The sequence below is a fragment of the Lytechinus variegatus genome, chromosome 3 (assembly GCF_018143015.1).
Source record: "Lytechinus variegatus isolate NC3 chromosome 3, Lvar_3.0, whole genome shotgun sequence".
In the NCBI taxonomy this organism is placed as follows: Eukaryota; Metazoa; Echinodermata; class Echinoidea; order Temnopleuroida; family Toxopneustidae; genus Lytechinus; species Lytechinus variegatus.
The window spans coordinates 39,725,931-39,786,878 of NC_054742.1; the positions used below are offsets into that span (position 1 = coordinate 39,725,931).

The 60,948-nt window shown below is 34.5% G+C and overlaps 2 protein-coding genes across 3 annotated transcripts; both read right to left on the minus strand.

The window, feature by feature from the left end:
• Window positions 1-10,981: 10,981 nt before the first annotated feature.
• Window positions 10,982-45,854, minus strand: LOC121410996 (cyclin-D-binding Myb-like transcription factor 1). 2 transcript variants are annotated; one of them, XM_041603449.1, is made up of 16 exons: window positions 43,493-43,570; window positions 40,662-40,739; window positions 40,086-40,313; window positions 34,996-35,108; window positions 34,461-34,527; window positions 34,052-34,128; window positions 33,207-33,364; window positions 32,273-32,305; window positions 31,949-32,058; window positions 31,254-31,482; window positions 30,365-30,507; window positions 29,395-29,547; window positions 28,712-28,866; window positions 28,095-28,224; window positions 21,582-21,751; window positions 10,982-11,321 (listed from the first exon to the last, which is right to left on the minus strand). In XM_041603449.1, exons 1-16 carry the CDS (start codon window positions 43,521-43,523, stop codon window positions 11,070-11,072), a joined length of 2,127 nt encoding a protein of 708 aa, XP_041459383.1. In that variant the 5' UTR covers window positions 43,524-43,570; the 3' UTR covers window positions 10,982-11,069. The 2 variants fall into 2 exon arrangements, with proteins under 2 accessions (XP_041459383.1, XP_041459384.1); XM_041603450.1 differs by lacking the exon at window positions 43,493-43,570 and adding an exon at window positions 45,766-45,854 and having other exon boundaries at window positions 10,984-11,321.
• A 1,647-nt stretch (window positions 45,855-47,501) lies between these two features.
• LOC121410997 (dynein regulatory complex protein 11-like) lies at window positions 47,502-60,521 on the minus strand. The gene is made up of 14 exons (XM_041603451.1): window positions 60,366-60,521; window positions 58,926-59,253; window positions 57,648-57,953; window positions 57,081-57,152; window positions 56,254-56,462; window positions 55,816-55,900; window positions 55,253-55,472; window positions 54,490-54,638; window positions 52,524-52,675; window positions 51,857-52,047; window positions 50,986-51,269; window positions 50,141-50,318; window positions 49,461-49,699; window positions 47,502-48,736 (listed from the first exon to the last, which is right to left on the minus strand). Exons 1-14 carry the CDS (start codon window positions 60,374-60,376, stop codon window positions 48,602-48,604), a joined length of 2,559 nt encoding a protein of 852 aa, XP_041459385.1. The 5' UTR covers window positions 60,377-60,521; the 3' UTR covers window positions 47,502-48,601.
• Between the last annotated feature and the right edge of the window lie 427 nt (window positions 60,522-60,948).

Consider the following 60,948-nt stretch of genomic DNA (forward strand, 5'->3'; position numbering starts at 1 on the left):
TAAAAAACATTAAAGGTCAAATCCAGCAGAAAAATAAAGGTGTGGTGCTACGTATCCAGCAGGGTAGGACCCTGCTTACCATTTCTCCTTGCACATTTCCTGCTCATTATCTCATTAGCGAGCCCCAGCTATTTTCAGTTAATCAAGAGATCACTAGACCTCTTCAACAAGATCAGCTTGTCAAGTATGGAGTGATGGGGCTGGCATTTTAAATCCCCATCAAATCTGCATTATGAAAAATGCATCTTTCAAGCCTTGCAAGGAGGAGATTGGCACCCTATTCATTGAGATCAATTAAGAACAAAGTGATGGGATTCATGATAGAAGAAACACATCAGTGAACACATTGTACAAGATTACAAGCTTTGGGAAAATAAGAAAATTTTTTTTTTTTAAATTCAAAAAGGTATGTAACAATTTAAATGAAATTGAACATGTGCTCTTCAAATCAAACAGGACTTCATACCAATGTCATATACCTTACACAGTTGTTTACTTAATTACATTACTCTGAGCGCCTCATTCCCTGTGTAGAAGGGAAATAAAATAATGTCCCACGTCCTCCACAGAGCAGGAGACCTGTAGTTTTACGGACAGCCCAAGGGGGTTGGATGACTTCCGTGTTTATCTGGTCATTACCGAGCTTTCATACTCGATTTGCTCCCCATCAGACCGGGATCAGAAATGCAAGATTTACTATGGAGGCGAAACCCAAGAAGGCTAGTCATTGACCTGCTAATGGAATTGAGGGTATCCCAGGGGATGCAAGTGAACTTCACTGATGGCAAGTACAAATTGTAACATAGCACCTCCTATATTCATCAAGGTTATGGTTATTCCTGTATCAAATAGGTAAATTTAACTTGTAGCAGTTTAATTGAAAACATAGGCCTCCTCATTCAATTTGCAAGACGGGACATAGCTCAAAACCCTCTAGTAATTGGTAACACTAACATCAATTATGCACATTCTACCAAGAAAGTGAGATAACAAGAACCTCCTTCTGGTACCTCCCTGCTACATCACTGAATTTTTTCAACTCCTCTTTTGGATTTGTGATAAGACAGCCTGCAAAGCCACCGGTTAAAATGTATCACTTTGATACCTGACTTATTCCCCTTTAAACAAAAATATTAAAACAAATTCAATTCCAAACATGGAAAATGAAATAAGCACCTTCTATATTGACGTATGCATAATAAATTTAAGACTTGATAACAAATGTATGATTATGATACAAACCAGCATTCAAACTCGATTATTACCATCTATTTGGTATTGTTATGAAGAGGAATTCTTGTTCAATTGCTGTTTGTTTGGTTTTACTGCATTGGGAGAGGGGGGATGGGGGGTAAACTGTCCTGTTTGAAAATAAGAACATATGGATATCAGATGTGGAACGTTATACCAATACACTGAGCTGAAATACAAGTATGGGTCAATTCAAGGTTACATGTGGACATAAAAATCACCATGTGGTGTACAAATGATTTGTATCGAATATATTCATAATCATATTTGAACCTGAGTAATTATTATCACAATACAGTATAATTAACAAAGCATTAAATAAAAATATATATTAGATAGCCAAGACAGATATCCAAGCGCGATTGGTCCATTGCGCGTCACGTGATATGATCGAAATCAATGTATTTTCTCAGCCGGTCCACCTTCGATGAATATATTGACCAACTGGTAAATGAATATACTTTTCTACATGTATGGCGCCCTCTTGTGGATTAAATGTTACCATGCATTATCGGCCTGCTTGGGTCCTGGACTGGACTCGAACTTAGATTAGATCTAGGGCTAGGCCTAAACAAAGTTGGTTAGATTAGAAAAGGGTCATTCACTGCGTTAGACTAACGTTACTTAGATATCTATAGATCAAGATCTAACGTTAGATTTATACGGATACCAGTTCAGTCAATCACTGTGAATATCATAAACAATAATGAGGCTGCATGCATAGTTAGGCCTAACTTTATCTTCATCATTAGAGGCTATCTAATATAACAGATATTGACTGATGGGATGGGTAAAAAAATCATTCTTTGGACAACCTAAAGGATTAATATTTTCCCTCGTGATCATATTTTCCCTCAGCGCTGCGCGCTTCAGGAAAATATAACCCCTCGGGAAAATACAAATCCGGCGGTCCAAAGAATGTTTATATTACACACCCCTTCAGTCAATATCTGTATATTTCTTGGTTTGGGCACATTTCTGACACCTTAAAAGCATCATGTTTGCACCGCATGTTGACTTGTACAAACTACCAGTGTCCTTTCCTGGTCTCACAAGAGTACAGCAATTTGAGTTTATTCTCTCATTTATCTCCCCCTCCTGTACCATTCTTCCTGTCAAATTTCCCCTCCCCCTTCCAATTTTCTGCTCTTTCTTCCTCTACACCACACTCTTCCCTGTCTCTGTTTGTCAGTCTATATGTCTGTCTGCAATACTGTTTCTCGATAGGACAAGGCCAACAATAACCTTTCATGTAGATTAACATGAATTTGGCTCCCTTTGGCAATGTGCATTTAAAAATGGTAAACATGCTTTGCAAAATCTGAATCAAACATAGCAAAAGCTATTTGATTTAAGAGTGAGACATTTTTTTTCAATTATTACATGAAATAGGTTTGGGAAAAAAAATGTTTTCATCTCTTTATAAACAGTTCCATTTGGCCTAAATCCCTGATCCTGTTTGATACAATTTATAAACTGCAGTGGGAGGCAACTGAGTCGATTAGAACGTATCGGAGGAGAGATGTCTACAGATCATGGGGAGAAGGATCACGGCAAACATGAAATGTTTTTTCAAGAATCAATTCAAGAGGACTTACATAATACCAAATTTATGAAAAATCATACAATGCCCCTTCAAATATAAAATTAATCCAAAGTGATTTACAGAGGGCTTATCAATTTGGTTTTGAACACACATCATAGAATAATATTAAAGAAACCAGAGCTTTTGTTTCAATTCATTGGGAACATGTACCATCGTGTTTTTTTTACAACTGTAACAATTATTGTTGTAGCACAAGGATAGATACCTGTATGATTGCTGAAGCACAGGTTGCCTAATGTAATTAAACACAATGGTCACTGGTATGGTAACCTTTTGAACCCCAACCATTTGGAAGGCACATGGACACTTATCTTTATACTGTTTTAATCAAGGGCATGCAAAATCAAACAAATCTCACATTTTATATATATCATGACAGGCCTTATGGGATGAGAGGGTACTTTCATTTGTGAGGCATTAACATTTTTTTTCAATTGAAAGAGAATGAAATGGAATGACAAGAAACAGATTGAGGAGATTCATGTAAGATGGATCTACTCAAGATCTGAAATCACTGATGAAAATCCTCAAAGGAAAGCTTTCATAACCTTAAGAATGCCAATAATAAACCACCATCAGACCTCAGACTTTTCCCTTCATTCAGACATAGGCCCACAAGAGCAATGTTTTACACTCTATTTAATGATCTCATACTCGCCCACTCTCTCTCTCTCTTGCTTAATTTGGCAACTCAAATAGTCTACCCTGGATGATCCTTCACATTTGTGACATTTCTAGAACACCTGCTAGATGTTAACACTCACACCTTCCTATCCATCCAAATTATGAAGTTTTGGCAGGTACATGTACATCTATACCGGAATAGTTTACACTACAGAAAATAATTGTATAAACTCCATGAAAGAAACCATGTCTGTGATACAAGACTTCCTTTTACATATCAGAACAAAATCTAATCTTGAATCAGTGTCCCAACTTATGTGCTGTAGTGTCTTTTCAATTATTATTTTTTTAATGGCAAGAAAACAATAACCAATTCATTTTTTCGAAATCTAGCACAAAATATTTCAACTGATCTTTTAAATAAATGAATAAATTTCAAATTGAAATTTAATTTCAAATTTCTATGAGTGTACACCCTAAATTGAACGAAGCTCTGTTTTCATAAATGCTTTTTGACCAGGATCCATATAAACTGATCTGGTGTAAAGAGACTACTGTTTACCTATACATGAACTTTGTGCGTGAAATTACACCCAAGTTTTATTTTTTTTAATGTCCTTGTCACGCATGCCATGTTAAATGCTTGATAGCAAAACTAAATGACCTTATATGGCATATGATTAATGATGAAAATGAAAAAAATGTTCTTGTACCATTCCTACCTTTATTATCTCTGTTTTTACAGGTATGATATCCACTCTTTACAAGCATAAAAACCAAAGTACACCTCTGTGAATTTATATTGTGATATTGCTGATAACCATTCAAGGAAATTCTGCTAATAAAGGATAATTTTCAACACACAGAAAAAAAATATCCCTTCTCAGCAGTTAAAACCAGGAGCTCATTTCATAAAGGACTTGCAACTGTTGTAACTTTGCCATTATACCAGCTACCATGGTAACCTTGATTATGATTGGCTGCGGAGCCCTGTTACCAAGGTAGTTGCCATTATGACACAGTTGCAAGTCCTTTATGAAATGGGGGCCCCAGAAGTGGTAACTGAGAAGAATTCATAAGCTAAAGCAATCAAATTCATTCTTTATTTGTGTGGTATTGAAAAAATTATGGGAACTCCCAAAGAAATACATGTGACTTGCAAAATCATCATGTCAAAATCAAATAGGTTAAATGGATACCTGGTGGGAATATACTTGCTAAAAATACAAACTTGATAACCTAATGTGCTGAATATGGATATCAGCATGAAAGAGGTGCTTACCTGTGTGTACTTTGTATTTTTATTCCAAAGATGAATGATAGATGATCCATTCTCTATCTTTCAAATAACACCATTAACATGGAAAGTTGATGGACATTGCACATAGAACAGATTTGCCAGTTTAAAATTTCAAGAATATCATTTCTACAGATCATCAGAAATGAACATAAAACTAAATAACATGAACATTTCTGATGTCTTAAATATACAATGTAATAAACATTGGAGGCTGGTGGAGACTGTCTAATCAAACAATAAAATTAATCACATATTTATTCCTTCAGAAAAATATCATTCATTTTGATTCATTTTCATTAATCCCATCATCATTCTAATACTCTAAAAGGTTATACTCATAGCAAATATGAATTTACTTTTTACAAAATCCATTTTTAGCAAAGACAATATTTTTAGCTCAAGACCTATTTATGTTAATTACTAGTCGGTAGGAAAAGGATGCGAATTCTTCCATGCTAGAATCAATGAAAATTATAACTTTTTCAAAGGGGGGGGGTGCACATTTACCCCCGAGGAAAAATTTCACAGGCAAAAAAAAAGGGAAAAAAAAGGTTTTTAACCCAAAATCTAGGATATTTAATCCATGAAAAAATTGACAAGCAAGAAAAAAAAAGGTCTTCACTTTTAAAGGGGGCATGGGCTGGCTTTGCCCCCCCCCCTGGATCTAAAAGTGCACTGACAGTTCTGATTAATTGACAATCAAATGTACTTTTCAGTTACAGGGCCAAAACCTGTCAGATGAGATGGGGTGTGTGCAGCAAGCAGGAGTGGGTAGAGCAATCCACAGAATTAACCCCAAGGAATGAAGGTATGTAAGTTTAGCCATTCATATAAGATCAAACTAAACAGTTTGGCAATGCATTCAATAAATGAAATTATAAAATGAAGATATAAAAGACTATGCATGGTGGATTTGTGGTTGGGAGGGGTGAATATATTTTTATCATTAAATCAAACTATATGAAAAAGATTCATGCCCCAATAAAAGGTATGATACAAGTTGTTTATAATCATTAGAAATAATCTCCACTAAAAAAATCTCAACCCATGCCCATTCTCACCTGTCTGAAACTCTGGATTAAAATGTAAAAATAGTATCAAGAATATACACATTTGTACACAGAGAAAAGGGATAAGCAAAAACCTGGAGAAATGAAGTAGGAATAGCTTCTTTTGTCAGAACTTTCCTGCCGTTCAAGCTGTTCAAGTTACATACAATTTTGCCAAAGATTGGCAACACATTCATGAGCGTTTTTTTATTCTCAATCATTTTTTTTGTACAAGATAAAGTTGGAATGCAATTTTTTGTAGATTATAGGATATCTCATTGTTACTAAACATCTGGAAATTCAACATATAAATAAAATTAGGGTAATGAGAACTGTACTCCCACTTAGTTAAAAGAAGGGCAATATAAGGTATCTCATTAAACAAAAGGGTCATCAGTTGTGGGTAAAATTGTGCACTAACAGCCTCCTGACTTTTGATCACTTTAAGGATAGCCTACCTGATAGTGTAAAGACACCTCCTCCAAGCTGAGCATCCTCTACTGTCCCTGATGTAGGTTGACTAAGTTCATCGTTAGAGGGCACTGGATTGACAACGACCAAAGTGGTTTCATTCTCAGCAACTCCAACCAGATCGGCATTTGATACACCCTAATGATTAAAGTGTGATAGAGGGACACAGATAATGTTTGTAGCAGAATTCATGAAGATACATGAAGCGGGCGCTTTAACAATAAGCCATCATTTCCAATCTCTCTATTTTTTAATTTAAAATCTGATTTTGAGAATGACAGAATTTATTAGAATATGCCTACTTTATAACATTTACCATTGGGAAAACTTCATACACACATTGGAAGGAAATTTCACAATGAAATTTAACTAAACAGGGAGTTTGAAATAGATATTAGAATATGCCTACTTTATGACATTTACCATTGGGAAAACTTCATACACACATTGGAAGGAAATTTCACAATGAAATTTAACTAAACAGGGAGTTTGAATTAAAGGGGGTGGGGTCTGAAGCTAGGACCGTGTACATCATGAAGCAGAATGGAAATAAGGAAATAAAGAAAGGATGACTGGCAAGTAGTATATTTCAAATCAGCAAAGAAATTACAGATCCTTCACTGAAGAACATTGCACATAATCATTGAATAGAGTAGCCTTCACTACAGTAGCAAACATAAATGTATAGACCAATCAATATAAAATTTACATAACAATTACCCATATAATTTCAACCATGTCATGCACTCTAGGTTTAAAGACGTACACTTATATAACGAATGGACTGAACTTTAATATGTTATAAAATCTCCTGTTGATATAAGATACAACATTCTCTTTGCAAAGTCAAAGGAATCTATGTTGAACAATGTAACATTAATACTTTTGAGAAGAAAAAAGTACACAATAGTTGTGATGAGATCCCTGAACAATGAAAAATATTTCAAACTACTGTAAACTGGAAATGAACTAATAAAAATTCATCATGAGCTGTTAAATAACTCATTAGGTCTTCTCACGGAAGCATTGTTCTAAAAAAAAAAAAGAGAACCCCGCCCAGGCGCCCACATACACACAAAAGAATACTCATAGCAAAGCCACACATGATTTAAAGAAAGGGGACAAGCAAGGTTCCTTTTAATATTTGTAAACGTAACATGTAGCTGAATTATCATCATACATGCAGTTGGGCAAAGAATGCTGAAATATGAAAAGAAATGAAAATCTACCCTTAATAACAATTTCACTGGAGTGAGAGTAGTACATTAAGAGAATGATAGTGTACAAAATATGTTAAATAATAATAATAGTAATCTTTTGCAAGACAAATCTCAAAATTTATCAACAAGAATATCATTTTTCTTTCAGGAAGAGTATCTGCTACCAGATTTGGATTCAATCTTTAAAGTAATACATTATCGAGTGAAAAGCATGTTTGAAAATTTGTATGACCATGGGTCTTTCCATAATGAAATATATACATAACATCTTTAATGCTTGATATTCCCCAGCCTTTCCAGATGTTTTTAATTATGTATTAAAACTTCTGTATGCAAAGAAAGCGAACATTTTGGTATAAAAAAATAACCATAAACTTTATTAAATAATGTCTACAACTATGCCTACCATTGTGCATTTACCTTCAACTTGTGAGATTATGGGATTAATATCATTCTCTGAATAGTACATTGAGATAGAAGTAAGGTAAACATAGGTAATGAGATTCACATGTATAAGTAGAACGGTGCATTGATCGGTAAGGGCGGAAGTGTGGATTTGGCAATATTTCACACCTTTTCATACATTTCATGATGGATTTGATTCCAGTCAATTAAGGTCCAGACCCAGTACAGCCATTTGTTGCTTTTTAGCCCTAAATGGTTCTTTTCATGTTTTAGCTACTGATAACATTTGGGAGTGAGGTGCTAATTATATAATCCTCTCCCAGAACCAAAGACTGATAACCATCCTGAATGATTTTTCCCTCCGTCCGTCTGTCCTTCCGAGAGAAATTCAACAAAGACTTGTGTTCCTCGTGATGCACATTACAAAACATAAAAAAAAATAAATTACAAATATTGTGCTGAATTGTACATGTTATCACATGTCGTTAACTACATGTACAAGTATATGAAGAAGACGCTCCCACCTGAAACATGATATTGTAAACTATAGGATAGAACAAACATCTTATGTCATTTTCGTTAATTTCTCCTTGCTTAATGTAAAAAGTATTTTACAGTGCCAATTTTCACTAAATGAAGTTCTCATTGTGCTTCAATAGATATAAATTTTGTCTTATTCCAAATTAAGTGGCTAATAGAAATTCACATTTATTATATAAAAAAGTGAAGTCTTATTGTTTAATCATTATGTATCACTTCTCAAAAAGAACCCACTTATGCCTTCCTTCTGTTTGCATTACTAAAGCTACACAGTTCAGTGCCCTCCTCCCTTGACCCCCCCCCCCCCACACACACACACACAGAAAATAAGTTATAAATTTATCTCTTTCATAACATCATATTTCAATAATCCAAGTTTAATCAAATTTAAAACAATATTTAAAACAATATTGAAAAATATCATTCATTTTACCATTTTTAACACTTCATTTAAGTTGTATTTTTATGGGAATCGGAAACATAACAAAAAAAAATTAAAAGAAAAAAATGATTTTCTGAAGACTCAAGTATACAAGTGCGACTCAAAATTTATATGGGGCATGGGGTCAATTGAAGAAGAAACACGACATTTAGGACTTAGGTCATCCATAATCTAGTTCTGATATAATCTGAAATATATAAAGATTGACAGTATCAGAAAGCTCAGGTCAAACTTTCCCAATGATAGACACAAACAAAAGTGGCAAGCAGGGGTCAGCTGACAGACTATTTTGGGTTGATATAACTGTATAAAGACAAAAATAAACAGGTATCACTAAACTCACTTTAACTAAAATGGGTTAGAGGATCATGAAGACGGTATATGATCTCCTCAAGGGCAAGGTCTTGATCATGATTAGACAAGAAAATCAAAATAATTCTGAAAGATTTTCTAATTCTTCTTGAATGATGTCAGCAAGTGCTAATTCAATTTCCTACAAAATCAAGAAGTTGGTTTAAAGGAATCAAACAATTCCAATCCAGAAAAGTGCTTTCAAATGAATATTTATGTTGTCAGCCAATGTACTATCATACCTACAACCAGATCCAAACAAAATAAATAGAATTATTTCAGTTTTGCATTGCAACAGTCCAGATAACAATCTGCTAAAATGTATGCAACATTAGTGTGGATGCCAAATGTGTTTTTAATGAAGAAATCATGTGTCAAAAAGTGCAGTACATGTATCTAAAATAAACATTCAGAATAGAAGGAAAAACACCTCAATACAAAGATTAGTCATAAACAGACTGGCTTTATTTTAGGCGTTTTCACCCATATATGATGTTTGTCAGCCATGGGGGGAAAAGTGCACAATTGTAAGTGCTGTCTGGTGAGATTTTCTGTCTAAACCGGTCACAATCTGTATCCTTTTAATGTCACTTATAGTCAAGTTTGATATTATGACGATTCATAATACAAATAAATACGGCCAGGAGAGGGTCTGGTCGAAAACTGTGTTACCCCAATTGATATGAATTATGTGACAACCATTTTCCAAAGGGGTGGCTTCCCAAATAAAGATTGTCACATTTATGAAAGCACCAGAGTTAAGTTGGTCCTTTTTGATATATTATTTTCTATAATAATCTGTTCATTTCATCAATATAATCATATTCATACTATGATCTATTCATTTCTTTTGAAGAGACATTGTGTTACCACATAAGTATAGATGAAATCAACCCATTTCAAATCATGGTCCTCCCAACCCCCTCCTTTTTCCTTATTGGGATGGGAGAGGGTAGCTTTTTATCAAGACCTTATTGAGGCCTAGAGACAACCATCATTTAATCTCCATTATTTTCAATAATACACTGGCCTACATGTAGTGGGTTGAAGCCAAGACAATAGTAAGGCATATATTTTCACCTCACGAGCAACTGTCATTATCCAAATATAATGAGCTGTGAGATGGTGATGAAGACAGCTTTCAATTGAAAGAGATAGAAATCAACAACCAAGGTTCTCACACAGAAATCTCTGTCAACAAGTGGTTTCTATTTTAAGTATACAACATGAATGTGACTTGGAGTCTTGCCACAAATCGGGAATGTCTTTTGTTTGATTTTGATTCACTTTTCCATGAAAGTTGTTGTTGTTTTACTGACTATCTTTGTTTCTAAGTTTATTTAACTTGCCATGACATCATTAACCTGTGTATTCTCTAATGGCACACTCACACAATTCTATCCTCTTTCCTAGATTCCACCCCCTCTCATTTCATTTTCGTCAAGCATGCATGTTGTCACTCAATAGATACTTCCTACGTTCAAATTCATTGTCCCAGGAGGGCAAAAAGTAACAAAAATTTCATATTTTTCACAAAATGTTCACAACTGTCTTTCATGTTACAGACACAGGCTCTGAGATAATGCAAAAATAGGTACGGGGGTAGGCAGCACTAAAACAAACATGAATCAGAATGGCATAACATCCCTGTAATATTTTGTGCATTTTGTGCATGCATATAGAACAATGAAAATATTCGTGGCCTATCAATCACGCACCAAATTTCATCCCCTTTTACTCTCTATTTTGTTCCAGGACCCTTTGATCGAGAGGCACAAGTATTGTCTCCGACTGTTTAGGCCTACATCATTCACATCACAACATTAGAGAGGTAATCTCCCGGGCATGGAGAAATAAACTCTGAAGAAGAGTCTGCATGGAGAGACTCAAAACAAATGGAAATGGTCCATCTTTGGCTAGTGAGAGTGAGCTGGGAGCGTGTAATTCCAGTAATGACTTCCTTCTGCTCTGTGCCTCCCATACACTCACAACATTTGGCTTCATGGTTTGTCGGGAATGGGATAACTTCCTCAAGTCTTACATCAGTTCCTCTAGCTGTATCCTTCCAATTATCAAAGACAAAGAATTGCATTCATTACTTAAGTGATCGACTACACATTTAGGATCTATTCCTTGATGACTCTACATTCAATAGTTTTTTTTCTTCTTAACTACTAATGCAGTAATTGAAAGAGAGATGAGATGCTCAACTCAGTCAGCTTGTGTCATCCTCTGTATTTTGATCATATTTATTTAAAATAGAATGCTTATATAACCATTGTGCAATATTCAAAGATGCTGAATTCTGAAGTGGATTAAACTACAAAACGGTGTTTGTTTTGCTTGATGGCTACATTACATTGGATTTTACATTGAAATAATAATCCTCCACGACAATTGTAAAGAATCACATCTTGTTAAAAACAAACTCATGGTAAAGTACAGTGGCGGACCGTGACCCAGAGGAGACAAAGCATTGGAGGGGCACTGTATTGATTGTGAACAATGCTGTGCCCCCCCAAGCTTTGTCTACTCCGAGTCACGGTCCGCCACTGGTAAAGTATTTAGATAACATACATGTACTTTCACCCTAATACATATTAGATGGGATATCTAGGAAATACCATGCCCAGTGCATGTTCCTAAAAACCAACTCCTTTCCAACATGCGATTAGAGACTGCCGAGTTCAGCAGGTGAATATGCCACAGCAGCAATGTTTTTTTTTCTATATGTGGTGCTAATTGGCAAATTTTGCATTGCCACGGATTGGAACACAATACCAAAGCTTGACATAGAACTCACTGTCTTGCTACATTTAAATAAAATTTGTATCCTGTTGGATGTTTTGATGCAGGAGAAGACCTTGTATGAGAGCATTCACACATTGAATTGATTTAATAGCGTCCCATGGATCTATGAATCACTTCCACCAGACACTTCATATTAAACTTGAGGAACTTCTGAGTGACCAGAACGATACAAACATGGCATATCTCAATAAATGTGTCAGGTTGTATTTGGGGACCCTCCATAGTATACACGCAGAACATAGTATAAATATTATCAAGTGATGAAGATGCTACTTCATAGTATTATTACATGGTGGTCTGAAGTGCAGGTCATATCACAGTAAATTCTGCTATCATTGATTGCTATTGTGAAAATTTTTAGTCTTGAGCTAGAGGTCAGTAATTTAGCAAGAAAATCGACAAGGTCACTCACAATAACAAAAAAAATGGCAGCAAAATAGCATAAAGTCCACCTTAACTCTCAGCTTTACATCAAAGTCTTCTACTATTGTAAATCAATCTTCAGCAGCATAATATTCCCTTTGCTTTGGGACTTTAACATCAGAACTTAAGTACTTTCCATGTATATTATTACCCAGCCATACATGTAAGATTATTGCTAGTCCACATATAGTGCATGCGCAATCTCCACTCCCTGGTGTATACAGTTCAGCCAAGAGTAGTCGAGACAATCTAATTAAGCCAATGAAGTTTACATCGAACCCATAAGAAACCTGAGTGGCGAGTGGCAAATTAGCCATCTTGCCAAATGACACTAGCGCCGCAGTAACATTCAAACACAGAATCCATTGATTACAAGGCACAATGGTTCTATAACCCATTACCTCAATACAGAATCCTCTGTCTCACCAAAAATAAAATGTCATAATCTGGTTAAGACTCTTCCTATGAGTGAATCATTGATCAATTATGTGCATGGACTTATTCTTAAAATCCCACACTGATATCAACAAGCACATTCCATTTTAATTCTGTATAGGGAACTTTAGTGAAAAGTAGGAAAATATGCAAATCATTTCAAAAATATACATGGAAAACATATCATTCAGTATTTATTTCAAAGAAGGATAATATTAAACAATTTTTAAGAAGTTTCATCCAAATTTCATATCAACGTGTATGCACTTCAAATGTTCAAATAGAGTTCTATGACTATAAAGTTTATCATCAACTTTTTATTTTAAGGGCAATGGTCAGGAAAGCTAGCCGGCCTTCATATTTGAGACAAATCCATCCACCTTCAGAGAACCCGAAACTGATTGAATTATCCTATCATGTCTGCTAATCATGCATTGGTGACCAGCAAAGGCAAGCCGATGACAGTAAAACCTATCTACAGGCACCATTGGTCATATCCTGTAAGACGTCGTCAAGATGTAGGGAGGAACCAATCCTAGGACCAGAGTTACGAAGACCTCCTTTGGACAGACGGAAACCCTGCCCACTCCCCGGGGGGATGCAGACACATTCAGAAGGATTTGTCTGCTAAATTATTACTAATCTCCTAAGAGATGAGTTATTTCCAAAGTCACGTTAAAGCAAACAGAAATCATTGCTCTTCCTCCAAAATACAAGGGTGATGAGAGATTGTACATCCCAGTTTGAGAGCTGGATCCTCTATCTGCAATCTCAAAATTAGGGTGTCAATAAAGACCTTTATGAAAGATATGAACTTGATTCAGCATCTTTAGAAGAAAAAGGGAACATGATTCACACTTTATTTGGAGCATATCCAAAGGCAATGTGACATTTTGGTAAAGTTCATGACTAAAATTTATCAGAAAGTCCAAACACAAAATAAAGCTCAATGTAATATTTTGAGCAGTGACATCCAATCACTAGATGGATGGCTTATCAAAGAAAAGGAAGGAATTCAAAGAAGTTCTTGGAAGAAGTTCTGCAATTTGTCACTGCTTCAAGGAGTCAGTATGTATGCACTGCTAATCAGGCCCGTAATCCATGCAACCGGGAGGTGGAATGGCTTGATAAGACAGAGTGGAGCTTAAGACGGGATTCCACAAGCTGTCACTGGTCATACCCTTAAGATCCTGCTTCAAGACAGGACTCAAGATTGATAGAGGTTTGAGCCCTAGAACATGCTATGTATTCATGCAATGATCCAAACATTCATGTAAATTCACTTTTTTCTTAGTTTTGATGTTGGGGATCTTAAGAAGACCCTGGTGCTAAGAGATATAAAAAATGATCCATGAGCAAGCAACTTTCAACCAAATCTTGAATGAAACATCAAGTTCCATCTTTACACCCATCATGTATGAAAATGATTTTTTTTTCATTAAAATGGTCACATGGCTAATTCGAGAAAATGTGCACAGTAGGTCATTACATTATGTGCACCATCACCATTCAAATATCCTGCAATGTAGTCAAGAGTACTAATTATTTTAAAATGTTGAATAAATAAACACAGTAAAAATATTATTTATACATGTAAATATGTTTCATCGTCATCCTAAATCATAATTTGGGGAATGAATTTATTCTGTATCACTATCAGATTTTCAGCCATATCTTACCATTAAGGGGAGGCATAGCCCTGATTCTAAAGTTTGATTCAACTGAACTGTAGGTATATGCATTTTCATTCACTTTGGCTCATATCTGATAAACAAGTATATGCAGGGCTCCACACTAACCCATTTTTTCTACTGGTCCAACCTATTCATGTCGGACCAGTAGATACCCACACTCTAAAAAATGAAGTGCTAATTTAGCTCTTAAAGGGCGTGTATAGTGACTGCACTTCGGAGTGCTGATTTGTCTAGTTCAAATTTGAACTAGACAAATCAGCACTCCGAAGTGCAGTCATTATACACGCTCTTTAAGAGCTAAATTAGCACTTCATTTTTTAGAGTGCAGTTTTTCAAATTTTCACTGGTCCAAACCTAAAATCTACTGGTCCAAAAAAATAAAGAAAACATTAAAAAAAGGAGCAAGTTTATTTTTTCTAGCCTTTCGTTGCCCCCCCCCCCCAATAAAAAGAAAAGGTAAAGAAAGGATAGATGTGAAGGAAAGAAGAAAAAAAAGAAAAGGTAAAGAAAGGATAGATGTGAAGGAAGGAAAAAAAGAAAGAACTAAAGAAGGAAAGGAAGGAATAAAGAAGGAACAAAAAAGGAAAGAAAGAAAAGAAAAAAGAAATGAAGGAAAGAAATGAAGTAAGCAATACAGAAAGAAAGAACAAATCCAGAAAGTAGTAAAGGAAAGAAAGAAGAAGCAATAAACAAGAAAGGGTAAAAGGAGAGATGGAAAGGACAAAAGAAAGAAAGAGAGGAAAGGATTGAAAGAAGGAAGAAAGGAATCAAGGAAGAAATACAGGAAAGGTAAAATGATAGAAGGAAAGAAATAAATAAAGGAAGGAAGGGAAGGAAGGAAGGAAGGAAAGAAGCAAGCAATATAAACAGAAGTAAAAGAATTGATGAAAGGAAGAAAAAAAAGAAAGACTGAGAGACAAAGAAAGGAAGGAATGAAAGAATAAAGGAAAGGAAGCAAGCAGTCAAAAAAAAGAAAGGAAAGGTAAAATGATAGATTGAACAAAGGGAAAAGGAAAGAACAAGACAGATAGGAGAAAGGAAGCTATGAAATAATGAATATAAGAGAGGGCTGAAAGAAGGAAGAAATAAAAAAAAAACAAGAAGGGGTGAATAAATGATGGAAGGAAGAAAGAAAGTAACGAAGAATGAAGGAAAGAAAAGGGTAAAAAGAAGGAAGGAAAGAAAGGAAGAATATAGGATGGATGGACTCAAGAATTAAAGAAAGAAAAATATCAAAAAAGAAAGACAGAAAGAAAGGAAGGAAGGAAGGAAGGAAGAAAGAAAGAAGGAAAAAAGGAAGGAAAGAAAGAAAGAAAGAGAAAAAAGAAATAGAGAAAAATATTTTTTCATAAGGATAGAAAGAATGAAAGAACAAATTAAAGAAAAAAGGGAAAATAAAAAAGAAAGACAGTAACAAAAAAATGAAAGAAGAGAGGGAAGAAACAAAGAAAGAAGGAAAGAAAGATAGGAAGAAAACAGAGGAAGAAAGCTAAAACTATCATCATTAACAATTCATTAGTATCTTTTTGGCTCAATTAAAATAGCTACGAAAGAAAGTCAGAAACTAAGTGTATCAACACACACATAAATGCATATGTGGGGCTCATCTGTATTCAGACGATATCACCCGAAACCCGATCTGTTTGAATCAAACAGAAGTGAAAATTTTTCCTTTTACTGATTACAAATGACAGAGTTACTCCAATTTTTAGGAAATATGGACATTATAAGAGCCTTTCATGAGTATGAACCATGAATTTTGACAGTTCTGTGAGAGATTTCTGCCATAGTTTCCCGGGGGGGGCACTCGACCAAAAAAGTGGTGGGGGTGTGCCGCGGGCGAAACAAAAAACGGGGGCCTTGGAGCGGGCTTATTGTAAAAAGGAGGGTCCTCGGAACGGGCTTCGGAACGACAAATGTTTGTGAAAACGGGGGTCCTTGGAACGGATCGCCAGCGTGTGAGCGCGTCTGCATCCCTACGGAACGGTCATGCGTGCATGATGCAGCTAGCGCGGCCTCCGCCGGGGAGCTCTGCGGCCACTTTTCACCAAAATTGCAGCTCATTCAACGCGATCGGAGCGGCGTAACGAAAAATATGCGAAGCTTTGGAGCGGATTTCTCTCTTCTTTTTTCTCGATAAGAAGAAAATGCTATGCCTTGGAGCGGCGTTCTTTGTTCTTTTTCTCAACAAGGCAAAAATGCTATGCCTTGGAACGGAAATTTGAGTGTAAAAATGGGGGTCCCCTCCGCGGCACATACCCACTATGCATTATATACTGAGTGCCCCCCCGGGGCATAGTTTAACCAAGTCACATGAAGTTTCTTTTGCGCAGCCAGTATAGAATTTACCACGTAGGTTGTGTGGCTGGCTACATGTACACTGTATCTACTCTAGTAACACTTACGTCCGATTCATTCCGTGTGTGAATGACAGATTTTATCGGGGGGGGGGGGGAATTGTTTGCAGTGAATTTTGACCATTTCTGGAAGTTATTGGCCCAACAATGGTTTTAATCATTGGTCATGTCGGACCCTTAAAATCCTGCTATTTTTGGAAAAGTTACTGGCCCGACAATAAAATTTTTTACTGGTCATGTCGGACCAGTAAATCTTCCTATTTCTGAAAATCTACTGGCCCGACAGCGATTTTTACCGGTCTGGGACCGTCGGACCGCCGCTAGTGTCGAGCCCTGGTATATGTATGAATTTATATTTTGCAGTGCACAATTTGATGCAATTTTGAAACAAAATGCAAAGGATGACTGATCCTGAGAGGTCCCATATCTGACCTCTTGATCTAAAAAAAACATATAAACAAATGACTTGTTTACCCTTACCAACTTATTCCAATATTATGCTTATAAACAAAAAAAAGGTAGTTCTTGACAACTGAAAGCTTGTCAGAGACTCTCCTGACATTCCAACATCAAGTGCATTTGAAGAGGATTTTAAGTATAAAAGATTGAAACTTCATTAAATAAAAATCAATATATTGCAATCAAGTTAAATGTAGTAAATTTCAAATCAAAACATTTATACAGTACTGCATACTTCAAGCGGGTTAACTGCGTGTAACTTGCGGGTCTCTCACTGGTGTTCTGTGTGGAACCTGCAAGGCAATCACCCGCAACTCACCCGAAACAAGTTTTGAGCATGTTCAAAACTTTTCTGCAGACAAATCAGACTTGCGTGCGCTCCTGCGGGCAACATGCGTGTGATACTGTCAATGCGGGCGACCTGTGGGTAGCAAAAATAGTTACCCGCAAGTCACACGCAAGGCTTGCATGAAACAATGTAACAGGACCTTTAATATTATCAAAAGCAGGAAATTTTCCTTCTAATAGATTGAGAAGTATAATGAATCTTTCCCCAGTGTATAATCAAGGACACCTAAAAGATTAAATAAAAAATATGAACCTAAAACTAATCAAGGTTTGCAATTCATAATACCTGAGAACATTCAGCAGGCATAGGGTGTTTTCTGGAACAGTATTTGCAACATATAAAGAGCTAACCAACCCAGCAAAATCTTTATGATATTGTGGTATACTGCTGACACATGAATTTTCTATAACTTAAAACATGAATGAATGCTTGGTCTGCATTAAGCTCAGATATCTCTTGTTTGACCTGAATGTTTGCAATTTGATTAAAATATTAGCTGAAAAGTTCATTTAAACTTGAATCCTGGATGTAGCTGCTACCTGCCTTTAACATCACATCACAGTAACAGTAGCAAGCTCCTTCACCTTACGGGCATTAACCATTCTTAAACCTCCTGAGCATGTAAGACTTGATTTCTCAATGTGCCCTTACTGTGCGTGTAGACAGTGAGTCTAATAACTAAAGATAGCACATATAATTGCCCAAAGAACATGACAGCGCAGACATCACGCACAAATTTTTTTTTTGGAGGGTACTCAGCTTTAAGGAAATAGGGAATCAACTGCCACAGTGTTAGAACGCAGTGACTCAATAATTGTAGTAGTTCACAGTGTGAATGTATTCCCTCAGAGGATTAAACCTGGAGAGAAAAAACATTATGGATTAGGTAGCTCAGACAATTACCCTATCTACGAAATGCACCTGCGAATAAAGCTTTTATTTTTCAAAGCAATAAAATAATAATCAACAATCTTCCGTAGTCTACAATATCAAAATTTCAAGTAATTTTTATAAAATAATGTCTTAAACAACAAAAAGTTATTTTCTTTTCTTTAAATCTCATTTACTCACACAAATCACTTATGTTCATTCACTGCATGATTGTTATTGAATAGGTCAAAATCTTTTAAAAGAATCAATTTTCATTCATGCTTAAGAGGTATTCAGTCCGAGGAAATAAGCCTATTTTACATATTTGGAAGAAAACTTATTAAATCTGTAGAGCAAAAAAACAGAGTAATCATGTTTTTTGTTGTTGCTTAGGTTTTTATTTTAAAAAGATGGAGACCATATTCAGTCACCTAGCAACAGGGTTTTTTCTCTCAAATAGTTAGGATGTAGACCATATGTTTTCTTGTGATGATGATGTTATCCAGACAGGTGTGGCCATTAGTAGGACATCTTATCCTTCGGTCAACTACCTGAGAGCCAATTTTGTTGTTGGATTCGCTGAGTCTTCTATAAATTTTGCCAATCACCTCTGATAATCAAAATGACAGGTATCAAGTTGATCAGCCATCTTTTCCCTTATTCTTCATCTTCATCTCTGAATTGTTTTTCCTCTTTCTCTAAATCAATCTGAATCTATCTCTCCTCTTCGGTCAGTTTGCCTGTCATCTTTTCCACATCTCTATCTGTATCTGCTCAGCCTCTGTTCTTTTCACCAACCTCATATCATTTTCCCATTTCTTCTAATAGTTTAAGCTGAGTGGTCATCACTTCGCCTACATTTCATCTTTGTCTCCTATTTTCTCCCTTCTTTAAATTCACACAGCTGACTCTCTATCTCTTTTATTATGAGTGTATGTTCCCTTCTCTCATTCATAGGGGTTTCTTTGGGTTGATCGCTGTCTCTTCGCCTTCAACGATAATTAGTTATACAAGATGTTAATAAATTAGGTATTATCATCAAAATTCAAACTCTGATGATTAACTCGTAGTTTAACCCCATGTAGACACATTCAAAGTTAACAATCTTTGAGTTTAATCAAAAAATAGAAAAAAATATGAAAATATGAAATTACCTTGTTATGGTTTTATAAATGTACTCCTTCCAAATGTTGCAGGGAATCCCTGATCATGGTTTTTAGTCTTGTGGACATGATTATCATGATTATCAACAAGCTCAAAGTTAGTGCACCCTAGACCTAGTACTACTGGGGTAATCGTGAAGATCCCAGGCTTTGTGATTAAATCCATGATTTAATCTTGAGGAACTCCATTTAAGTTTAATTAAGAATAAGGAGTCATGTGAACAAAGCTTATAGTTAACTCATTATCATCGATGATTAGCCGATGAATGAATGGGACTAATCTCTCATCTCTGTCTCCTGTCTTACTAGTTATTTTGTTTCTCTTCCTTCTCTAAATCTACAGCTTCTCTAAATCTATCAGCTTCTCTAAATCTATCAGCATCTCTACCTCAGTAGTCAGTTGGTTTCCCTTCTATTATATCATTGTTCCTGTCCCCTGCAATTTCTTGAAGAGAGTGTTGCAATAAGTTTATTTCCAATCAATTGTAAAAATGAATACCTACATTAAAAGTGAAAGACCATCTCTTTTTATAGCAAATTAAACTTAATTGGATGAAGTTCAATAGACAATCTATTGCAAATTTATGAATAATTGTAAGTTATGACTGGTTTGGTATCCCTAATAGTCTCTCCATGCACATTATCAGACATTCCTTTTCCTTCTTTTCATACCTCACTCTCCCTCACTTGATCTAAACCCTCCCTATCAACGCTAATCGCAACGTTGATGAAATTTGTGATGCACAGTTTTCTATATTTTCCACTACAGGCAAGAATCAATTCCTGAATGGTGAACTAAATTTGAGAGGAGATAAGGAAGGAAACAAACCGAAGGATGTCACTTTGAGTATTGGTAATGCAAATATTCATCTTGCTACATCCAGATATCCAAGTGATTCTGACAAGGGCTACATAGACAGTCCAACACTGTCCACAGCAATCACGTCTATCTCTCTAATCCTTACTCTGCCCTGTCCAACCAGGACTCCCTTGGGAGGCCAACTTCACAAGCACGAGGAAATCAATGGTGGCACACCATATCAATAGGCCTTGTCAAAATCTTATTTTCCCTTTCTAAGCAAGTAATCCCTTTCCCTACCAGGTCAACCTTGTTCAATCCACAATCTGCCATCTCAACTATTTCATTTTATAATTCTATCTTTTATTTTATATCATGATGTTGATGATGATAATGATAATGATGGTGGTTGATGATGATGACAATGACGACAATGATGATGATGCTCTTTAAACTAAAATCTTATATGTTGTGGTAATATTGCATCAGTAGGCTACCACCTATCTACTGAGCTGATAATGGTGGTCATGAAGATGATGATGATAATGATGATAATAACGATGATGATGGCATGATGATGATAATGATGATGACGATGATGATGATGATGCTCTTTGAACAAAAATCTTACCTATTGTCCTAATACTGCATCAGTACCTATCTACGAAGCCGATGATGATGGTGACGACAATGATGATGATGAAGGTCATGGAGATGATGATGATAATAATAATGATGTCATGATGATGACGATGCTGTTTAAACTAAAATCTTACCTGTTGTGGTAATACTGCATCAGTACCTATCTACTGAGCCGACGATGATGATGGTGGTCATGATCATGATGATGTTGATGATGATGATGATGATAATAATAATGATGTCATGATGATGACCATGATAATGATGATAATAATAATGATGTCATGATGATGACAATGCTCTTTAAACTAAAATCTTACCTGTTGTGGTAATACTGCATCAGTACCTATCAACTGAGCCTCATTGCTGATTTGATGTTCCTCTCCAACAGTCACTTGTGATTGGCCAATGCTTGTAGTCATGTGATCATTACTGGAATGTAAATCATCACCTGAGTTTACGATAGCTGATGCATCACCCGATGACAGTTCTGGAAAAAAAAAGAGAGTAAAATACGAGTGTTTACCTAAAGACTGTTTTTCTCTCTTTTACTTTGATTTGAGGGTAGATATAACATTGACACAAAACCAAGGTGTGTTGAATAGTTGAAATCCTAAAAATGATTTAATAAAATATCATGCAAAATGCAGTTCTACTGATATAGTTCTTTCTTACTTTAGAAAGTCCTACAGTAGGCCTACCATTCACAAAGAAAATTGAATGATATTTGGTTTGGTCTGTAAGTTTATTTCATTAAAGCTTAGATTTCAAACTAAAGTTAAGGTAAACTTGTGCATTCACAGTATTCACATGAGCAATAGATAGCTAACAAACATATCTATTGTATTAATGAGAAACCACTTCTTTATGACCACTATCGATCTTGTGGTGATTCAAAGAAAACCACTGAAAAACACAGACATCAGGACTTAATGGATAAATTCAAATTGACACAGGTATCTATTAAAAAAATTATCATTGTCAGCTAGTTTACTGTAAGAAAAAAACTGCATGCCAACAAGTACCAAAGAATGTACTTTGTTTTATAGGGGACTTTGTTTTCAGCTACAAATGACTGCATGGACTGTATCATAACTTTAAATTCCAGATCAATATAGCAAATTAATATTTTCCTTTGATGATTAAATGCACCCAATGACATGACAGGTACATGTACACTTGTACATGTCCATGGAGCCTAAAAATAGCTTTGGTGAAATACAAGAATATCCACATGACAAGGTATTCAAAAGAACTAGAGGAATGTGACTCTAGTATAACTTTTTTTTTCTATTTTGAGCAGAAAGCATGCTATCCACCTGACATGCTACTGTGATACCCTGACACATAGAGGTCAATAGGAAGAAGTCCTGACGAGATAAGACCTGGTAGATCTCTTTCAAAATGTGTACGACACGACAAACTCTCAGCAGGCTACTGATGAACATGAATGACATACATGCAAGGAGAGGAAATTTGAATTATTGTGCATGTTTAATGAATTTCCCCCAAGTTCATCCCTCTAATACCGAAAGGTGATGATTCCAAATTAATGTAAGGTCCATTGGCTCCCAAGTGGATTAAAGGATTGCACATCCGATTCAAGAGAAATTCTTGCTACCTTATCTATTCTTCATAATTAATAACCTCAACCATGGGACCTCTTTAATGAAAAGGACTCAAAGGAGCCCTTCCCAAATATCATGTAATTGGAAACACTTCTGTATTTTCAAGTTCATACATGTACCTTAATAGGGACGGTGATTTTCCATGATCGCGGAAAAACGGACAGAATTCACGGAATTGACCGTTTGAAACGGAAAAACACGGAAAACATGTTTTTCTCAAAATGCACAAAAATAGCAACAGAAATTAATCTCAAATCCTCAACAAACTACGAATATCAACTGAAAAAAAAACGATCTCACTTTGCAACAACAATCCTGACAATCAACACATCGTAACTACACTCGAGCCTCTCCATCACTCGATCGTATCTAAAGAAGTTTACACTCACGTCCGCATATAAGGCAGAATACGGCTGTGTGTTGCTGCCCTCTGCGCTCGGTCATAATATAATTATAAAGGTGATTCAACAAATCCAAAATGGCGGATAGGCGGAAGTCGTCGACTGCTCAAAACGATGTCCGAAAAGTCCCCAATTCAGCTATAAAATCCCATTTAACAATAAAATAATGCTAATAATATGAAAGGTGAGAATGTATTCATGTTATGTTTCTCTAAATAGTTTTTGAGCTCGAATCTGTTCGATTAAAATGGATTATAAAGCGATGTTAGTACATTGGTAGATGCAAATTTTGAGCAGCGCTAGCATTTTGTCATCGCTACTCATTGCGTATTGGTTTTCTATGTAAACGGAATTGTCAATTTTTCATGTACACAAAGTCTATGGGGAAACCGAATTTCCGTTTTCAGACATGCTGAAACAGAATTTTAGATTTTCTGAAATGGAAAATCACTGTCCCTACCTTTACAACATGTACCAACCTCTGCTCATTGCTATCATATATGCCTTATTATTGTTAATTATCAATACACAAAATTTGTGCTTTTATTTCATAACTGAAATATAATAAACTATAATTGAGAAGAATGTTATTCATTCTCTGAATGGATACATTAGTGTAAGCTTTAAAGCAATAGGCCCAAACTACATTTAGTAATTTGGAAGTGTACTTTTTATTCATATATAATATATGTGTTAATAAATGTTATGTTTATTTTTTTTTTATTTTTTTTTTATTCAGTGGAGTTTTAAGTCTGAAGAGCTTTCCATACTTTTCATCAATACATTGATTCATCAATCAACATCTGAACATTCATACATCTAATCTTAAAATAAAAAAGAGCATTTGTCAATAACCAGATGACAAGAACATGAAAAACACTTTTTATTCTAAACACTGTGTCACATTGGTCATGTTCATGTACTGGCAACAATACAAGACAAAGAATTCAAGCCTCAAGCATTAGTTCCTAATCTAATTACACTTAATGATTCATAAGCATGAAGCACCAACATTTGATTGAATTTGAAAGGACAGTATGGCACGATACGACAGCTCATCATTCAATTAAATTTAGCACCTGATAAACATTTGAGAACTTTGCGACCAAACTTTAAAGATAGTAGCAACCTCCTGCATAAGGGTTACAATGTATCGCATGAGATCTCTGGTAATCCATAAGATAGAAAAATGACATGATTTCCTGTTGCATTGAGCACAAGAACAAGTGTACATGTTGGTGGACTAAGAGACCTTGAAATTATTTCATTTTCTTGTATTTCTACAGTTCTGACTGAACACTTGGGAGAAATTTCTTTCGTAAATTCCCTTTGATAACACATCCAAGGAGATGGAGATCACATGCAAATTATTTGTACATTATCTTTTATAAAGCATCCAAGTAAGATTGAAATAAATGTGCATTGCGCAATACAATAAAACATTTTTGTTGTCAAAGAAAAAGCTATCAAAAATACACAATAGTATCTCACCTACATTGTACATCTTTCATGTGTTTACACCTTTAACTCTTGGAACAAGGCATATCAAATGAAACAAAATTAAAACATTGAACGTGACACTAAACAAGTCCAAGAAATGTTCTGCACTGTCGATGCAGAGCATGAGTGATATGATTGAACACATGTGGTTTCACACGCAAGGTTTCTGGAGGATAATGCTTGGTGACATTCCTCAAGCTACAGGTCTAGAAAACACCATACATTCTAAATGAATCAGTTCACTTTATATACCCTGTCCATTTTTTTTTTATAGAATTTCATATTGGAGTCAGAGGGTAATATCACAAAATGTTAATTATCTTTTTTTTAACATGATTGGTGTTAGCTATGCAAGGAAAAATGTTGGATGTGAGAGCCACAGGATATGGCATAACAATGATTCATCGTTTTAAATATAAAATGTTGATCACAATAAAACATCTCATTGTGCATTTCATTACCAGGGATGTGAGTAGTCACAAATAAAAAGATCTGAAAAAAGCTGAAGAGTATTGAAAAAGTCTTAAATAGAAAGAGCTCCCATACTTTTTCTACAGAGGAAAGCCAAATATAATTTGAAATTCAGCTGAAAATCAAAACAAAAAAAATCTGCAATCAGATAAAAATCTGAACTCTCACACCCCTGTATTACGGACGACAATACCTTCTAATCTGTCTTCACATACACTGTATCACCACCACATCCCTACATTGTAATCTTCCTTTCTCTGTTTCCCTATAATAAAGTGCCATATTTATTTCCCTCTCTTCCATTTTTACCTCCCTTCCTACCTCCATGCCTCCCCTCCCCCCTCTCTCTCTCTACCCAGTCCTCCCCTTCCCCACCCCCAAATTTCGAAAATAAAAGATTTTATCAGCATTTTATCTTATCTTGGACGTTTTAATCACATAATGTACATGGACCCAATTAGATGAAGTATTTTCAATCAATGAACATTTCCCATACCATTCTTCTTTCTTGAGAATGAAATGTGAATCATTAATTATATACCAAGTCCAATAACCTAACCAATTCAGGAAGGTTTATAAAAGTCATCTACATGTACACTGGTGTGAAATGGCAGTGTTCTCCTGGAACCAAATAAAGACAAATTAAATGAACATTTGCAGATATATTGTTCTTGATTTTAAAAAATAGTTGTAAAAACAAAATTAAGATGAGTTGTTTATGACAAGAATTATCTCTACTCCTCTACAAAAGAAGAGAAAGTTACTGTTATTCTTGTCATGTCAATTACACCAATAAACCCAAACAAGATTTTCCAAATATGCTCTAATCAAGGTTAAATCAGCCTCTTCAATAAGAAAAATTCTTATACATGAACTTACAGTAAATTTGCCATAGGCCTAATAATATTACTACCATAGATATAGGGCTAAACAGCCAGTCAAAAATCAAGATTTCCATGAAGAGTTTTTGATCTGGTAACCTGAATAGCAAAGTTAGTTTGTTGGTACGTTCTTGATTTAATGACTCCCAAATTGTAAATAAAGGGGGTAAAAGATGATGTTGACAATCAGCAATAGTCTCCCTACTCCCACATCCACACAGTAGCTTCTGACTCATGAGTTTTCATCCATCACTTTGCATTTAAGTAGCTCAATCTGAAGCAATATGAGGAAATCCAAGTAGGACTGCACACTCATTCTTTGCCATCCTTTGCATTATTATGGAAGTAGACTAATGATAATCACACCCCCACAGGATTCAACTCAAACAATGTAGTCACAGAATGCGGTTGTGTCATGATTTAAATCACATGCAGCTGAAAAGATCAATATCTCCTGCATAATATTGAATATAAAACCTTAAGCAATATTTTTATCGGTATGACAGTGACATGCGATGTCTAGGTCTTAAATTAGATCTGGCCATGTGATTTTTGATGAGTCCACAGATCTTGCAGAAATGACTAAATGTGTTTCACTCTCGAAGTATTTAGTGAAGAATTCATTTCATAATAAATGGGGAAAAAATGGAAGCTATCTTCACAAAGTATGTGCTAAATTGAACACTGGATTTAAGGTGGTGTGTTTTCATTAGAATCCTCTTATTTCTGGATTGACAAAAAAATATGGAACCTGGGAAATCCCCTATCAAATCCAGCATGCAGCAAAGCCATGGAAATTAATTTTGTTACATAGGTACTGAAGAAGAACATTATCACTTCCTTTTATTTTAGACATAACTATGTACATTTAATGATCAACTGATGAGCTCTCATATACTTTGTCAAAACCTCTTTTTGTGTAATTGTATTTGGGGGGAAAAACTCCAGAAAAGACGCCTTTAATCTATTGCACAGATTTGGCTCTGTTTATACTTTTCCCATATTTCACAGTGCAGCTTCATGTGAATACCAAAAAAAAGGGGAGGGGGTAATAAGCAATTCTTCCTGTCTTTCAAAACAATAATCTACTTTTGGGATAGCGCAAAGACACACATACATGATGTACACATGCAAAACATCTTGAAGAGGAAAATCACAGATTTTATGCAGCTTAACAACAGGGGGAGCCATTCAATTCCAAATATAACCTGCAAGAGAGTGCTTCCTGGCTTTAAAATATATGATCTAATTCTATGGGCTTTTATTTACATATATGACTACCAATAGAGAAGAATTTGTGTAAGCAAACAACAATTTTTATGTTTCAAACATGTTGCAATTCCAAGGATTTCAGAAATACATTTTCATTTTTCTTAATCTATAACGAAAGTACTGATGTAATAAATTGAGCACAGTATGAGCAGAAGAACTTTTCTCATACTCCAGATGTATTTCATAAGCTTTGAGAGGTATTGCATCAAAATATATTGGAGCAAAAATATAAAATGTGGTCCCCTTGTTGGGGTATAGATACAGATTTGTATATATATATATATGGGGAAAGTTTGAAAATTGCTTTTCAACAGGCATTGTATGAAGTTTTCATCATGAAAAGTTATTTGCTAAACAAAAATAAATTTTATCCCATCAGTTTTGCACAATCTAAACATGCAGGCTTAAATTTTTATTCTTACTAAATTTCTAAATATCATTTTACTTTCTTTTATACATACTGGTATCGCCTGTGATGAAATAAAGTTATGAGCAAGGACAATTTGGTTTAAGACATTACAAAGTACCATATATTAAAGTACAATTAAAATTCACCTTGCATGGAAAACCGCCATCTATTTCATAGTGCTTAATAAAATGCTTAATTGCAATTTAATAAATTTTCTCTGTGTGTTTATCAATCTCCTTACATTGACATGGTCAAAATGCACGAAGCTTACCTGTACTTGTTTGGTGCATGTCAGTTGACATATCTTGACCTAGAGAGGGCACTGTTTGCTGAGGCTGTCGTGCTGTGATAATGATCTGCCTTTTGTTTCCATCTGTTCCTACAACCTCTCCTTCATGCCCCTGGGGGGAAAAGCACAGGAAATTTGACTATTTGATGATACCTTATTCAGACTGAAAAGCCAAATATGACACTAATCTACTTTAACAATTAAAAAATATTTTGAAATGATGGGTTACAATAGTTTTCTTGATCATTTAAACATGAGAGCAGACTTAAAACGAAAAAACACAAAACATTGAAATGTCATTCCCATACATAAATCATTATATATGATCGATACACATCAGCACAAACTCAATCATGGACCAGAGCAAAAGCAATGCACTAGGTGCATTGCATTTTGTATTCTATCCTGTGTATTGACCACAAAGTTGCCACATTTTCATCAAATTTACTTTAATTTTCAAGTCAACCATAGCCAAGCCACAATTAACATTCTTGAAATTCAGATCTTTTTATTGTTTTTGGAATTCTATTTTAATTCAACTGGTATTTCTTAATCATTCATAACCCCCTTACAACACCTTTATACATGACACAACTTACCTGTACACCAGTGACTTGTATGATGATGTGATTATCAGAGTGTACGGTAGTCATACCCTCACTCATAAAGAGAGAACTTGTACCTGGTATATGGGCCAGGGCTGATTGACGTAGTATTAATGGTTGAAGTCCTGAGCCATCATCCATTCCATCACCTAATAATATTAAACCCAAACCATTTCACTTCAATTCAGCCAATCAAAATCATGGTTTCAATGAATATTGAATTTCAATTGAATTTTTGGATTTGATATACTGACAAAATGTTTAAATCTATGAGACATTATTCATAGAAAGCCCTGATTCTTTCATCATCATCATCATCTTCTTCTTCATTATCATCACCACCATCATCATCATCATCACTCTCTTCTTCTTCTTCATCATCATCATTATTGTCATTACCACTATCAATTTCATCATTATCATCATCAACTATATTTTCTTTCCAATATAAAGTTCATTTTTTTAATTATTAGAAAGAATTACATTTTGGGTTCTTTTTACTTTTCAAATAAGGTTTTCTATATGATATTGTCTTCATTTATGTACATGAATCTTGCTTGGATATTGAACCTGTGTCTGCTGATCCAATTTAATTATCTGCCATAATATTCTTTTCTTGTACATGATATTCATGAAATTAATTTAATTTCTTTGCCAAAATAATAGGCTATAGTTACCTGAAGATGATCCAAGCTGAATAGGGACTTGTACAATTAGGGTTCCATTCTTGGTTTGATTCTTTTCAGGTTTTAGAGGAGGAATAACCCCCTTACGTTTCTCTTCTTGGAATCTGCGTCTATCGTTGAATAATCTCAGGTGCTGGATTAATGCTGGAAGAATAACATACACCTCATACTGGTTTTTGAAAATGGATCCTTAACAAGTAATGTAATACTAGTCATGGTTTTGAGACGAGAATGTTTCAAAAAACAATGTTCCAAATCACTATCTTCTAAACTAAAATCAACAAAATTCTGCTCCGGCTTTAGTATAATTACCCTAACTCACTTCGTTCAAAACAGTCCAAACACACTTGTCTATGCCTCTGACTTTTTAGAATTCCAAAGGTACTTCATGCATGTAATTTTTACAAATGCCTTCGCTGATATTTATATTTTATAACTCTATGTTCACATTGGAACATAAAAGTACTTCTCAGAAAGAAGGAAACAAATATATATATATTTCTATAGATTCCTTAATCTGAGCAATATAGTGTCATTGAATTATGAAAGTAAATTAGAATTTAAGTGTGCTCTTGTTATGGCAAATGGCTGTTCATTTATCTTTCCAACAGAATGATGTCCACTGAAAATTGAGAAATGTTTACTATCTCTGAGTAATATACAGGGAGTATAGAAACAATTAATATTTACAACTGACACTTAGATCTTTTTTGTTTTACTCAGTTTGCCATACATACTCAGTAACACCTAATTGTACAACTATTTTTTCTTTTATATTATACACCTAGTTTTGATAATAAACACTCCTCAATGGATCCTCAATGGCATCACAAAAAAAGCAGAACCTTGCTGTGTGTCGTTTGGTTTTCAGTTACTCAAAATGAATATTCACATGAATATTTGCAGTACCGACAGAAATTTATTCTTGGAGAATGAACATGTAAGTGCTACAGATGCTTACTTTTAAAATCTGTATCAATAACCTGTCTCTTCAGATTCCACCATTTTGAACGAAGCCATTGAGGTGACCTCACACTCTCCCAGTTCTTAGCAATATTCTCCCAATCTATATCAGTGTCTACTTCAACTCCTGTTTCGTCAACCCTTCAAAGAAAGTTGGTATAAAATCATGGTCACATATCATCAACAGCATACAAGCTTTTAATTCAATGCTATCATTTTTTGACAAAACCTAAGCATAGAAAAATATAAAACATGTGATTTCTTATTTAATTGTCATTTCTCTATTGACGTATTGAATATTTGTTCAACTTTTATTAACAAGTGAATTGTATTTAGTATTTTGCAAAGCTCTTTGATAAGAGTATAAACAAATTTTAATCCATTTTTAATCAAATGGAAATTACCCTAGGATCATAAACACCAAACAGAGTGCATTTCATATTTGTATAATTTCATTCATTTTACAGGAATAATGATTAAATTTAGGTGTACAAATGCTAATTCCTCCAAAAATAAACTGCATCAAATATACAATTAACCTGCTTGAGACAAAGCTTGCATATATGCAGGCTGGGGTCTTTGGTAAATGAATGTTTTAGCATAATTAATCACAGAGCTGCCAACCTGAAAAGGAACATTTCAGTATTTTTGAAGCTGAAAATCAGTATTTCAGTGAGGAAATCAGTATTTTCAAAAAATACCATAGGGCCACACATACAACTGAAACTTTAGAAAGCAGTATTTTACATGAAACTATCAGTATTCTTCTCACTTTTCAGTACTAAATACTGAAAATCAGTACTACTTGGCAGCTCTGTTAAATCAATATCCAATAGACTAATCATTGCTCTCAACTAAATAAAATAAACTAGAGGTTAATCAATTACCTATTGATCAATGTAAGCTCATCCATTAGTGTCCATTTTGATCCTCCTTTTTGTTTCCAGTTGAGGTAGTTAAGCCACTTAGCCCTGCACTGTTTCTCTGTTCTAGTACCGACTTTATCCGCTACCTGGGACCAAGAGATACCAGTTGTCACACTCTCACCAGGTTCAGCTCCAGACAGGGCAAATACAGCACTAGACAACAGTTTCTCTTCGCTAGCAGTCCATTTACCTGCAATAACAATTCATTTTCACTGCTTAATGTTTCATCACGCATATCCAAAGACCATGTTGATTACTAAATTCTGTGGTCCCAATATGTATTGTATGCCTTTCAAAGTATGTGAAAAAACATAACTAAAGGTTGATATTCAGTTTTACATCAAGAAAGAGAATATTCCTGTATAGAGTCAATATGTATATTTAAAGTGTTCAAGTTCTGCCATGTTTTACATATTTAATTGTGAAGTCAGATGATAAAATATTACATCCAATAAAATTTGTTTCTCTGAGCTCGCCAAAGACTGCAATGTTGTTGTCAACATTAAACACTCAGCATGAAGGATTGCATTTTATGGTGGGGTTTACTAACTTTTAAGCACAACTGTAGATAACAAAGGCTTTAACTGTGAAATATAGAATTTTCAAATATACCCCAACATATAATAAAACAAATTCACAAAAATAATATGTATTACCTCTATTGCAAGAATCTTTGAGAAGTCTGAATTTATCTTTAACTGAAGAAGCACTTCGACCCATCTCAGCTCCAATGGAAGCCCAGTCATTCCCATACTTGGCTCTTAGCCTGGGACAAAAATGATGTATAGAGAGAAATATGTTATAAAGATTACTAAGTAGGAGTTGTACAATAAAGACTATATCTTCATCATCATCATGCAAGAAAGAAAACAAAACAAATCTATCCACTATCATCAAAAGCGCTTTGATTTGAATCCCCTGCAATATATTTTAATTTTACATACTAGATGATGTTTGTGCATGAAACATTTAAAACTTACTCTTTTAGTTTTACAATATCTTCTGGAGTGTACCTGTGAAAAGAAAACAGATATAACAAATAAATAAATACTGAATGCTATTGAATAAAACATAAATAAATATGAATGATCCACAGGTCCTTATCAAATATCACTATTTTCAAGTAGCTGGATTCATCTTTATCAACTTTGATATCTATACAAGAGATGGTTCTTTAGCAACTTTTCTTTTGATCGTACAAATATCACTTTGTGGCTATTCCCTACATCAATATTCTTGATTCATTCTCTGCCACTGGTGTGTCTGGGGAACTCTGTGTTACATTACCTGAATGAAGATTTCTTTTGATCCCTAATTAAAATACTACCAGCTAATAAACTGTCCCCTTTTTGAATGATTGTCAATTACAAATTCCTCCTTGTTTACAAATTGCACTTTAAAATTTGTACATTACACTTTACTTGCCATCCTTTCACATCTGTTTTGAGTAGATTTCTCAAAGAATTTCCTGTGTGTAATATACAATGTACTGATCATTAATTCTCAATAGGTTCATGAGTCATGACCTTCTTCTATGTGTGACTACTATTTTTATTTCACATTAAAAGTTTTCACCAGTTTTGAAATTGTACTATAAAAGATATATAAACGGATATGGTTGGATTTTTGTTGGCAAAGAGATTAAAAGCTTATGCAATTAACTTCTGTCTTGACTAGCAACAAAATAGAGACAATATCTCATTGACATCAATTTGATTGACTTTACTTGAGTTGTTTCATAAAATTTTTAATGAAAGCCAGATATGCAACATGTTAAAAATATTGACCCAAGAGCTGAAAAGTTACACAATTTATGCCAACAATAGCAACATTGTTTTAAGTCAACAGCAAGGCTCTGTTTTCCCATAAAAAGCACTCATCTTCTTTGTTATTCAAGGTATTTGAAATGCGTACCTTCCAACATGATTTTTCTGATCATACATCCGAATGACCCGTCGGTAAACAGCAAAGAGGGGTCGCTGCAACCCTTGGGCTATGCTGCGATAAAAATTCTTCCTGTTGTCCTTGCTATTATTAAAAATGACCTCAGTGGCATCCTTTAGATTATGGTCCTGTTGAGAAAAATATAAACATGTATCAAAAGAAGCTTTAGGAGGCAGGTGGCATATCTATATAAAGCTGTTCATTTGGTAATGCAATACTATAACTATGAAAGATTGGAAAATGAAGCACTGAAATGTGAAACTAAAGCTTTTTCTACTGTCTTCATGAGGAATGACTCTATATCGAATGATTCAAATTATAGCACTTTACAAATTTTGCATTGCACCAGCTGGGGAGCATGTTTCCCAGTGACACTTTTCAAAGGTTTGTAAATAAGGGATGAATAAAGTGAGAGGGAAAATGGGGCAAAGAAAGGAAACAAAGAATGGAAGGACTTAAAAAAAAAAAAAAATTTGAAGGAGTCCACTATTAGCACAAGTTTGCCCCCCGATACTGATTTTATTAGATACACCACTGTGCATAGCTCTATGAACCAGCTACCCCTGTATTTCTGCCATTCTTCATCATGATGTTACTACATGTATATTGCACAACCACAATCAATCAAAATGCACTTCCAAATGATGCACATATAGCATTCTTATTACCTCTTTTCAAACCTCAATTTGGCAATTATGCAGAGTATAATTCTTACTGCACAATAAGAAATACTCTACAAATGTTTCCTGAGATGTAGAGTACTATGAAATCTTAAATTGAGATGAAATGAATGGTTTTAACAACTTTGAACTTACTCTGACATACTCCTCAATGTTCCTTTCAAGGAGCTCGATTTCATCATTTGACCACATTCCTTGCTTCCATTTATGACCTGAAATTTAACCACAAAATCATATTTGATTTAGCCACGACTTGCAAATGAACTGATAACAGTAACAGTTTACAATCTCTTTACCTTTATAAATGTAAATTCATATCCTCTCAATATCCCCCCCAAAAAAAAAATAATAATAATAATAAATAAAAAATCACTATATCTCTCTCCCCAAATCTTTCATCACACACATACATGTACTATCTCCACATGAAATTAAAAATCCATACTTTCTTTCTCCAAATAGAAATTTAAAATAAATCATCAAATTATCTCCCTACAACTCGAAAACACAAATTTATTGATAACACTTAAAATGATCATCATACCTCGTTCTGACAGTGAGTCTTTTGAATATTTTGTGGTAAACCATGATTGAGTCACAGGATCATAAGGCTGAAAATAAATGGTACTCAATGTAAATATGAATTCCTCTAATACATTGACAAATATCAGTATGAAGGGGGAAAGTACTCGAAATTTTTTTTTTTAAATTAGATATATCACTGAAGGTGAATATTTATCTCGCTATATCTTACACATCTCCACTCCACGTACAAAGTATGTGAATAGTCTCATGAGTATTTGTTAGAAACTGGGGAAGTACTGCTTTGCAAAATTTCTTCCTGATTTGTTGTCATATGACATTACCTTGGCAATGCAGTGCCAACAATTCTTCATGTGCCTTTCAAGTCTTCACTTCAAGAGCAATTGTGTGTGCCAAGACTCAAAAGCATTTGGCCCAAAACTGAGAAAGTAATTCGATCTGCAATATTTACAATGGACCAACCAACTGAAATATGTCAAAAATGAAAAAATAAAATGTACATCTATTCATTAAATAATTGTAATTAAAAATCTTACTGTTTCTGGCTCTTTCCGTTGTTCTACACCAGTCATCGCCATAGCATTGGAGCTCCCTGATACTGGGACATCAGTAGGTGCACTCAGCTGAAAACCCTTATCTAAACAATGTCCTAGAGCAAAAGAACAAAACAATATCATCCAAAATTTAATCACCTTAAATATAAATGCCAGTGACCATATCAAAAGAAGTTTGTACAGATACCAATAAAATGACTACCCAAAGGGACCTGGAAGAAATTTTGTAATGGCTGAGAAATTATTAAAATTTTCTGACAAATTGTTAGGTCTTTTCCCAAGCAGAAATTATACACTTCCTTCATGTGCTTATCTTTGTTGGCGATTTTGTATCAGCTTCGATTTCATGATTTCACAAAGTTCAGTTTATGGAATATTTCTAGATCTAGATGTAGGAAGATATGGTGACAGTTGGTTTAACAGACTTTCTAATGAAATTAGTGTTTACTGCAAGTATTTTCATTTATCTTTAATATTTGTGAAATTGTGACCAATAAATATATTATATCCCTGTTTCTCAGATTATATTTCTACACTATCTCAAGAAAAAGACTAGAAATTTGACGTGTCCAAAAGGACACAGATGCCCCCGCTTAACGCGATCAGAAATTCATTCAATATGATTGAACTTAATATTGTGCAGAAACCAAAATGCATATGGTCAATTCCAGCGTAACGGACATGACGTTCAGACAAATTTTTGTAATTCAAATGTTTATACAGTAGAATTAGCAGTCTTTTGATAATTGTTACTAAGCTTATCAGACACATTTAAGTATCAGCTACATACACATAAAATTTCAAATCGTTTCATTGAACAGTTGCGGAGAAATTGCACTCTTTGTGAGCGTAACGGACATGACACGAAATGGACGAAGCATTTTTACCTCCTATTGCTTATCAAAATTCCTGTGAATTCTTAGATTGCATGCACCTGACATTGGTGTTAATTTAACCTTAAGACCATGCTCTATCCACAAAATAGTGTTTAACAACAGTTTTGCAGTGCATTCTGTATTCCTAGCTCAAAATGTTGCGTAACGGACATGACACACGAAGCGTAACGGACATGACAGTTTTGTCCACTTTTTGTAAGCGAATATAATTATTTTATTACAAGATATGGTACAAGTCTAATTGTTTATATGTTAAGGCTAGAGGTTAGAGACACATATCATAACTGGTAAACTGTAATATCTCCTGTTATTTTGCAATTTGAGAGGGGGTCTTTTTGTACAATCTTTATAAAAACAAAAAATTATTTAGAAAAATTTATTTTACACCGGTTAACAACAGTTAATGAGTATTTTCCAGTTACTACCATCCGCCACACCTAATTAAAGGAAAAAAAGTTGATAGAAAAGATTATTTTTTATTCATGCCCTAATATTTGATAATATACTAGCGTAACGGACATGACACCCTTACGAAGTGAAATTCATCAGCACTTCTTAGTTTGAAAATGGAAGAAATATCAATAATGAATGTAATTATGTAACAGCAAAGTACCTTTACTGACACTCTAATGAAAAATATGTAGATATTACTAGCAGGTATCATTAAATTAATAGCTATAGCCTAAGTGATAATTTTATATTGAATACAACGTTTATCGTACCACTACGACACACTGGGAAGACCAAATCTCATTTTTTTGTGAGAAGAAAACAAAATTCACCAGACCTGTATAAATCCAAGAAGAACATATTATGGAATGTATTGTATGATAAAGAATATGTACTAGTATTAATGTCAGTTTTAAGATTACAAAAATTGTATTAAAATTTAATAGCAGTACCTGGAAAGCGGTCTTTCATTATCGATTATGTATGAGTTGAAAGGTAATCGGAATGCTTGTAAATAGCTTCTGAGATTTTTTTTTTCATTCAAAATAACTATCATCCTGAGTATAATCATCCTTTCATCAAATCTTGGATGTTCTAAATCTTACAATCTTGCTTGCTGACAAACGTGGCTGTATCTACATGTAATTTCGTTGTCTTGTCCGCGCTGCTTGTGTACAATTGAAGATACATCATTCAAATCGTTATTATGGCTGACCAAAATACTATGACATAATTTATTGATCGCGCCACATTCTTTCCACGGCCCCTTTGCTTTGTGATACTGCAAAGAAGTGCCACTGTAGATTCATGGATTCATAGAGCTACATGTACATCATGAAACACAGATATCCGAATACAAACTTGCTTTTAAATGTGATCCCATGCCATCACTGAAGAAGTACATGTAGAGGTTGGTGTAAGTCAGATACTTTGAAGTAATATCATCAATGATCATTAATTCACAAGTTGGAGTTTTATCATGCTCCAAACTGTCAGTGCAAGAACCTAAGATAATCAAATGTTTGTTCAAACACGAATGATGCAGATTGTGATCTGAGTATGTTGCCAGATCTAGCTGCATCTTATTCTAATATTATGTAACATACCGTTAATTCTCAGAAAAATCTACCAGAACAAGAGCTGAACTTTCATCATTCACCAACTTCTAAAAATAGCTTGAATGACATGCAGATTCTAGGAAATATTACATTCAGCTATCCTCAAACAATTGAGACTAACCTCAGTTTGTGACACTGAGCCTAATATTTTGTTTTTGTAAATGCTGCCATTTGCCATATATAAGGCGTCATGTCCGTTACGCGAATTGTCATGTCCGTTACGCCATTTTTATGAAAATGAGAAATGGTAAGGGAAAATGATTGCTACACATGGTAGGGGGTTTAATTCTAACATAGAATCTGAATCTGCAGTACCTTTAGACAAATTTCCTGTAAGCTGTGAAAACTTTAAGTGAAAAACGTAACGGACATGACACTGATAATGGTAAAGAAATCACACAAATCTGAAAACAGATTTCTGTAAAATTGATGAATGGCATAAAATTTAACAATTATTTTCTGTTGATTTAAACATTAATCAACTATTCAAAAGTTAAAAGAGACCTCTGGGACCTTATTTGCTTTTAGTAGAGACAGAAAAGATGAATTGTTCAAAAATAGCCACATTTTTTACATTTTACAATATACTATTCTATTTTTTTGATGATGGAAAAAACTACAAATTTTTTTCAATATTTCGATTTTTCTATTGGAAATTGAGACTTTATAGATTACTTTTTAAGAAAATTTGACTGCTTGAGTGAAATCTGAAACTTCATTTTTTCTCTAAAGTGAACATTTTCCATGGAATTGCCCATATATATACTGATCAAATTTAGACCTTTGGCCAACTCGCATATATAATGAGCTGTGACCATTAATCTTTGACCTGCTGACTCCAAATTCGAACTTAGCCTGTATTTTGGTGTCATCTACCTACACACCCCAATTTTTGTTTTAATCTGTTGAATATTTCATAAGTTATCATGCGGAAACCAACTCGCATATTTAATGAACTGTGACCTTTGACCTGCGGATACCGAATTCGAACTCATCCTGTATTTTGGTGTCATCTATCTACACATCCAAATATTTTTAATCTGTTAAATACTTCATAAGTTATCATGGGGAAACCGACTCGCATATTTAATGAGCTGTGACACTTGCATATTTAATGAACTGTGACACTCACATATTTAATGAGCTGTGACCTTTGACCTATGGACTCCGAATTCAATCTTAGCCTGTATTTTGATGTCATCTACCTACACACATAATTTTTTTTAAATCCATTAAGTATTTTTCTAATTATTGCGCAGAAACTCACATATTCAATGAGCTGTGACCTTTGACCTGCGAACTTCGAATTCAAACTTAGCCTGTATTTTGGTGTCATCTACATGTACCTACACACCAAAAGTTTTTTAAATCCATTAAATATTTTTGGAGCTTTTGCACGAAAACCAAGTGGGGGACAGACGGATGGACAGGGGAAACGCTAAATGCCCCCTCCAGACTTTGTCTGCGGGGGCTTAAAAACAGCCAGGAAGTTACTTGTGCATATTTACGTAGCACTTAGATAATGTTTCTACACACTGTAAACTATTACCCCTGTATGCTAAACTTGGAGGAACAAGTGGAACGCCTCTGGCTGTCTCGCCTGCATTACACGATTCAATATAGCAGCAGTGCTGACTTTGAAAACAGCTTATTATTGAATAATTCTTCACAAAAGAAAACACTCATACATGTATGATAAAAATACTATGTCCATTGAACCAACATGACCTTTGACTATAATCATGTGACCTAACACGTGTGCAAAACAATAATTCATACTTGATTACCCTTTTATCTATGTTTCATGAACTACCTGTGTAGATCCATTAACTTTCTAAGCTCTGATGCCAATTCAACAAATCCCCCCAACACGGCCAGAGTTCAGTCACCTTAAATGACCTTTGATCTTGGTCATGTGACCTAAAACACGCACAGGATATTCAGGAATACATGGTTACTCTTATGTCTAAATTTCATGCACTAGATCCATAAAATTTCAAAGTTTTGATGACAATACTACCCCTAACATGGTCAAAGTTTGTTGACCCCAAGTGACCTTTGACCTTGGTAATATGACCTGAAACTCAAGCAGAAACTTTGGTGATGCACTACCACCCTTATATCCAAGTTTCATAAACTAGGTTCATATACATGTACTTTAAAAGTTATGACGATATTTCAAAAACTTAATCTTATTTAAGATTTTGATATTGATTCCCCAACATGGTCGAAGTTCACTGACCCTAAATGACCTTTGACCTTGGTCATGTGACCTGAAACTCAGGTAGGATGTTCAGTAATACTTGATTAACCTTATGTCCAAGTTTCATGAACTAGACCATATACTTTCTAGGTTATGATGACATTTCAAAAACTAAACCTTGGTGAAGATTTCAATGTTGACCACGCCACGTCTCGCTCTGCTATGCAGGCGAGACAATAATAATAAATTTCAAAAATACCTCAATTACATAGCACTTAAACAACATTTCTACGTGTTGCAAACTATTACCCCAGTATGCCAAAAAATAATAATGAATTTCATAATTACTGAAAAGTAAACCAAATTTTAACCTAGACACTTCCTTAAAAAAAAATGGTTTCTTACCATGGCTATCTTCTACACTTTCAACAGGCACAACTACAATGCAGGATTGATCAATATTGCTGCCATCATCTGCTTCAGAGTGAACAGGTAACCCAACGTGTCTGACATCTGATTCCTGTACTCCAATCTCCATCTGATTGCCTGACGTTGAAGGCATGAGACCTACGGCACTAACCACCTGGTCTCTATCAACATGAAGCTCTAGAGTTTGGGTATCGTGTGTGTTGGCTGTATGAGAATTGTCAAATTTGGCTTTAAATACCTCTTTTATCATCATTAACACTTCAAACTTTTGATCATGATTTTTTTTGTCACCAGAGAATTATAAATACAAGATAAATGTAAGTAGTACTTTCCATGCTATATTATTAGTCAACTTGATTTCATTTAAGTTTGACCTTCTGTACAAATTAGGATTCAGGGGTTATGTGGAAAAAAATTAAGGTTGACATTTCAAAAATAATATTCTAATAAACAATTATTTTTTTGCTTATATTGTTTAGTAAACATACTTGGTAGCATCAGAAAAATAAAAAACAAAAACAAAAAAAAATGTAAATGTAAATGCAAACTTACAGTAAACATGAATGCTCCCAGTGTGATCACAATCTTTGTCTGAAACTTCCTGTAATGTCTGTAACAGTGCCATTTCAACTAGAAAAAAAATATAGGCCTATTAATAATGATCTACCTATATATTAAGAACAGTAGGAAATGAACATCATTATATCCCTTGCATAGTATCAGTTTACCATTGATTGTGGGCATCAATGGAAAGAAAATAAAAGACCCAAGTATACAGAAAAATACTTTTTTATTCATTAATCTCCACATTATTTCTTTATAGATGAATATATAGAAAATGAATGTATGTCATAATAAATGCTGTGCAAATGAAGAGACAAATATTTTTATATGCATGTAACGTACTGAAAAGATTAATGCATAAAAATGAATATATTGAAATAATGTGAAAAAGGTAATAAAAAATACAAAAAATTTGAAAAGTTTAAGGAAAATAGGCAACAATAGGCTAATATTAAAGAATCAAATTGAAAAGATGAATATATATAAAGGAAGAATATGGGCAATTACATAAAATATGTACGTCTGACCCCATGTTTGTTGGACCTTCATAAAATTTTCTGTCTCTGATTCTGGTTCTATCGACAGTCTGTCATGCTCTCAAATGATCATGACTTGGTCATTTCCTGAAGTGAAGTAAAACTTGAGAAAAGTGGGGGTTGGATGTACGAAAAGGTTGATTATTTTACGGAATAGCCCATATATGAAAATATTTTAATAGAAAATGAACAGATTAATAAATTAAAAAGAAAAAGAAAATGATAAGAGAATATTAAATATACATGACTATTAATTGAAAATATTCATGTATTCACTCAAACGAATATAATCATTCAGGCATGCACTCCTTTCATAAACAAAAATCAAGATATGAAGTCATTGTACTGTATGCTCCTTACTTCATTAATCTGTTTAGACTCATCACATGAATTATAAGCCTTTCATACAGTGATCAACACAAATCGAAAATCTATAAAATAACTTGCGACAAATCTAACAATATGGAATCAGTGTGGCACAATTTTAATCCTTGAGCTTACAGTGAAAGTGTGAGTTCAATTTAGACCCTCTGACCCTGGGCCATAAGCCCGGACTACAATTTTTTTTCTGAGTACATTCTCTTTCTTTTTTGTTCAACTCTTTTCAAGCTGAATTAATTTCTGGGGGAATAAGAATGACAATTGTTTTTATGATATTTACTATGAGTCTAGATTTCCATATTACACTTCTGGTAATGTCTAATAACTATTAATTATTGTATAAAAATATAGACTTGAGCTATTTATCAGCTTGAACGGTGGTTCCCAATTTGAGGATAATGCCCAAGATGAAATCATCATGGTTCCCTATTTCCATCTCCATTCACTTTAAGTGCAAATTGATGAGTGGTTCCCGAAATCACGAATTGGCCCCAAAGATTAAAAAATTAGTTAGACTTTTTGTAAAAGTTAGTAAAGAAAGAAAAAGGGAAATGTAGAGGGGAAAAGTTCGCTTCTGCCAAGACCAGGAAAGGGCAGGTTTGCCATTAGACTGATAAATCCGCTGTTCAAAGGAGTTTTTAAACATTTTCTGATTTTTTTCCTCCTCCTACACAGGCGGATGACAGCCATTGGACTCATAATGGTGGAGCATTCATCCGCCACTTTACTATGTCTAAAGATGCTATGGAGAAAGGATGGGTTTTTGCACCCTCCTCGATCAACTCTTATATTTTGCTTTTGAGTTTTGGAGGGGGAAAGGAAGAAATGATAAAGATAAATTTATATCAAATACAATCACCTTACCACCTTTCTGAAAAATATGCTGGAAGAATTTTGATGACAAACAGATCGGGATCAGCCATGTTCTTCTCCGGGCCAGGTACAGGCCAGGTTCTTCTTCGATTGCCATCAGCTAAAGCTGAGCGAACAGACGCACCAGCAGATTGGCTGGCACATTCTTACGCTCAGCTGTAGCTGTGCTGATGGCAATCAAAGAAGAACCTGGCCCGTAGCTGATCCTGATCTGTTTGCCATCAAATTTCGCTATTTTCCAGCACATTTTTCGGAAAGATGGTAGATCCCTAAGCTGAATGTATTTAATATCAATTTATTTTTATTATTTCTTCCCTTTTACCCCGTCAATAAGCAAAATTTAGGAGTAATCAAGGCCGAAGAGGGTGCAAAAGTGTGCCCTTTCTCTGTACATGTAGCTCCACCATATCATAATCTTGGCCGTCATTGGTCTATTAAAGTATTAGTACTGATGACGATCAACGAGGAATGAGCAGAGCATATTCTAGATAGACCAAAAGCTTCAGTCTTTGTTTTGTTGGTTGTTCAGCTGAACTCCGTTGGTTTCATCACCAAATACAGAGACCGAAGTTCTAGCGCGATCTGTAAAGGGACTCAATGGCCATATGTTTATGTACTTAAGATCGGATAAAACGGGGAAGTGAATTTGTGCGACAGGAGAGGTAAGTCACTGTTTTTGTTCCTTTTAACTTCATTTTTCTCCGTTCTTGGGCAATTAATGCCAAGAGGGAATATAAATTTGCATTTTGCTCGCGTTAATTTTCAAAATTTTTATTCATTAAAGACAAAAATTGAAGAGCCCCGACGGGGGGATTTTGCACTGCAAGTCCCCTAATGGTGGCTGCACGATAGCGAGCCTTCTGTGTATGAGAAAAAAAAAATGTTTAAAAACTCCTCGAAACAGACGGCTGCCAGCTGTCTAATTCTAGACAGCTAGCCGTCTGTTTCGAGGTGTTTTTCAACGGAGTTCAGCGGAACAACCAACAAAACACTTGACTTAACAGAGACTGAAGATTTAATTTGGTCTACGTTTGCATTGCATTGCCATGGCATTGGCCATTGTCAAACATCCAGGCCCCACGGCCCGCCGCACACACACTGATCATACCGCACCGGCAAGAAAGCACAAGATGCACTAGTCTACGTGCCATGAGCCTAATTACATCAGGAGGGCTCAAGATATTCGTTCGACCCAACCCATTCAAATTTTTTTCAATTTGATGTTGCTGATTGACAAAACTGTATGAATATGATTCAAAATCTAACACTGATTCTAGAAATGGTAACTACTGAACTTCCTTCGACCAAATTGAGAAGATAAAAAAGTGACTTGGAACTATTTTTTTGACTGGCGGACTAATTAGGGCTATTTTACCGTTTGAGTCGATAAATTTGATCCATTCATAGTTATCTTCATAAATGGCAATTTATTTTTAAAATGAGCTGGCTACGCTACCCTTTCCTGGTCAGATATGGAATGCCAGATACATATCCTATCCAATGGTAGTAAACATTCCACTCTCTAATTTCACATTTATTTTTCATGAATTTTTCAAAAGTGCCATTTTAACACACAAGTCTATGGGGAATGTTTTACGCGCGTGGCACCTATAAGTAATATGGGAAGTCCCTAGTAGTGGATGGAATTCCTGGCCAAACTCTTCAGTAGCAAACAATTTCTCACTGATATCAATATGTTTAGTCATCAAGAGGTGCAAAGAATTGATTTAATGGCTAGCAAGGCCATATCAGCTAAAGTTAGTAGGTCTGTGTATATGTAAGCCTATATGTAGACTGGTCAATGTATAGAGCGTCTATGCCTCTTTTTGTTCTGATTCATCATTGGTTTGTGTTAGTGTACATCACATACTTAATATTAGAAAGACCTTTACAAATTGCTCATGTAAAAGGAAGGGGGTAGAGAGGAGCTTTGAGAACTTTACTGAAGAGAACTAGAGTGGTACCTTCAAGAAGGTATTTAGAAAAAGGCACAGAGTAAGGTAAGGTATCTAAGGGCTAATAGTGCTCAACTAAGGAGGGATGGGGGGGGGTTGGCTGTGTGCTCCAATCTTAGTCTACCCCCCCCCCCCCCTCTTTGTAAGCCATGCCATCTATGAAATTATCTTTCTTTCTTTCTCTCTTTTTTTTCTCTCTCTCTTCTATCTAATTTTATGTATCTCTTCCTTCTTACATCTGAGAGGCAATAGCCCTAGGAAAATTTTGATATAATAGGTCAAATGCAAATGTACTAAAGTAGTATGTTCTTATACTTTGATTGTTTCCTCATTCAATCTCATGTATATCTGGTAATTTTGTTTGAGGCAGTTCTGGTATCCTGATATCTACACAAAATTTAATACACCTTTATATTACAATTAGTAGGGACCTATTGTCATTACATTCACTGCTTGGCTGTATGCAGGCAGGATATGTATGCATCCAAATAGTGAATATAACATGTATGAGTAATACATTAAAATGGGTCATTGCATAGAAAATAGGCATTTCCAATGCATTTCTTTGTGCTAGTGTGAGTGTACAGATATGAAAGAATAACAAAGTAGCTATTCAATAAAATAAAATTCATAGGTCATATAATATAGGTGCCATGAGCCTAATTACATTAGGAGGGCTCAAGATATTCGTTCGACCCAACCCATTCAAATTTTTTTCAATTTGATGTTGCTGATTGACAAAACTGTATGAATATGATTCAAAATCTAACACTGATTCTAGAAATGGTAACTACTGAACTTCCTTCGACCAAATTGAGAAGATAAAAAAGTGACTTGGAACTATTTTTTTGACTGGCGGACTAATTAGGGCTATTTTACCGTTTGAGTCGATAAATTTGATCCATTCATAGTTATCTTCATAAATGGCAATTTATTTTTAAAATGAGCTGGCTACGCTACCCTTTCCTGGTCAGATATGGAATGCCAGATACATATCCTATCCAATGGTAGTAAACATTCCACTCTCTAATTTCACATTTATTTTTCATGAATTTTTCAAAAGTGCCATTTTAACACACAAGTCTATGGGGAATGTTTTACGCGCGTGGCACCAGTCTACACAACACTTCCTGTTTACCGTCCGGGAACTTCGGGCTCGAAATGCCAGGATGCTGATGCCAATGACCAGGATGTAACTTGACGTGACGGCGCAGAGAATGAGTTTAAAGTGCGATAAATTTGTTGAGATAAATCGTAATATACCTTCGTATTTTATTCAAACACATATTCTATGTATATTTTGCGACTGACTGAAATATAAAATAATCGTGAAAAGCAATAGCTTACCTTGAATTCCACCAAAATAATTGCAGAATTCCTCTCAGGTTTTGGAGCCAGACGACAATCCAACATGGGCGCAGAAAACACTGGAATACACCGACCTCTACGGCCGGCAATATGATTTTGATTAGTGACGTGGGTTTGATTTGGTATTTGATTTAGAAAAATTGTTGGGTCCCAGTGTTTTGGGGTTCAGAAAAAAAAGATTGTCCAAAACAAATTAAGAGGGGCTTAATTATACCCAAATATTTGAACAAGTAGGATTTATTTCATCAACAGGATAACACCCTTGATTATCCCTTGCTATTAAATGGTATGGTTTCCGGGGCCTATTAATATAGGTCTATATCTTCCCAAGATCACTTCACGGAGTCCGTGGTTCTCTTGGATGTTGAAACTTTCACTCAATGTAACAGAAGCAATTCTACCTGTGATTCATTTTCATCAACTACATATCTTACAACATGACCTTAATAAAAATGTGGAAAATATAAAATAATCACATTTTCTTGCAATAAAGAGTTTTTTCTCTCTCGTAATTGTAGAAAATAAAGATGTTTATTAGCACAAGTTTAGCTCATACTGGCAATGTCTCCTTTTCCCCAATAAGACAGCAAACACACAATTTTTTAAAGGTGGTCGATAACTTGACTCATGAAAATAAACTATGTTTAAAAAAGTATAACATATGCTTGTTATCAATTGTTTCAATTAAAAGATAATTACTGGTGATTCTATACTTGCACGATACCTATACCCACTAGCTAAATATATGTATACTTTACTTCAATCCAATGCTTCTAAGACAATGCCTTTCAGCCTTATACTGGATGATTGTAGATTTTTCATTATTTAGGGCCTAAGCCTAAGCTGGAACTTTGGCCCACAGAGTCATGTAAGGTCTATTTATAGCCGGGGGAGAGGCCAGTCATACTGTACACATGCGTGACCAAAAAAAAAAAATCTCGGGGTCAAACGTATAGGGTATTTTTTTTCTTCCCAAAGCTTTTTTTTTAATTATAGCCAAACGTGTTGAGGTGATAGATTTTTCCCCCAGGGCTTTTTCCTCCTTGTTTCTGAAAATTGTTTGAGCCCAGAGACAAAACTAATTATTCTGGCGACTTGTTTAGGGGCCCAAAAAAATGAATGTGTAAATTTATTGTTTAGGGGGCTATTTTGCACACAGAGAAAAACTTGTCTTGGGGGTGGTTTGAAATAATTTGGTAACGCATGTGTACAGCATTACATTTGACTCCCCCCCTGGGCTATTTAGTTTTTTAAAGCTTTTTTGGGGGTGGGGTGTATACGTATTATTCATCTATATTCCCCACCCTCCTTAAAAAAAATTGCTCTGAATTATTTCTTACCCTCTGTCTTGTTTCCTCCTGCCCTCCTTCTCTCGCACTTTTCTCCCTCATTCGATCTCATTTCTTCCTTTTCTCTCTCTCTCTTTATCACTCTGGTTTCCTTTTATCTTTCTTGTGTACATCTTTCCCTCCTGAAGCTTCTCATCTCATGACTCCATTCACCTCTCCTCTCTCTCCCTCTCTCTACCACCTCTCTCTCCCTCTCTCCCACCAATCCTTCCCTCTCTCCACTCAGGGTATAAGAGTACCATTATTAAATACATAACAAATATATGTATAATTATGTTCTTAAAATAGAATAATTCAACTCTGAATGTGACAAAAAGCAAAAAAATATTTAAAAATTAATGAAGAGAAAGAAAAATATTTTCACTATTTATCACAGAGATATTTTACATTTAATATATATATTTGCTATTTGTTAGATAATCTTCCATTTTCTTACTCACAGTTGGTACTAATCAAGGTAGTATAATATGGAAAAGAAAAGAAGGCAAGTTGAATGTGTTCTGTTGAAAAGCTCCAGAAATGCATCTCATCAAGTACAGTCACATAGAGTTTAGGGTTTTAGGAATGAGAAAATATCGAAAGGCAATTGTCAAATTTCTAATGAAGTATTCATGTACTTTAATGTGATGCATGTCAAAGTTGTTACATAAATCAAATTATGACACAATTGGATGGAATAATAAATTATTAAATATCACAATATATATCATTATGCACAATATGCTAATAGAAAAGTTGAAAGGCAAAAGGAGAAATGCAAGTTTTGGAAGAATGTTTGAAGGACTTCACCTCATTTAGTCCGGTATACATTCAAGATATATATTTACTTGGTATGCACATACAGATATGACACTATAATATAAAGAATGTGAAACACAATGTACAAATTTCCTCTTGTCCAATTAAACTGACAAAAATTTTCAATAATTCCTCCAAATGTACATAAAATGTGGTTTCAGTTTGTAATTGCTTTACCTGCATTGCCAAAAATGTTGTGTTGCAGTCTGTTCAAATTTATTTCCCCAAAAAATGAGTTATTTCCTCAAAACAAAGCTTACCTAGACTACAACAATATGGTGCATGCCATTTGGTAACTGCTCCTATTAAAGAAAACTAACATTGCATCTGAGATAATAAACTGGGAAAAACCAACCTTTCATATTTCATCTGTGTATTAATGTCTCTTGAAGAACATTATTTCCATCAAAATCTACAAGCCAACTTTAACATATACTTGTTTTAAAACTGATACAAACAAAAATATCATCCTGGATAGAGACTGGAATAATGTTCTTTTCATCATAAGGCTGCACACTGTACATTCTCTGATAAAAATTAATTTTCATTTGAAGTATCAAGGTGCTTGTTTTTGCATATTCTTCTTTCGGTCACAAAGAAGTAGAGATTAGCGGAAGATTATGTTGAAGCTGAGAGATGAGGTCAGTCTTCTAAGACACAATGGTGATTTACTTCTTCTTCTTTCCTTTCTTTCCCTTCTTTCCTTTCTTTCCTTTCTTGCCCTTCTTTCCCTTGTCATCATCGTCACCACCTTCAGCAGCTTTAGCCCTCTTCTTTCCCAAGGGAGTCTTGGCATACCATGTCTGTAGGTAAAATCATGAATACAGATTATCAGGGATAAGCAGCAGAGACATTAAAGTACTATCTAATTATAATTCAATAGTTTATTCCTCAATAAAGTCAGTGGCATCTCAAGGTTTAAACATCTTGGTCTGAAACCTATTTGATCTTATTTTCAGATGTCCCTACTCAATTGGGCTCACCAATTTTTGGTCCATATGTTTTTTTTTGTCTAACAGGGTAAACACCACTTAGCTGATTATCACTAGGTCTTATTACGAGTCGGTATTATCATTTTGTGTTAATTAGCCAGGGTGAGAATTAATCCAAGTATATCAAATACATGGGATTAGCCAAATTGGATGAATTGAATCTTAGCCAAAAACAAAAATTGGACAAAGGGTAATGAATGTTCACCTTTTCCCTGATCATTTTGGATCCCTAGAAATATTGTTGCTTGGCAGAAAAAAAAGGATGAGTTCACATCCCTTCTTTTTTCTAAATTGAATTTAAATGAATTGAATTTATGGCATCTGTAATGCAGTATTTCATTTTTTTTTCTAATCAAGGAAAACAGTAGTTACTTACATTAATTTTTCCTTAATATGAAACACAGATTTTTCAAATGAAACCCTTTTAAAATATGAAGAAACAATCTACTTTTTTGCATGAATTTCTACAAGCTTCCACATTATATAAGCCTCTAAATGTAATACTACCATGTTCAAGACTTCTATCTACACCCACCTTAAAGGCCTCTTCTTCCTCCTTGTAGATGGGTTCAAGACGAGCCAATGCCGGGATGAACTCTGACCCCACCAGAGGTCTCTTAGCAAGCTGAGCTACCCGTCTTTCCGTCAGGACCTGCTGGCATGCTGTCATAATGTGTTTCTGGGTGTAGCCATCGGTCACCTTAGCCAGGGAACTCATGTCAATCTGTGGATTTAGGATCCCATTGTTCTTGATGATCAAAGATCTCCATAGTACTGCAATGGTGGGATAGAAAATTTGGCCGTGTGTTAATAAGTTGTCCTGACTGTTGATTTGTTTATGTATGACCTCATTCACAATTCAGAGATTATCTCATTCATAACATTTCCTAGTTAAGTGTAAGTAGCATTAGTAAATACCTTTATTGAACTTTCACTTCTTGTCAATGAAATCTTAAAGTTGATGGATTACTATGTGTAGATGATTTCATAATAGGTAAATAGGTTGACTAGATATGTGTGTGAAAGACAAAGAACAAAGAGTTTGGTGTTGGCTCATCTTCACATCTAAATATATCACTTTGTCATTTCTATGACTACATTAAACCTACTAAATTCAATCAAAATTTCAGTTTAGCATTGTGCTATATATTGTCAAACAGTGCTTGCCACATGTTTCATTCACTTGAAAATATATATATATATTCATTGACTTACAATGCCTGGATGCATAGTCAGGTCTTGGGATGAGGATAACTCTTTGGAATGATCCAACCAGTCCCTTCATCTCACATTCAAATGGTGCCCTTGATGTTCCTACCAACACAACACGATCTTCAGGCTTCAGAAGCTTCAACATCTTGGGAAGTTCCTTCTTCAGACGCTTGGGATCAGTCTGCAGGTAAAATCAACAAATCATGATGAATAATATTATTCTGTCTATAATAAAGTTATTATTCTAGAACTCCTGGGCACCATTTCATGAACAATGAAAAGCTGAAAAATTGTCATTCATCGACAATATTTGGTTTGTAACATATTAGCAATGATTATCGTTACTCTGGGAATTTTTCAAGATTGACAACCTTATGAAATGGAGCCAAAGTGTCTTTAAAATTTAGAATTTGAATTAAGCTCCTCCAAACTGTCTTGAGTATGTCTTCAATTCATACATTTCCATTTGTTTAACTGTTTTCTCCCTCAAAGGGTTACAGCTTCTACATCAACACTTCATGGCAACAACTCACAAAGGAGTTCTAACCTTGAGTCTACGTTTTTTTTCATTCATCCACACTCTGAAAATTATCCAATTACATATTTTCTGTATGTGCAAACATGGGTAATTTTAGTGAGCTTGAAAAAGAAATAGATGGATTATAGCACCCCTTCTAGGTAGTTTAAACCCACTTTGTAATGTAAAGTAAAAATATTGTTTCTGTCAATGTCAAAATCAATTTGAAATTTACATCACTAAGCTTTCATCAATTGAAATTATTCATATTTACAGTTAGATCAATCGTAAGTTTACTCAAAAGCATTATCATCATCCTCTGAGAACTCACCTTGTCAGTCTTAGGCACCTTCTTGAGGAATGTCCTTTCTGCATCACCAATCATGATGACAGATGGCTGTAGGAGTCGGCCAACCTTCAACACCATATGCATCAGCATAGCAAGGCCAGACTTGCCGGGGTACTTGCCAGCAATGTTGGTGGCAGTCAGATCAAAGAGGTTGGCACCCGTCTCGGTACAGATGGCATTGACAAGACTGCGTTTGCCGGTACCTCGTGGTCCGGCCAGAAGGATGGACTTGATGTGTGGGGCCTTCTCATGAACAGCTTGTGATCCTACAAGTAGAATAGAATAAATCATTTGGTCAATTGATTACGATTGTGCATATTTAGGAAAAATATTTAACAAAACAAAACAAAATTCCAAGATAAGTAGCTACAATGCTCATTGCTTTACTTATGCTTTGATATCAACGAGTTAACTAATTATGGCAGCATAGCTAAAGAAACTGAGTAAAATTTTTAACTTAACATTGCAAGAATGTATTAACTCCCAATATCTAACAAACCAAACATTGCAAGAAAGATATACTTGAAAAGTGACACTTCGAAATACATCAATTTTTTTCATTGGATTTTCTTATGAATTTCTTTTGAATTATTATGCATTACAGTCAAAACAGATCATGATAATTAAGAGTGTTTATCGATATTAAGAATTAAAATATTTGACATATGAAAAAGAGAATCATTCCTTTCTTCTTTCTTCTAACTTTTCTACAAAAAAATCCATAGGAGGAAGAGACATTAAAAGAACATGTTGAAACATTTTCCAGCAAACTCCTGCCTCTCATAAGCACTTGTATTTTGCCTCATCAAGTATTCACTCCGTGTTAGACACTACAAATTTCTTTTTTGTTTACCTAGAGGTAAGATACCATACAAGGCTACCAGCTGTCTAACATCAGAGAGTGAAGGCATAGGTTCAATGTTAGCCTGTCTAAGGGTAGTACCCAGATAGCTGTATTCACCGATGTACTCCTGGAGAGGGAATTTAGGGCATCGGATGATGATTCCTTCTTTCACCAACTCCTCATAGAGATCCTCAATAGTTCTAGAAATATAAGATGAAATTAATCAATGCATAAAAACAATAACACAAATGTTTGAGATACTCTATGAACAAGAGGAATAAACCATTCCAAAAAATGCTCCAGTTAGATATTGCTTGATGCATCTTCTGCCATTTGACTGTCACTTTACAGTTTCTGATTTTTTTTTCAGTAATAAGTGTAAAGTTTTGACCTTGAAATTTATACAAGTATACTTATTAATTCTAAAAACCTTACTTTTTATATAATATCCAAAGTGAATAAGGGATACATTTAAAGATTCCCTGCTGAATTGTTTCAATCAATCCAAATATAGTCAGGAAAACAATATCTTTCACATTTTTGACCAAAATTAAGAATTAAAATTCAAATTGCTACCATTACAAGAATCAACCAGAGCAAAACAGGGAATGAATAATCTCTTCCGTTAGAATTTATTAATTCTTATCAGCGTGACACAAGTGGTTTGATTCCTTACCTATCAGGGGTAAGATCCTTTTCTTTCTTGCCCTTCTTCCCTTTCTTTCCACTCTTCTTTCCGCTCTTCTTCTTCTTCTTTTTCTTTCCACTCTTCTTTCCACTTTTGCCCTTCTTGCCTTTCTTTCCCTTGCCCTTGTCTCTGTCAACAGCCTAAAACAAAATGTAATGAGTGAAAACAAATTAAGAATTCTGCACTATTAATCTTATCCCATACACCCATGCAAATCTATTCAAATGTTTCATAAATAAAATGCTCTTCTGATTTATGAACTATAAATCATGCAACGGTCGGTTTACATTTTGAATCATTTTCTCAATAAATGATAAATAGTTGAAGATATAAATCAAAGGTTGTAAGGCATTATTATGTATATGAATTCTTGTTCCACATTCTAAAATTCTTTGTGATCTATGTAACATTTTTTTTCTTCAGAATATTCAATATAAATATTAATAAATGACCACATAACAGAGTAATATAAATTTCTTATTGTCTTTGGGCATTCATCTTCGAAAATGAATAAATAGCCTTGGCATCATATATATTAATTTTCTAATCTAACAATCACAATGTGAGCATCTCATATTTGTTTTTACATGTGCAGGCCATCTTTAATCCTAAATATTGATTCACTCACTAGAAGTACTTTCAAAATAATATACAATGACACCATTTACAAAAGCTACAATTTGTGATGTAACTGACTAATTACTTATTACAAATTGAGAAATTGACAAAAAGATCGTGTTGGAATTGAAATCCAATGAAACTTACTAGAAAGAAAATATGTGCAAAAGAAAAGAGAAAAAAAAGATCAAAGAACAAATGTGAAATCATATGACAGAGACTGTAGAAAATCTATCAGTAATGGTAGAATGTAACACAACTGAATATTTAAATTTTGGGAGAAAATGGAAATACAATGGGTGGGGGACCTTTTTTGTATGAAACATACTTGTATTATATGTGGCGATTATAAGGATATTGTAGTGTTGATTCTGATTCACAATATACATTACGAACACAGATATACATTGTTAGTCATTGTAACATACTCTGATTTGATTGGCTTTTGCCAAGACCTATAGGATTAAGAAAGAGGTTATTCATTAACATGTATTGGGAATAAGTACATACGGTAGGCCTCTTAATTGGAAATGGTTTGAATGTTTTATAAATTGAATGAATTTTAAAGCTGAAACATATCCTTCATCAGGGAATAATTTTGCTTGCCAAATTTGTTCAGGATTTTTTTGTCATTTATAAGAGAAAAGCTCTCAACTACATTCTGTAAAGTCCAATGTAAAGCTACACAAAAAGAATTTTGTGTTAACAGTCTTTACAAATTTACCATAGGAAATTTATTCCATATAAATTTCACGAAATAAAAAAAAACATGTTATTACAAACAACCAATTTGACATTGACAATAGATGGATTTCAATTAAGAAATAAAATGAAAACATATGAAATATACTTTCCATTTAGGGGAAAATGACTGATTATAATTAAGCTGAACAAAGTAAAAGAACACAATAATAAACTCAATCCAATTTACATAGATTAAACAAAAGTGTAAGTATAAACAATTTTTAAGAATTGTGCCCCAAAAGATTTGTTTTAAGAAGATGTGGCTCAATTCAGTGTCTTACCTTATGATTACACCCTACCCTCCAAGTATCTCTCATCAATGAGTGCAGGAATGAATTCACCCTTCAACACATTTGACATAACAGTAATCTCATAATTAGAGATACCAAAAGTGAGTTCCTTCATATAACAATCAACATAAAATCATAAATGACATTTTCATTATTGCATCTGTATTTCAGCTGTAGTTCCTAGTCCTACTTAGGCAATGATATGTACCATATATCTTACAATTCATATCCAAACATTATCTTGCCCTCATTTCATTATTTATTTTCTACGACATTAAAATCTTTAAAGAATAGATTCTTACCACTTTGAGATTTTTCAGTTCAGTTCTCATGAGTTCATCAACCTGGGTTCTTATTTCATTTTCAACCTCAATACGCTTCTCTTCCTTTATAAGTTCTGAGTCGTGTTTCTGACTGAAGTTAGATTCTTCATTTCTCTCTCTCCATACACCTTTTGAATGCAAATCACAATAAATTAACACACCAAGTTTTTAAAATGATACTTAATAGAACTGTTACTTGTCATTGTATCTTATCAATAGGGGGAAATTAAAATAAAAATATTTTAATGAATAAAAATTGTAATTTATCACTTAAAAATTGTATCTTCATACAAGGAGTTTCATGTGAAAAAACTTGGAAAACAATTGCCAAACAATCTGAACTTGGAAAAACAATTATCCAAATAATCTGAAGCTTTTTACTGCTCATGTGAAAAGATCTTGTATCTCAAATTTTAAGTAAAATCACTTTATTTATTCTTAAGACAAGATATCTATCGAGGAAGATTGTCTCAGAATTATATCTTTCTATCACATAAACGGAAGCTCATTTTGCCATATCAAATGGGAGCTATCCCACTGGATAGGATATAGTGTTTTGTCAGCTGTGTGTTTTTTTTTTCTTAAATTCCTAGGTCCTGTTGCATTAAAAAAATATTATGGTAAATTTGCACACACAAAAATCAGGCAGCTCACTGACAAATCAAAACCAAGATTGTTTTTTTTTTGCTTTCAATTTATCTGATACCTAATCAAACTGTGGATACATCATTACTAATCTTACCTGTAAAATCTTTAGCAGCAGAATCAGTATCAGGAATGAAGTTTGATGGCTGAAGTTTGAAGCCTTCTTCTTCTTCATCATCATCCCCACCTTTCCCTTTCTTTCCTTTCTTCCCTTTCTTGTCTTTCTTGTCTTTTTTCTTATCTTTCTTGGCACTTTTCTTTCCTTTCTTCTTCCCTTTGCCTTTATCATCCTCTTTACCAGCCAGTTCTGCTTCAATCTTTTAAAGAATAATCATAATCATGAAGCTTAGTTCTATAACAATGCAAAAATTTCAAATGCATTTAGTAATATCATGGATAATAAAATGTAAATTCTTGTGGCATAGACACAAAATTATTGTGTCACACCTCCTCTTAAAATGTGTGACATTACATATCTATGCTAATGCTTATATTGACATAACATCAACTACATGAGGATGTATACTTATTTTAACCCAATTGAGTTTTTGAAAATTAGATAGGGGACAAAATAAAAATCACTAATCCAATAAAACATATCATAAAAGAATGCCACTGCAAAGATTTACACAAAGTTAAAATGGTTTGTACAAAATCTACCTCTGCTGGATCTTTCTCTCTGAATATTGCAGCAGATCCTCCTTCATCTTCATCAGGATAATCAGGAAACTTGCCCGTAGCATCCCTGATAAAATAGAAAATTATCATTAATATTATTATTATTTACTTAATCATCATTATTATCACAACTATTACTACCATTATTATCATTATTGATATAACCAAAATTATTAATGAGTTCATTATTTTATGGTATAATCATCAACAATTATGATAATAATAATAATAAGTAATATCTTGCATTTCCAAATGATGAATATCTGCATTATACAAACCATGACTACCAAGGACACCAAAAGTTTCATTTGTAGAATTTGCTACATGTTGACTGAATCAACAAACCTTTCTCATCATTACTGATGTACCAGTTTATGAAATAAGCAACAGATAAAAGAATGAAGAGGATATTTTACTGACCTGCATTCTATAAACCACTGCCTAATCTGGTCCTGCATGGTTTCTTTCATATCTGGACCTTCCACTTCCCGTAGCTTAGTCTTGATACTGACCAGACTCTGTTGGTATTCCCTCTCATGATCAGATTGCGTAACACGACGAGCCTTCTCTGTGCGTTCTGCAAGAATCTGTGGGGTGTTCTTGGGATTGGTGGGGTCACGTGGTGGGATCTAATCAGAGAAATATCAAAGAATATTATTAGGTCTATCATAGTGGGAATTGCATATTTTTCCAATGGATTATCTGATTGTTGCATCATTAAGATGCATAATACCCATCTTACGGAAGATGTTGATCATTGCAGTAGTAGAAATCGCTAATGGAGTTGATCTGTTGTCTCAAAACAACTATCGCCTGGCGATCGCACCATCTGCGGCTTCTGATTAGTCAGTTGCGCTGACCAATCACAGCGTGGCGGTTCCGGCACCTTACGCTATAAATGGCGTGCAAAGCGGCGATTGTCCACATTGCCTGACAAAGACAAGCAGGTGCAGTTGAAAAGTCTAAATTAACAGTTTGCTTTATTGTGAGACAAAAAATCAACTCCTTTAGCAAATATCAATCTTTTTTGTAATTTTGAAAGGAAAAAACAACATGATTTTTAATATATCAAACATTGTACATTTTGTCAAATCAAAGTCATTATCAGCAAACTGAAAGTATACAACTCTTTAATATGAAAATAATGAATAATTATAATAACCTTAAGTACTTACACAAAAATTGGCTAACATATTGCAAAATATAAATCTACTTATTTGAAATATATTGATGTCAACTATACTTACCATACCAATAAATCTCATTTCTTCTTCTCTTTCTTTCTTGATCCTTTTTCTGACTGAATATCCTTTCCATGTCTGTAATGATAAATGAAAAATTAATGATATTCAAAGTGTAAATACATATTCACTTGTATCATTTACATATTTTGCAAAATATCAGTAAAGTAAATTTAACAGTGTAGAATGAACCATTCATCATAATCCTCGTCCAATAATGAACAATATGTATTTTTTTTCTTCCAATATTGAATTTTGTTCATGCTATTGTTTATTTAAATTGAATCAATCTATCTTGTACTTATTTGTATCATTTTGAAGAATGAAAATGAATTTGAATTTGAATTTGAATATGGAATATCATAATCAATGGCACTGTTCCATAAATCTGTTACTTTCACATACATGTATTTATTTCCTTAACTCTTTATACTGTCACAATAGCAGCACCCATACATTCACCACTGGATTCATTAGGAAAAGTAAATTTGGAAAGCACATAAGCAGGAAAATAAAATTGAATACAGAAAATAATCATTCTTTCCCTGGAATTATTATCTAATTGCTTTTTACCTTTTGGACCCTTACTGCGGCCAACTCAGTATCTAGAGTAGGAGCACCTCTGTTGGCTGCATTCCTTTCACGTTCTTCTTGAAGACGAATCTCTCTCATAAACTTAGCCCTGAGACGGCCCTGTCTAGCTCTCTCATGAATCTGGATGAGACGAATGGCTTCATCTGGAGACATCTTCACCTCCTCTGTCTTCTCCTCGGGAGGACCCATCTTGGCCAAGATCTGGCCTAAGAGTTTTTCACGATCCTGCAGCACCTTACCCCTCTCATTGATGAAATACTTTGGTATTGGAATCTCAATATCATTCTAAAAAAACAATGTGCCATATTGTTGAAATTACTCATTTTTTCCTAAAAAAAACATACATTAAGATTGCATGCTCTTCCTTATGGATTCTGCGTATATGGAGTTTTCACTTCTCTGTGTCTTTTAAGCCATTTAATGCAGGTACATTACTGATAAGGGTACAAAAAATTCTTATACAATCATATAAAACTTCACCAAGAAAGTGACATTGTAATCTAATGCCATTATATATATATATATATATATATATATATATATATATATATGATGCACCACGCCGTACACCGGGGTACGGCGTTGTGCAGCGCCATCTCGTGTTGTAATAGTGTACAGTTACATTGTTGTCATGGTGATCACGGTCGTACGATCGGTGCGACAATCATGACAATGAATGGGGACAATGATCACAACGCCTATTTCCTTTTTTGATACAATCTAATGCCAATAATACGATCCAATTTCATTCAAATATTCAACTAAATAATTGAATTGAATTAAATTCAAAGACATAAGATCAATAATGACAACTACAGGTATCATTATTGAACAGTGAAGATTAGAACAGAACATGAAAATTAGAATAAAGTTATCATTTGCATGCATTATTGTTACATAAGATCACTAAAAAGAAAAAAATATCTGTACAAAACATTAAAATATGCTTAGTACACATTTTTTGGTAACCCAGGGTACAGCGCAAAAAATAAAATAAATAATTCAACAAAATGGCAGATTATTATTAGGTACCCCAGGGTACCAAATACTGCATCATATATATAATATATGTCAGTCCTTATTCTGCAAGATTAATGGATTATAAAGTAAGGTCTACATGCATTTGTTGATATATGTACTTGAACTGTTAAGACTTGATATGTACTTTATCCTCTAAAACCAGAATAACTAAATTATTATTTCAAAATAATGGATAACAAATCTTTGAAATATATCAATTAAAATTCAAGCACTTACAGGTGTTAATTTAAGATCAGACAAGATGTCATCAAAGTAATGGAATTCAGAGAACTCGAGGAGGACCATCTCATTCTTGAGCTCAATCAACCGCCCCATCACACCATCAAGCATGCGACGAAGAACACGCCGCTTCTGGGGATGAACAATCTGGTCATAGCATCCTTCAAGTCTTCGGAATATCTGGAGATATTTGAGGTATAGAGTTGCAATGTTCTGGAATGCTGTGAGGCGATCTTTCTCAGGTTTGGGTGGCTCAGGTGGAATCTCTTGCTGAAGCAGGTCATTAAGGCTATCCTGTGCTTCTAGCCACTGCTTCTGGTAGTAGCTGAAAAGGAGAATAGAGCAAATGTTCTTCAGATACGGACCATCATCCTCACACTACATGAAGTCTCAACTTACTACAAATAAGGTAGATTCACTGATATTTGGTCTTGATTGGATTTACGTACTTGTAATGGCACATATCAACAAGAAGATTCACTAATTTGGTAAAGCTTTTTTAAGGCATCTGATTAATTACCAGTGTGTCCTACAGTACGTAGGGCTGTTATCTTTAAGAAAAAAATCTTGTCGATATATCGCTAAAAATATCTTACATATATTAATAACTATCGACAAAGAATAATATAATCAACACATTTTATATGCATTATAGTGATTACACCATACATGTACTTGTGTTGGTTGAAATTAGCACCAAAATTGCTGAAAATCTGCGTTCATATTATGAAAAGCATGTGTCTGTAATGTTGGCGAAGAACAAAAAAAACAGGATGGCGACGTAAACATCGCCCAAGTTTTCATAATATTTTTCTTGTTTTTCTAATGAATTCTTGTTTAAAAATGAAATCAATATTGTAGAAATGTCGGAAATGAAATTGTATCCCATTTACAATTACATGATGATTTTGTGCTCGATCTTTCAGAAGGAAAGTAAAAATCTCGCAGGTAAAAGTTTAGTTTTTTTGCGGTACACGCACATAAATGGGACGCAATCCCTGGCTCCGTAATGACTTTTACTCTCTAGGAGCCACCTGGCTATGTGAGTGGTCCAAAAGACTCCAAATAATGCTAATGCCATGGCAATGCCACGCCCATGGCCATGGCTGCGGCATCTGCCATTCTATTCATAAAATAAAAAGACTGTAAAACAGTCTTCAATTCCAAATAAATATTCTGTAAAAACATAACAGTCCTATATGAATATTATTTTTAAAAAGTGCCCATCCTTTGTAAATAATAAATTAAGAAAGGGAACAGCGAGTGAATACATAATAAACAGATTTATGACTACGCCTACGGCATCAATCATTCATCATCTTTGCAACACAACATAATTTTGAATACATGGGACGTGCAATAACATTCTCGCAGGCATCACTCTAGATCGACTCGTACTCGACTCCTTCTTAAATCTCAAAAAGACATTCTGCTTACCTATGAGACATGACGCTCTTGCAATTAGACTGTCTCTTACTCAATAAATCATTGTTTTTTCATGAAATGTTATTATCTTTACAACTTTCCCGAAGTATTTCTCGCCTCTTGTGTCACAACTCGCATCAAGTTACGATATTTACATCGAATCACCAAGGAAACATCAAATAGATCGCCGTATGATGGCGCTAGTCATCACAAAACAGTATAAATGCATTTATTTATATGAATTGTGATTGTAAACTTATTGATTTGAAAGAGGAAGAAAATAAAATATTATTCAAAACAAAAATAGTGCAACGCTTGAATATTTGAATTAATTAAATTGTTTATTCAGGATTGTTTTGTATTATCAAACTAATGACTAATATTTCACATGCAGACAGACCAATGTTGGTGGAAGCTGTAAAAGGGAGCAACGACACCATACATTACGGCCACTGATGTGCAGATGGGGCTGGGGGGGGGGGTCTGCCCCCTCCAATATAAAATCCTCGACCAAGAAGAACAAAAAAACAGAAAGGGAAAGGAAAAGGGGACATGTGGTATAATTCGTGAAATCAGATTTTTATTTTTTAAAGGC

Bases quoted from the DNA above. Each gene is read 5' to 3' on its own strand.
- LOC121410996 (XM_041603449.1), bottom strand. From the start codon at position 43,523: ATGGCCAATGCCATGGCAATGCAATGCAAAC. The intron at 33,365-34,051 runs GTAAGTTCAAAG...TTTTCTCAACAG, and splicing joins ACATTGAGGAGTATGTCAGA to GACCATAATCTAAAGGATGC. The intron at 29,548-30,364 runs GTAAGCATCTGT...TTATTCTTCCAG, and splicing joins TATTGATACAGATTTTAAAA to CATTAATCCAGCACCTGAGA.
- LOC121410997 (XM_041603451.1), bottom strand. The intron at 57,954-58,925 runs GTAAGTGCTTGA...TTGTTTTTTTAG, and splicing joins CTGATCTTAAATTAACACCT to AATGATATTGAGATTCCAAT. The intron at 49,700-50,140 runs GTAAGTCAATGA...CCACCATTGCAG, and splicing joins TGACTATGCATCCAGGCATT to TACTATGGAGATCTTTGATC.